This window comes from Barbus barbus, assembly GCF_936440315.1.
Source record: "Barbus barbus genome assembly, chromosome: 3".
NCBI classification, from domain to species: Eukaryota; Metazoa; Chordata; class Actinopteri; order Cypriniformes; family Cyprinidae; genus Barbus; species Barbus barbus.
In genome coordinates, this window is record NC_136731.1 from 4,400,556 (window position 1) to 4,472,644 (window position 72,089).

The 72,089-nt window shown below is 39.8% G+C and overlaps 2 protein-coding genes across 2 annotated transcripts; one reads left to right on the forward strand and one right to left on the reverse strand.

The window, feature by feature from the left end:
* Positions 1–12,572: 12,572 nt before the first annotated feature.
* LOC306854408 (uncharacterized protein) lies at positions 12,573–21,227 on the reverse strand. The gene is made up of 10 exons (XM_079392372.1): positions 21,027–21,227; positions 19,984–20,476; positions 18,928–19,235; positions 18,629–18,824; positions 17,606–17,713; positions 17,387–17,520; positions 17,101–17,283; positions 14,337–14,563; positions 14,004–14,222; positions 12,573–13,469 (listed from the first exon to the last, which is right to left on the reverse strand). Exons 1-10 carry the CDS (start codon positions 21,062–21,064, stop codon positions 13,066–13,068), a joined length of 2,310 nt encoding a protein of 769 aa, XP_079248498.1. The 5' UTR covers positions 21,065–21,227; the 3' UTR covers positions 12,573–13,065.
* Positions 21,228–23,738: 2,511 nt separating this feature from the next.
* LOC306854400 (uncharacterized protein) lies at positions 23,739–33,036 on the forward strand. Its single transcript, XM_079392359.1, has 10 exons — positions 23,739–23,938; positions 24,495–24,987; positions 25,738–26,045; positions 26,161–26,356; positions 27,236–27,343; positions 27,424–27,557; positions 27,667–27,849; positions 28,336–28,562; positions 28,677–28,895; positions 31,321–33,036. The coding sequence occupies exons 1-10, from the start codon at positions 23,901–23,903 to the stop codon at positions 31,722–31,724; spliced, it is 2,310 nt and encodes a 769-aa protein (XP_079248485.1). The 5' UTR covers positions 23,739–23,900; the 3' UTR covers positions 31,725–33,036.
* The last annotated feature ends 39,053 nt before the right edge of the window (positions 33,037–72,089 follow it).

The window sequence follows — 72,089 nt, forward strand, 5'->3', positions numbered from 1 at the left end:
CCCGGCTGGGAAGACACAGACCCGATTGACCCAATCGCCACATATTGCACAGCAATCTGCTATTAAACAAGTCAATAAACAAGTTCCGAAAAAAACTAGTGTTTTTCTCTGACTGCGATTTTTTTTTATTTCACATCACTCATGAAGGAATCCATGATCACTGTCCGCTTGCAGTACTAACATTAACTCCGCCCACGCTCTGCTTCTGGAGGCCTCGTTTTTTTATTTCCCGCTCACACTTTTCTCATCCTAATTTTGCAAGTTACAAAACACACGCAAAGTCCTGACTGACACTGATCACTGTCGGGTGCGGTATTCTCCGATCGACTCGAGTATTACACACAATGTTAAACAGACCCAGGACCCGAAGTAATAGATTGGGACCCGACCCGGATCCTCGGAGTGCTGCAATGTGATCAAGACTGCGCACCACACACTTTTTGTGTGTGAGTGTGTGTGTGTGGGCTCACGTGTGTGAGAGAGGGCGAAACGGTCACACAATTGCAGCTTGTGTGCAAACACATGAGCTTCATCACTGTGTCTGTCACGTGACTCTTTAAAAAAGCATCTTATGACCCCTTTAAAATAACTGTTTTCTATGTGAATATATTGTAAAATGTAATTTATTCTTGTTTTCACTAAGCATGATTTCTGAAGGATCATGTGACACTGAAGACAGGCATAATGATGCTGACGATTAAGCTTTGATAACTTTTTAAAACATACTGAAATAGAAAAGTTATTCAACAATGGTAATTTTACAATATTACTGTTTTACTAAAGACTTCTTTCAAATACATGACAAATCTGATCCTTAAACTTTAGGCAGTGTATGTTTGAGGTATTACTTACTAGTCATATGCTTCATAATGTCTAGAGATGTTCTTCGACAGGAGATACCCTCCAACTCTAGAGCTCGGCCATCAGTGTGGAAGAATCTCATAAACAATCTGTCACAGAGCCAACAATATTTATTATACAATGCCAGGTTTAATATATATAAACTATAGCAGAGGTGACATACAGAAAAGAAAAATAATAATTTACAGAATATACAATTTAATAACAGATATTACTAACAAGCAAACACACACACAATTTTGCAAAAGAAAATCACAGATGCATGGTGATAAAGGCTAAATATGTTGTGAAAGATGCATATAAAGTTATTTTAGCTTTCTCAGATCACCAGTGTTTTCTGTTTCTGTTAGCAGCTCCCTTCAGAATTGTTTAAATCAGGAACTTCTGTGTCGTAGAGGGTTTTTTCTGACGCTTCTGAAATCACAGAACAAGTATTAATATGTGTTTAAGGATCAAAACCTGTTTTAAGTGTCAGCACATTTTCACGCTCTGTGTAAGTGATTTATCCGATTAACTGTACAGTACATACTTTTAGGTTAAATTAATTAGCTTACTTCCATTCATCCTTTGACAAATTGAAAGCAAAACCTTTATATAAAAAACGCTCATCTACACATAAGATGACATTAAAAGCCCAAACTTTCAGAAACAAGCGCTCAAGTCTATAGTTACGTCAGCTCTTATAGTTAGCCTCACGGTTGAGATGCTAACGGACTTTTCCCGAAGACACTAAACCATTTCTATAAAGTAAATATTCAACGGAAGCATGTCATTTACATGAAAGAAAGTGTCAGGAACACTTGTATGTACTATTTGTGTAATTTTAGAGACTAAACGTACCTGAAATTAGTGAAAACAACAGTGAGAGACGGTGTTTATGTCAGTGCGTTCACACCAGACGCGACTTACGTGAATAAATCGTATGTAGTTGGACGCTTGAACATTTTGCAGCTCCAGTCTCTTTGCGAAATGGCTGACATTGATTTTGTTGAGAGGGTAGCTGTGCTTTATGTGCTATGGAAGGCTGAAAAACGGCGTAGACTCGTTCGGCGCCGTGTCTGGGTCCATCAGATCCTTCAGAGGCGCACCCAGCTCGGTGAGTTTCAGCAACTGCTCCAGGAGCTGCGCCTGGATGACGGCCGCTTTCAGCGGTACTTCTGACTGAGCCGGTCCCGTGTCGGTGGAAGGATTTCCCTCCAGGACACTAACTACTATTCCAATTCTACACCAACTCTATTCCACCTGCAGAGCACCTGTCCATCTGTCTCCGGTCAGTAAATCATTTAATATTCTGTGTAATTACAAGTAATTAATGACTGAGAACCTCCACAGACATAGTCTTCTCACTCTTCTGAACACACAGTTATCAATTTAATGAAAAGGCAACTAACTGATGAACACAGATGAATGGAGGTCCATTGCAGAGGGTTTCGAGGAGGGGTGGAACTTCCCGCTCTGCTGTGGAGCACTGGACGGCAAGCCTGTCCTGATAAAGGCACCCCCAACACCGGATCCCAGTTCCACAACTACAAGGGAACTTTTTCCTTAGTTCTCCTTGCTGCTGTTCGTCTGAAGCGGCGACCTCTGCAGGGAAGGGACCAGACTCAAGAGGAAGAGCTCATCCTCTGAGCGTGGAGGCGGCGCTGGAGCTACAGGACGGGTCCGGAGTGCTTCTAGGAGCTGCCGCTCCACCTCCGATGGCTGCTCTCTAGGCCTTCTCTGAGCTCTTCTTCTTGGTGGCGCTGTATCAAATGATAACACATTTTGTTCAATGAGAAGGCAGAAAAGGATGAAACTCATTCAGAAACCGTCAGTGTTGTGTGAGGCTGAGTGCTTACTGTAAATATAATATGCATGTAAACATGGTCATTATTGCCTGTACACACCTGTGGGTACAGCAGCAGATGTTGAAGGGCCAGCAGGGGAAGCAGAAGCAGGGTCTGGCAGAGGGGACCCAGGCTCACTGCCATCAAAAGAACCAGTCGGCTCTGTCATGACAATATTAAAAATTAATACAACATTACACCAGCCTGAGAGAAATTAATTTAGACTTTTCATCATTAAAAAACAACAACATATATGCCCTGTTGTGTTGCTTCACTTGTCAACACACCTCCTGTCTCTGACTGCCCTGCTGCTGCAGCTTCTATCTCGCCTTGGTCCTCGGGGTGGTCGTACCCTGATTCTCCTCATCCCCCCCTCTCCATATTCCCGCTTGTCTCCCTTTGGGAGACGAAGGGTTCGAGGAAAGACAGGACCGCAGAGTACTTCCATTTTTTCCCTGACCCTGCTCCTCTTCTCCGTCTCCTTTCTCCTCTCCTTTAAATATGTGTTCCTCAGACTCTTCCACTTCTTTCTGCACACTTCCTCTGAAAAAAACGCATCAACTCTTCAGTGGGAAAGTAGTTGTAAAATACGGTGAATAAGCTCAATTTGCCGGCTTTAGCTAGCTTGTAGTCTCAATATGTGTATATATAGCTCAAATTAAGTAAAGAGCGTTTTTTACAACTTACCAGATTGTCCGACCTCCTCACTCACTTTCTTCCAAGCAAGATCCTTTTTATTCCTGTTTCTGTAAAAGTACGAAGATGAATCATACAGCTCCGGGTATCCACGTACAGCAAAGATGATTTTGTCCTCCATTGTTGTTTCAGTTCTACATTCCTATGGATGTAATTAATGTGAATGTATTAATAGGGCTGTATAAAGGTAGTTTATTATGGCGTTTGAACTACTGAGATGTTTAATATGTTCTTTATATGCTCTCTGATTACCATAATGCTATTTAAAAAGTGTTAATAAACTTCAGAAACAAGATTGAACGTTCCTTAAAGATAAAATGTGTTTCTTTTCACCAAGTCAGAATATGGACAATTGAAGAAATAGATGTAGAAATAGTTTCAAGTTATGTGTCATTGCAAAACCTGCACATCCCATAGATTATTTGTTATTAATATTCGCAAACCATATATAAATATACTATTTGGCATGGCAGAAATTGCCCCCTTTGGGTTATCTTGTTGAAAACGCTTGTGCTGTGTAGTAGTGCATTCATAAAAACATACAAAAATTATGGTAATGAAATTGCGTGCATACAACGTTGCAGTTACGGTGTCAGTAAGTCACGAAGACGTACTGACGACGTTGTGTGTTCGTAATGGGATGGTAATGGAATTACGTGCATACGACATTGTGGTTACATTGCCTATTGATAAATACAATAATAATAAGAATGGGATATGCTAATATAAATATTAAGAAGAAGAAGAATGGTACATTTATGAAAATTATAATTGTTTATATACATTCCATTCTTTATTACTATTATTAGTATTAGTACTGTTAGTTCCATTGAACTCTATTGGTAATGATGGACCTTGAGACAATGGTGTTTTGTCTCAATTGCGGGGAAGTCGTGGCCTAATGGTTAGAGAGTCGGACTCGTAATCAAAAGGTTGTGTTTGGATCTTAGTTTATATAGTCTCTTCATGAAGCGCACATTCCCAATAGAATCCAGCTGCAGACCCGCAGCATCAGCAGTTTCAGGACCACAACCACAGGACCAGAAGTGCGTACATTCTTAACAGAGCAGCTCCGCCTAACGTAATTTGCTTTTATTTCACAAGAAATGTCATACTTTATGTATACTTGCATCTAATAACTGTACATTAAACATTTTAAAACATTAATCTTGTGTAATATAGTTGTATATAGTTATTCTTATGATTGTATTATTCAAGTTCTTTCCTGTTTGTGATATTAAAAATAACGCTGGAGACTCTTGGGCATTTTAAATGAAATATACTTCAAGGCGAGACACTGAAGGTGAATAGGGTAAAATCGCCATACCTAGTTGATTGATTACATTGATAATTGCAAACATTTTTTGTATTACAAGTTTTCTAAAATGTTAGGTTTAAATATGCAAATGATGCATTATTTATTTAAATATGCACTAATCTGCATACTTTTCCAAGTACAAAAATCTAAACACTGGATGAAGAGTCGGTTTCAAAATTCTTGTTTAATTTTTTTGACAGAGTCAAAAGTTTTTACAGAAGGAATTTTTAAGGGCACCCTTTCCCAGCTACCCACCAGCTCTACCAATGCCTCAGTCTACCCAGTTTATGCCCCCTCCCCAGTTCCAGCTGCCTGTTAACCTGCCACCACAAACTTGTCCCTCTACTCAGCCCAGGCAGCGCACATGGAGAAAGCAGAAAGCTGCCCAAGAGGATGACGAGCGAGTGGCAAGGGGTGAATCACCACGGAAACGACTAGCAAAGGATATGTATCACTATATCAGCACACAGTTCATTCTGTGCTGACAGCATGGCAAAGAGGTACACTCTCCTCGAGACCCTGGACTACGTGCTGGATTCCAGTGAAAATGAAGAAGGCTTGGAAGACCCCAGAGGACTGCAATCCCTCTGAAGACAACACAGGGTTGGAAGAAGAGTACCATGAATCGGAGGAGGACTGTGAGGAGGCAGATGCAGACCAAACCTTCAGTTCTAAAATTGGGCAAATAACCTGGTCTACTACTCCAACTTCACAGGGGCCAGGGAGATATCCAGCTGCACAAGTTACAAAGCTGACACCTGGACCAACAAGGTATGCATGTTCTCGTGTAGAGGACATAAAGTCAACTTTTTTATTATTTTTTCCATCAAGCATCCGAAGCATCTTGGTGGAGATGACAAATGTTGAAGGAAAGCGTGTATATGATGCTGACTGGGGGGATGTGGATTGGACAGATATGGAAGCATATATTGGTCTACTCTTTCTTGCAGGAGTTTATCGCTCCAACAATGAGGCACTGTCAAGTTTGTGGGAGGCTGAAACTGGGCGTGCAATTTTTTGTGCTGAGAAGATTTCAAATTTTTTCAAGAGTCATCCAATTCGATGACAAGGACACAAGATCTGCTCGGCGTGAAAGTGAGAAGCTGGCACCAATTCGGAATCTGTGGAATTTATGGGTTGAGCGTCTCCCACTGGTGTTCAACCCTGGTCCAAACATAATGGTGGATGAGTGCCTGGTGCCATATCGAGGTCGATGCTTGTTCAAGCAGTACATGCCTAGTAAGCCGGCGAAATATGGAATAAAAATCTGGGTAGCATCTGATGCCAGGACGAGCTATGCATGGAACATGCAAATTTACACTGGCAAGCCTCGAGATGGACAGCCAGAGAGAAATCAGGGCATGCGTGTGCTCCTGGATTTGACCGCCGGACTCCAAGGACACACAGTTACGTGTGATAATTTCTTCACTTCTTATGCCCTTGGCCAGGAGCTCCTGAAATGGAAGTTGACCATGGTTGGCACAGTTCCCAAAAACAAACCTGAACTCCCACCTGCTCTTCTGACAATGAGAGACAGAGCTGTGTTTTCTTCTCTTTTTGCATTTACTGAGACACACAGTCTTGTGTCATACTGCCCCAAAAGGGGTAAAAATCACAAGGATGCCAAAATTAGTGACAGGGAGGACAAGAAGCCAGAGGTCATCTTGGATTACAATCACTGCAAAGGCAGAGTTGACAACCTTGACAAGGTATTTACAAATGTTATGATTTGATGTATTATTTTGCTAATTTTCAAAGTTAGTGACAAAGTTGCTACGCAAAGACAGCGATAAAGCTAACAATACTCGGCAGTGTGAAAGAGGACGTCCATGGTTTATGTAGCATGTCTGATTGAATTCAGCTGTGTGTGTGTGTACTCAGTGCATTCAGCTGTGTATGTGTAATCAGTGCAATGGATGATGGGAACTGTAGTCCGGGGTGAAGTGCAACAGTTAGTGTGGTGCAAGAGTGCATAGTATTTAGCGGGTGATCTCTGGTGGTGAGCGAACGGAAGTGCATAGACAGGATTCGTGACAGTTATGTTATTTAATTAGCCCAAATGTTTATAGCACTGTTTAAAAACCCATTCTTTTGTGTTATAGAGACTCCTAGTGGTGAATACATGCTAGAACAACTTTTTTATGAGAAAAAAATATTATAGTAATTTATAGTAAATACTATAGTAACTTAAGCAAATTACTTTATCCAATACTATACTAAGTTTTCCACAACTATACAAAACACTACAGTTTACTGTAGTAAAAACTAAAGTATACTACAGTATTTATTACAGTTTATCAGTTCAGTATAGTTAATACTACAGTATGCTGTAGCATTCATTAACAAAGTGTTGTAAATACTGTAATATATACAGGATACACTTTACTATAGTATTTTTTTCATGTGGGTATCTGTGGATATGTGGACAAGAAGCAATGGAATACTGAATTTTTTATATCATTTATATAAATATTTACCATTTGGAATAAAAATCTGTACATAAGAAAGGTAAAAATCACTTAATTGCTAATTAAACCTAATTGAGGATAAGAGAAAACAATAATAGAGAATGAATAGGTATAATAAAGCACGAATAAGTGTATGGAATATTATCATCATCATGACTTCAACTCAGTAACAAGAACTCAATAACACAAAGTCAAAGTCAGTTATATAACTGATGGTGTACCCCTCCAGGTGGTGTACCTGTGTGTTTCAGACATCCATCTATTCGATACCCTTTAGCACCACCAGCTTTTCAAAAAGATTGGGTTTAAGGCGTCGTCTGTGTGGCCTATTGATTAAACCCACAAATGAAAACAAGAGTTCTACAGGAGCTGAAGAGGGGACGATTGTGTTCAACCTCACAAACAGTTTTGACTTTACCCATCGGTAAAGACAAAAGAGTCTTCCACTTCACCATCAGCAGTTGTTGAACTTGACTCACTTTCTCTGACAAGGTTTGCTGCCGACTGGATCATTAGTTCATGGATTATTTTTTTCCCCCTGACAATTGTTGGGGTAGCCAGTGCATTTTGAAGAATGGGTGGGTTACACTTGCTAGGATTGCTTCATTGACTTGAAGAAGCTCAGCATAATAGCAGGATGACTGGCCCAGTAATCGATCAATGGCGACTGCAAGGGGCTTCAAGATTTTGGTGTACTCCTCCAGGTAATCCAGTTCAGCATTCCTGAAGATGATAGGTTCAATTTTAACAGATTGGTATTTACAATTTTACAATTTTAAGAGATTGGTAATTGAGACTGTTCCCCATCGGTTCGATGGTCTCAAGGCTCTTCTCCAGGGTCTTAACAAGTATCGGTGTATATTTGCCCTTTTCATCCTAGATAAAGGGGTTTTCGGACCAGTCCCAGGTGCTCAGAAAACCTCAAGGTTCTGCAAAACCTATTTGAGCACTGCAAAGAAGAGCGCAACCCGTTCGCAGTGGTATTTCTGGACTTTGCGAGGGCATTTGACTCGGTCTTCCATGAGCACTTCTTGTGTGTTCTGCGGGAGATGGAAGTGAACCCCCACGTGGTGAAGTTAATCCGGGGCTCCTACCAGGACTGTGTGACCCGTGTAGAGATTGGGGATCGGCTGGCTCCTGAGATCAACATGAGAGTAGGTGTTAAGCAAGGCGATTCTATGTCTCCGCTGCTTTTCAACCTAGCCATGGACCCCCTCATCCATGGCCTCGAACGACTTGGAAAGGACCTGAGTGTGCCGGGCACAAGGGTCACAACGCTGGCCTTCGGCAACGATCTGGTTCTGGTCAGCGACTCATGGCAAGGGATAACCCACAACCTGGGTATCCTGGAGGCGTTACACAAAAAGACGGGTCTGAGGGTTAAGCCGAGCAAGAGCAACGGTTTCCTACTCTCCCCCACAAGGGATTCATTCACGGTGAACAGTCCCTTAAACATGGTCCAGGCGCTCAGACTGTGGCGTATCTAGGGGTTAGGGTGAGCACCTGGAAGGAAATAGTGAAGCCTACCATCATTCACTGCATGCTTCTCGGCACTCTTTGGTCTGCCTGATGCATTCCACAAGGCAGAACATTTACCCATTGTGGCATTGTTGAGACGAGGGAGACTAAGATTGTCTCTCATGGCTTTCTTTGCATCTGTGGTGGCTAAACTCAATGTGTGTCATGCACACCTCAAGTGGGTTGGCAAAACAATTCCATTCGCATTCTCCTCTGGAAGTGATGAATCAATGTGTACAAAAGACAGATCCTCATTGCCATCTTCCTCATCTTGCTGTTCTACAGTGATGCTAAACTCTTTAATGGCTTTTACAAAATTAGAGCCGTTATCAGTCACTTTGGCCACAATGCGCTTGTGTGACAGCCCAAATTCAGAGTGGATTTCATCCAACACTTCAGCAATTCGGTTGTATATATTTGTTCACTCTGATAGGCATAGGCCAATCTATGTAAACGAGTTAGAAAAAGTTGAATCGATTCACACTATATATCATCGCTGGATATGATAAATAAAGTTTTGTCATATCGCCAAGCCCTAACATACAGTAATGCTTTAAACACATTTGTCTAAACTAAATCAGCATCCTGATAAAGAGGTTGACTGGCACAAAGTATTTTGAAAATACAAAAATACTCATCTTAAAAGTATTTAAATACAAATTACATTAGATTTTTTACAAAGGCTTTAAAATACAAAATAATATTTTGTATTTCAAATACATGTATCTGAAATTTGCATGTATAAAAAATAAAAACTCATACAGGGATATATTTTTTTTTCTTTAATTACTTGAATTATAGGGATATATAGTCTTCATCACGCAATGAATTAATGCTTTTAAACGTATTTTTGTTTGTTTTTTGCAAAGTCAGTGACATACTCGATAATATCATCTCAGTAGTCTCTCCATATAGTCACACATATAGCACAATAATGTACCGCCACCTCAGAAAAATGTTTGTGCTTCAATCTCCCTGGACCCTAAATAAACATGTGATGAAATGTTTGGGGTACTTTCATGTAAGTAGGTCACACAAAGGAAATAAATAAAAAAAATTGTATGACTGAATTGTATCTAAAGTTAACTATATCTAAAGTATACCTCTTAATACATGTAAAAACATCATCAATTTTCAGCCTGGATTCCTCAAAAATGATTAGGGGCGAGACGTGGGCTGATGACGTCATCGTTTCAGAAAATATACGGATTCGCCGTCCACACGAAAACATGAAAACGGCGTTTTCAAATTTATCCACCCTGGGACCCGGTTTCAAAAATGATCGGTTTCACTCTTCGAAAACGCCGGTTTCGTGTGGACGAAACGCCTATACGGTAAAAAATGTATGCGTATACAGAGAAACCCGTCTTCGTGTGGACGGGGCCTTAGTGTTATGTTAGAATCATTATTATACTCTTATACCTTTTGTTCATTAATATTTTGAATTGTTTTTAGCTTTATTTTTGTTTTTCACTTAAATGTTAAGTTTTGAAATTTTGTTGTATGCATTTGTCGTTTTTATGTAATTTCTTTCTTTTTAAAATCTGTTTATGTAGTATTTATAAAGTTTTAGCTTTATAGTTTCTGTTTTTAGTTGTTTTAATACTACAATTGATTGCTTCTGTTGTCCTCATTTGTAAGTTGCTTTGGATAAAAGCGTCTGCTAAATGACTAAATATGAATATATAAATGCATCAGTCTAGTTATCCACGAGTTTTTCAATGTCGCAGTCAACGCAATTAACAAAATAAAAGCCCATGCCCTCAATGACAGACTGTTCTACTGTTCTGACAGCTGTGTCAGGAAAATTACGAGACTTTTGAATGTCTTTTTCAGACAGACTGGCTCCAAAAAGGTAACTGCCTTGCTTGTTTTTGTGAGCTGTTTGACAGCATAGTTGAGTTCCTGGAGGAGGCTGCCCAGCTGAAAAATCCAGACAGCATAAGGTATGCTTTGCCTTATGTCCAATTATTATAAACCATTTGTTACATATGGTCTGTTTGAAGTCACCATGGTGGTGGTATAAATTTCAATTAAATTTAAAATTGAAACTAATTAAAAAAATACTTGAATCAATTTTTAAACCATTTAATTAATTTGTAAGGCAAAATTCTTCCTGTCAGGTTAACAGTTAACCAGTTTATTACATGGTTTGTCTATTATACATAGGTGTTACAGGTGGGCAGGACTCCGACCACTTGAGGATGGTTAAGGCCGACATGGAGATCTGCTTGAGGGACCTTCTGAAACGTAATGTTTTTTTTCTGGGTAGTGCAGCCCTTTCAAGCAGATGTGACCAAATGCAAGACCGAATGTCAAATGTCAATAATGGTTAGTGGGCGCTAACCCCCAAAAGAGGTTAAAAACCACTGTCCTCACAGTGGAAGGGCAGTTTAAGCATATTTCGCAAATGAATTGTATTCTGAAGGACAGCATAAAAAAACTGAAATGAAATGTTTGAAAAAAAATTGAAAGTTTTCTGAACAAAATTAGAAAACACTTACAGATACCTCCAAAAACTATAGGTGTTAATCTGGTACCTAGTGCTAATTTACTTTTTTTTTTTTAAAAAGTATATAAAGGTCTAAGAGTAGATTTTCCTGCTTGCGACCATTAAATAATACAATAAGAGAAATGAATTAAAAAAAACTCTTGAAGCTTCTATTGAAAGTTGACTCCGTATAAATTAAAAATGTCTAAGTTGAGGTGACACTGCAAACTATTTTTCGAACATGCTTTTCAAATGTTAAATGAGAAGCTAAAATAACTCCAAGATACTTAAAATCTGGTACAATTTGTAATTTTTCACCATTAACTAATATAGCTGGTTGGACCTCCTCCTTTTTAATTCGAAAATACATACATGCACTTTTACGAACATTTAATGTTAAGCAGTACTGAGTAAACCAATCTAAAATGTTTGTCATTGCAATAGATAATTTTTGTGCCACCTTTTCTTTTGTTTTGTCATGTACATAAATCACAGTGTCATCTGCGTACATTTGAATATGCACATCAGGACAAACATCTGGAAGATCATTCAAATACAAACTAAAGAGTAATGGCCCTAGGGTTGACCCCTGAGGAACCCCTGTGGGACAATCTCGTAAAGAGGATATGTATGTATTAATCCGGGTACACTGTTTCCTTGAAGTAAGATAAGACTCGATCCATTTTATTGTATCTTCTGAAAAATGAAAATGTGATAATTTAGATAAAATATTGTGATTTAGTGTATCGAATGCCTTTTGTAAATCAAGGAACACACCCACAACCCCACCCTTATCTAATTTTGACCGAATTTGCTCAATAAAATAACATACAGCAGTTTCTGTCAAATACTGTTCACGAAACCCAAACTGCATAGGACACAATAAATTATGTATCTCTACAGTTACTACTTTTTCTACTATTTTAGACATTACTGATAGAATTTAAATCGGTCTACAATTTACCACATTAGTTGGATGACCTGTCTTAAAGACTGGGGTAACTAACCCTGTTTTCCAACAACTTGCGAATGTAGTTTGTGTAATTGATAAATTCACAAAATGAGTAATTGGTGCTAAAAATATATCACTATTATTTTTTCTAAATTACAGTCTAAACCATCTATATCTTTGGCATTAGAATTTTTGAAATCTTTTATAATATTCTGAATTATACTCTCTGTAACTGTTGTCAAATGAAATGCAGATTTTTCTAAATTCACTGATTTAATTTCTTTTTGTCTTATTCCAAATGTATCACTCAAAGTTTGACAAAGTAATTATTAAATGAAATAACACTATTTTGGGACTGGAGAGTGCATTTCAAAGATCCTCAGATCATCTAATTTGGTGGAGTAATAAAAGTTATAAAGAAATGTGATGTACACATGAAAATATAGCAATAATGTTTTTAATGCGCATGCTTTTGGCCCCAGTCTTTTTTGTGTGATTACAAATAAACAGAAACAAATTAATAAGTATGTGTCCTCTTTCTTTTGAGAAATAACAGTAAATACCACTTAATTTCTGCATGATTAAAGAGCAGTCCTGGCACAAATGAATCATCATTGTATCATTGTTTTTATTGTAAAACATTGTTGCTTGGGTTTTAATGCTATAAGTAAAAAATAGCATAAAAAAAGGCAAACAGTTTTTTCATCATGTTTTGCAATCTTGCTAGTTTCCAATGTGAGAAAACGTCTTGTTGGTGAGATAATGAGGTTGCATGCTGTTGCATGTTGAGGACATTTTGATCAACAGTAGAAACGCAGCCTGATTTTGGGCTTGGTGCTACTGGTCCAAGGCTATTTGCCCCACCAGCCCATTGAAAGCACTGGCTCACTCTGGCCAGCCAATGGAGAAGCAGCTACTGGAGCTGTGGACCCGGCCTACTCATCCAGCCAGTCCAGGTCCAGGCCAAGGAAAGACTTTCTTATTACTCCAGAGTAAAATTTTAATTGTGTGTCGATGCTGATGTCCTGCAGCGCCTTGAAGAGGATGACATCCTTGTCCTCTCCATTTACCTTCATCACACAGTGAAGGGGCTCCAGGTTGGGCCTCTTAGAACAACATTTAATTCTTCTGCCAACGGTGTCTGCATCGGGGTGGCAGTCGCAGCCAGTCTTTGCATCGATGCACAGGTCTCTCTGTCCGGCTTTGAAGAAGAAGAACAGGTACCTGGCATCGTCATGAAGTCCCTCCATCATGGTCATCCCTTCGGCTGCTCTGATTACCTTTCCGTGGTAATCGCACACAATGTCGCCTTTACAAAACGGTCGGGTTGCAACCACTCCTATAATCAAGAGAACATTAAATTAGAAGATCAGAAGGAAAACTGAATACACAATACATGCACAGGCAAACTATTCAGTATGTGTGACCCTGGACCACAAAACCAGTCATAAATAGCACTGGTATATTTGTAGCAATAGCCAAAAATACATTGTATAGGTCAAAATGATCAATTTTTCTTTCATGCCAAAGATCATGTTCCATGAAGATATTTTGTAAATTTCCTACCGTAAATATATAAAAACTTCATTTTTGATTAGCAATATGCATTGTTCAGGACTTCGTTTGGACAAATTTAAAGGCGATTTTCTCAATATTTAGATTTTTTTGCATCTACATACATACATCAATGGAAAGCTAATTTATTCAGCTTTCAGATGATGTATACAACTCAATTTTTAAAAAATGGACCCTTATGACAGGTTTTGTGGTCCAGGGTCACATTTTAGTTCTTGGTGCAGCTAACGGTGGCTGAAATGTATATTTAAGTAGTGGTTTTTTCTCGATTTACAAGGAAAATGAAAAGGTTTCTTACCTAGACCCTCCTCAGCACCAAAGTCCTTGATGGCCAGGCCTGTCCAGGCTTGCTCAGACACACATTTTATTATAACCTCATCTGCCTCAATGGTGCCTGTGGGCGCTGGTTTCCACAGCCGTTCGATTTCTTCTGGCTTTGGACAGTTGGCCTTCCAACCTTCCTGTGCAATCAGCATTGCCACCTTTGAGGCAGATGGCTTGCGGTGTGTGAAGTGTGCTGAAAGAAAGAATGAAATAACTTTGCTCATGCAATTCACTTGTCACAATGAATTAATGGCCTATTTTGTGTCGATCACTGATTCAGTGCTGTATTAATGTATTGAAGACTCACACAGCAGATATTCCTCTCTCTGGGTAAACTGGACAGTTCTCCACTTCTCATAAAAGACACGGTCTTCAGGAAACCCTGATTCGACCCGCCGCTTTTTGGTTGGTGGCTGGCCCTCCAGTGAAACCGGAAATTTGTCCAGAAAGGCAGAGAAGTCTTTCTGTGAAGTGTGTGTGCTGGTTCCAGCAGTACTCAGTTCAGCCAAGGAGGTGTCATCATCCGAAGAAGTGCTGTGTAAGTGAAGAGAACAATGCTTAAAATAGGGCTGCTCGATTATGTTGTAATCACAATGTTGTAATAATATTGTAATCACAATTATTAGTGGGTCATATGACCAAAACTTTATACGAGTGATTAATTTAAAGATAGCGATACATACATCTTCTCTAAATAAGGTTGCTATGAGATCTACATTTTAGATACCAGTGAAATTTCACAATTTCAATAGCACAGCAGAATACTAGGCTAATAAGTAACAAAGTCCTCAAATTATTGAAAAAAAGTTTTTAATGCAAGTTAAGTATTCAGCTAACAGCCTACAGAAATTGAATGATCAAATGTAAAATAAAACAGCACAGTCTTCACTGTAAGAATTAAATTAAAGCTACAAAACACCTTCGGCCTTTTGTTGTTTAATTAATATTAATACAAACCGATTCCAAAAAAGTTGGGACACTGTACAAATTACGAATAAAAAAAGGAATGCAATAATTTACAAATCTCATAAACTTATATTTTATTCACAATAGAATATAGATAACATATCAAATGTTGAAAGTGAGACATTTTGAAATGTCATGCCAAATATTGGCTCATTTTGGATTTCATGAGAGCTACATATTCCAAAAAAGTTGGGACAGGTAGCGATAAGAGGCCGGAAAAGTTAAATGTACATATAAGGAACAGCTGGAGGACCAATTTGCAACTTATTAGGTCAATTGGCAACATGATTGGGTATAAAAAGAGCCTCTCAGAGTGGCAGTGTCTCTCAGAAGTCAAGATGGCAAGAGGATCACCAATTCCCCCAATGCTGCGGCGAAAAATTGTGGAGCAATATCAGAAAGGAGTTTCTCAGAGAAAAATTGCAAAGAGTTTGAAGTTATCATCATCTACAGTGCATAATATCATCCAAAGATTCAGAGAATCTGGAACAATCTCTGTGCGTAAGGGTCAAGGCCGGAAAACCATACTGGATGCCCGTGATCTTCGGGCCCTTAGACGCCACTGCATCACATACAGGAATGCTACTGTAATGGAAATCACAACATGGGCTCAGGAATACATCCAGAAAACATTGTCGGTGAACACAATCCACCGTGCCATTTGCCGTTGCCGGCTAAAACTCTATAGGTCAAAAAAGAAGCCATATCTAAACATGATCCAGAAGCGCAGGCGTTTTCTCTGGCCCAAGGCTTATTTAAAATGGACTGTGGCAAAGTGGAAAACTGTTCTGTGGTCAGACGAATCAAAATTTGAAGTTCTTTTTGGAAAATTGGGACGCCATGTCATCCGGAATAAAGAGGACAAGGACAACCCAAGTTGTTATCAGCGCTCAGTTCAGAAGCCTGCATCTCTGATGGTATGGGGTTGCATGAGTGCGTGTGGCATGGGCAGCTTACACATCTGGAAAGGCACCATCAATGCTGAAAGGTATATCCAAGTTCTAGAACAACATATGCTCCCATCCAGACGTTGTCTCTTTCAGGGAAGACCTTGCATTTTCCAACATGACAATGCCAGACCACTTACTGCATCAATTACAACATCATGGCTGCGTAGGAGGAGGATCCGGTACTGAAATGGCCAGCCTGCAGTCCAGATCTTTCACCCATAGAAAACATTTGGCGCATCATAAAGAGGAAGATGCGACAAAGAAGACCTAAGGTAGTTGAGCAACTAGAAGCCTGTATTAGACAAGAATGGGACAACATTCCTATTCCTAAACTTGAGCAACTTGTCTCCTCAGTCCCCAGACGTTTGCAGACTGTTATAAAAAGAAGAGGGGATGCCACACAGTGGAAAACATGGCCTTATCCCAACTTTTTTAAGATGTGTTGATGCCATGAAATTTAAAATAAACTTATTTTTCCCTTAAAATTATACATTTTCTCAGTTTAAACATTTGATATGTCATCTATGTTGTATTCTGAATAAAATATTGAAATTTGAAACTTCCACATCATTGCATTCTGTTTTTATTCACAATTTGTACAGTGTCCCAACTTTTTTGGGAATCGGGTTTGTATTAATTAACAGCAGAAGGAATATTATCCACTGTCGCTTTAAGAGTTGCACATATTTTCATTCCCAAATGTTTACGTACACTTAAGGCATAACTGATGAGGGTTTACAATCGCAAAGCGCCGCATTTTGACACGTTTTTAAGTGTATTAGCTAAAAGTTTACTTTACATGTCCGTGTTCTCTTTCGCACTTTTAAAAACCAAGAACAAATCTAATAAACGTTAATAAATCAATCACGCCTCGTTTTGTGAAAATCACGTTACATGATTATACTGATTTGGACGTTAAGTTTGGGCTTCTATGGAGGAGCGAAAATGCACCGCTGGAAAGGGGCGGACTGGGGCACAATAATCATTTTATCTCGATTACTGGATTTTCATAATCGTTGGAAGCCGAAATCAAAACTGTATTTCGATAAATTACACAACCCTAGTTTAAAATATAATAAAAGTGAGTACAACTTGCTAATCAGCTGTTCAAATAGTTGGCGATGTGTTATATGCTTGTTGGATGAAGACACCTACCCCTTTAAGGAGTCCAGCAGCATAGCTGCATCCACAATATCCTGAGGCTGGGGCTTTCTGTTCGTATCAGTGCTATTGGCCAGGTAAAGATTCACGGCCTCACGTTTATCCGCTGGGAGCTTATTTGCAGCAGTCTCAACAGCCCTCCGTACATCCTGACTCCTGAGAGGGAGCAGCTTATACCTGCAATAAGACATGAAATGTTCACTGTGATCTGACTGTGACTGACAAGGGATAATAAAGTGTATCCATTTACACACACACACAGATCTGTAAAGGTACGTACATTGCATGCAGGCGCGTCATGTCTTTTGAGACGCTGCAAACAGCCTCGCCGGCCGTCGTAGTAAAAAAACTCTGGCAGAATTTTTTAAGCCCGATGTTCTTAGCCCTGATCTGCTTGTAGTACAGCTGAAAGCACTATGGAAAAAGACCAAACAGTTACTGATTGTAAAACACTGGGGGGGGGTATGCAATATACTCTTTAAATCGTACTAAAACTTACAGTTTCCTCATCTTGTGTCAAGGCGATTTTCATACTTGAAGTTTTCTCCTTCCGTGCGCCAATCACCACCCTGCCACCTTGAGCAATCCTCGCCACCCAGTCGGCATCCTGCAACATTGACTACGTTTTAGAGCGGTCAACCGATTAATCGCATCCAAAATAATTTTTTTTTACACACACACACACACACACACACACACACACACACATATATATATATATATATATATTTACATACACACATGCATGTATATATTTCCAAAAAATAGGTTATGTTTATATATTAAATATTTATTTATAATTTAATTATATTAATATAAATATAGACATGTAAAAAATGTCAATATATACTGTATGTGTGTGTATTTATATATACAAATACAGACAGAACACACTCACATATACTAAACAAAAACTTATTTTGGATGCGATTAGGCTAATCGTTTGACAGAACTACTATGTTTAAATGCACACACATCAGAGTAAGGACTTAATCCCATTATGACGTGTACATGTCAAGAGCAAAATTCTTCATTCCTGTTTACAAGCAATTTCCATTATTTGCTAAGAATGTTTTTTGTGACACGCCTCAAAATCCCCGTTACTTTGTTTTCGTCCGTCGATGTACTGCATTATGTTCGTGTCGCGCAACACAGACATGACCTTATTTCCTCGGCTCCCCAGAAATATGATGATCCCCGCCATTGTTTCTAATGTGCGTATTACTGCAGGTGCGTGTCTCGTCACTCATGTACGTCACGAGCACACGTGTAATTTGGTCAAAGCGGCAATAAAGTTTACATGCCTGTATATTTCGATTCGAACACCACCTGTGTTAATATGAATATGCTTGCTGCAATTATGAGCTTAATCGCATTATTTAGAGCGAAGTATTAAAGTTTTATCACAATCGCATTAAAAGGGTGCATGTAAACACACTGATTGAAAATGTTCAATTTACTATTGCATGTGTTCAAATATTACAGCATGTCATGAATCCAAACTAGAAATAGATGAACTTACTGTAAAGCTTTCCACAACTCCTGGACGCTGCATGTGACGGAAAATCAAGAGCGCCTCACAATAATAGCGGTACAGCGTCTTTTCTATATTTGAGACCTCTTTCCTCGTAAGCAGATTCTCATGGATCCTCAGGAAGTCTGGCTTTGCCACTCTCAAAATCTTCTGGCAATCTTGAATGCAGAGAGTGCCATCGATTCTGTGTTTGGATTAAACGTAGGTTATTAAAGAAGATGCGAGGAAACAACAATAACTTTAGTAAAAAAATAAGGGCAATGCAACAAACATAAAAAGCCATTAACCTCAAATCACATGTCTTGTCACAATGGGTCTTGAATAGACTATTCCGCTGGGTCTTCAGCATGTTCATGTAACTCTGGCAGCTGGGCCGCAGCTGAGGGTCTCTTTTATGAAAATCCAGCCTTAGCGTCAAGTACTCCAAGAACCTTTTCATGCTCTTGATGTAATTGAGGATGGAGGCTGGACTCATGTTAGTGCTCTTTAGGGCGACAAGAAAGTCCCGGGTCTCTCTACTTTTTGACAGGAAGTGCAGAGATGGCTCACTCCCAGTGGGCTGCAAGTACCGAAGGAAACGGGACACGTTCTCAACCTTTGAAGAAAGAAATGTCAGCATTAAGATCATGAAAGCGAGAAGACCCATGGATAGTCTGCTTGTTTGCATTTAACACCATGCCAGCTTCTGTGGCTATTTTCATGGCGAGAAAAATTCATAAATTATGTGACCCTGGAGCACAAAAGCAGTCTTAAGTCGCTGGGGTATATTTATAGCAACAGCCAAAAACACACTGCATGGATCAAAATGATTGCTTTTTCTTTCATGCCAAAGATCATTAAGATCATGTTCCATGAAGATATTTAGTAAATATTTCAGATCCTAATTTTTGATCAGTAATATGCTAAGAACTTCATTTGGACAACTTTAAAGGCGATTTTCTCAATATTTTGTTTTTGTCGCACCCTCAGATTCCAGGTTTTCAAATAGTTGTATCTCGACCAAATATTGTCCGATCCTAACAAACCATGCATCAATGGAAAGATCATTTATTCAGCTTTAAATTACTGGTTTTGTGGTGTAGAATCACATATTAGTTGTTTTTTTTGCTACAAACTGTATTTGGCTTAAAAATCTCTTCAAAAGACTTAACTGAATAAAAAAAAAGTTCTCACGGGCTTAAAACCAGCACAGCCTAATAAAACATGCTTCAGAGATAAAGGGGTTTGACAGAGGATCTTCTCCAAGTATATCCTGGAATGACCTATTCTACAGCGGGTATAAACAATCTGGTCCCATCGTTTTGGGAAATTGTGCCGAGGATAGAAGTGAAAAAAGATCTTACCTCCTGTTGCCAGTTGGGGACCTTCCTTGACACAATCAGGTACCTTTTAAAGCCCACCAGGAGCTTGGACCGGGCAGGGAACTTGTCATAAAGACCCGCCTCTTTCATCTTTATCCTCACAGAAACAGACATGGCTTGAGGATCTCCGGAGGATTCGGCGGTTGTGGCAGCATCAACAGTGGCCAAGTCATCTTCAGGCTCCAAGACCATTTCAGACTCCTCAGGCTGGTTGATGACGAAGAAACCACGGCGAAGCAGCTCCTTGACCATGGTGGTCCGAGAGCGTCCATCAGGCAGGAACAGACAGAGCTCATCGTAATTCCAGGTCCTGCTCTTCCGGATCCACTCTCTGCTGGAAGCCTTGGCCTTCAGCACCTGCTCCATTCTTTCTTCTGGTGTGCTCTTCTTCATGCACACCCTGGCCAGGTGAACAGAGATGCTCTCCTGTGGCTTGTAGCACTGCAAACAGTGCACAATGTGGCGACCAGCAGGCCTTTGAGAAAACAGAATTACAATGTCATGAAATGTTACTAAAAGGAACAGAACAGCGCCTACTCTATTAGTATTTCTACCTGGAATGGGAAGTGCACAAAATACATAAATTAACATGCATTTACTAGATAAGCAAAATTACATATTTATTTAGTTGTTTTTATCCAAGGAACAGAAAAAATACTAAGATCAGGTTTTTTTAGTCAGAGTAACGGTGCACGTCGGTGTTAAACATGTTATTCCTGCTGCCGGCAGCGGGCGCTGTGACTGAATATTGGCGTGTAGGTGTGTTCAGGACAGCACCCTCATCAAACCTGTGTGTGTGTGTGTGTTTGTGCAGATTGAACATTGTTTGTCTGAATTACAGAAACGTCTCGTTTCGTGGCAAAACACCAGACTTCTGTTGACCGCCAAGATAATTATTTGTACACATTTGGATGTTAGATGTAACTTGTGTACCAAGTTTTGCACATGCACTAATTCAGATGCAACAACCACTTATTTTTCGCTAACTGTGACAAAGCAGGACACAGCAGTAACACAAGCCTCACCTCTTCTGATCTTGTTCAATCATTGTCGCAGCAATCATAGCATCTGATGCACGAGAAGAGTTTGTTTCTCGAAGGTAGAGCGCACAGCGGTCTTATTCTTCTTCTTCTTTGTCTTTGTTTGTTTTCCAGCAGTTGTAGGTGCATGAACGCCCTCTTCTGCTCCGGAGAGTGTGTATCAGTTCACAGGTTAACACTTGTGTGAGAGAACAGACTCGGAGCAGAGATCTCACCCCCTGTGTTCAGGTGCCCGTGTGGGCGGGGCTCTCCTGCTGAAGCTCAGCCAATAAGAAGCACCGAAGGCGTGGCCAGAGAAGTCTAATATTAAGCTGTGCAGGAGTTTTTCTTTTTTTAATGGAAATAATACATTCAAACATCTGCTGTAAGATTACGAGAGAGAGAGAAATGAATGCTTTTATTCATCAAGGCTGCCTTAAATTAAGTGAAAGTGACTGTGAAGACATTTCTGATGTTACATAAGATTTCTGTTTAATAAAGTTTTGAGCAATAATAATCAGAAATGATTCCTGAGCAGCAAATCAGCAACTAGAATGATTTCTGAAGGATCATGTGACACTGAAAACACAGAGAAAACAGTTTGCTGAAATTGTAATGTTTTGCAATATGACTGTGTTTTTGATCAAATAAATGCAGCCTTGGTGAGAAATTAAATTAAATCTGAATGACAAATTACAACAGCTTAGTAATGAAATGCACACGTTATTTTATTATACTCAGTTTATTTTATATAGTTTAACACTTTATTTTAAGGTGAAATCGTTACTACATGTATTTACTACAGTAATAGCAATAATTACCAGTTATAATATGTTATACTAATAATTACACTTTAACTATATGATCTTAAGTTAAAGTTTGACCAACTGTTGTACTAAATACTTCATCTCAAGGCTTTTCATGCATTGTATATGTGCATACTTTAGTTTGACTGAAGTCATTTTAGGGTATTTTGCCCCAGGACTGATTTTAAATGACAAACATGTCTTTTGTGAGTTTTCTTGTTGAAATGTATGGCTCTCATGAACACAATACAATGAGCCGTTACCGCAGATCACTGTCGTTCACAGATTACTTTGATTGCTGTAAATCATCTTTTCATGAGAGCTGCTACAGAACAAAGACACAGTATGTAGTTAAACAAACAAACCATCATTTTAAGTAATTGTTAATTGTTTTAAGTTTTTTTCTTCACTAGGTCAGAAGAGTATAATAAGTCTGCTCAGTGCTGTTGTTGGGCAGACTTCAATCACAAAGACACCGATAAAGCAAGCTGTGTATTACAACTGCAGGAGGCCTACACAAGCTCCTATACGTTAAACCCATTAAATCTGACCCATTTTGCTGTTCTTACACAAAGTAAACAGAAAATATACTTTCCTCCGGTTTCACAGACAAGGTTTAAGCCTAGTCCTAGACTAAAATGTAAATCTGAGCTGTTTGAACTGAAAGAAACTTGCTCTGACTGATCTTAAAATATATCAGTGCCTTTGTTTTGTCTCAAGATGCACCCCAGGAATGTTTTTTATAAGGCACGTTTGTAAAAATGACATAATTGAACTATGGCCTAATCCTGGTTTAGACTAAGCCCTGTCTATGAAACCTGGCCGTTAAGTAAAAGTAAAATAAGTATGTTTTCAGTAAATACACTAATGTTTAATTTAAAGTATGTTAGTGTTTTAGAATATTTCTTTAAAGCTTAACTAAGCATATGTTTAAATTCATGAAAATGGAATTCAAGCTGATCTTTGCAGCCCTCATGAAAAGATGATTTACAGCAATCAAAGTAATCTGTGAACGACAGTGATCTGCGGTAACGGCTCATTGTATTGTGTTCATGAGAGCCATACATTTCAACAAGAAAACTCACAAAAGACATGTTTGTCATTTAAAATCAGTCCTGGGGCAAAATACCCTAAAATGACTTCAGTCAAACTAAAGTATGCACATATACAATGCATGAAAAGCCTTGAGATGAAGTATTTAGTACAACAGTTGGTCAAACTTTAACTTAAGATGATATAGTTAAAGTGTAATTATTAGTATAACATATTATAACTGGTAATTATTGCTATTACTGTAGTAAATACATGTAGTAATGATTTCACCTTAAAATAAAGTGTTAAACTATATAAAATAAACTGAGTTTAATAAAATAACGTGTGCATTTCATTACTAAGCTGTTGTAATTTGTCATTCAGATTTAATTTAATTTCTCACCAAGGCTGCATTTATTTGATCAAAAACACAGTATTATTGCAAAACATTACAATTTCAACAAACCGTTTTCTCTGTGAATATATGTGAATTTATTCAGCTTCAGTGTCACATGATCCTTCAGAAATCATTCTAGTTGCTGATTTGCTGCTCAGGAATCATTTCTGATTATTATTGCTCAAAACTTTATTAAACAGAAATCTTATGTAACATCAGAAATGTCTTCACAGTCACTTTCACTTAATTTAAGACAGCCTTGATGAATAAAAGCATTCATTTCTCTCTCTCTCGTAATCTTACAGCAGATGTTTGAATGTATTATTTCCATTTAAAAAAAGAAAAACTCATGCACAGCTTAATATTAGACTTCTCTGGCCACGCCTTCGGTGCTTCTTATTGGCTGAGCTTCAGCAGGAGAGCCCCGCCCACACGGGCACCTGAACACAGGGGGTGAGATCTCTGCTCCGAGTCTGTTCTCTCACACAAGTGTTAACCTGTGAACTGATACACACTCTCCGGAGCAGAAGAGGGCGTTCATGCACCTACAACTGCTGGAAAACAAACAAAGACAAAGAAGAAGAAGAATAAGACCGCTGTGCGCTCTACCTTCGAGAAACAAACTCTTCTCGTGCATCAGATGCTATGATTGCTGCGACAATGATTGAACAAGATCAGAAGAGGTGAGGCTTGTGTTACTGCTGTGTCCTGCTTTGGCACAGTTATCGAAAAATAAGTGGTTGTTGCATCTGAATTAGTGCATGTGCAAAACTTGGTACACAAGTTACATCTAACATCCAAATGTGTACAAATAATTATCTTGGCGGTCAACAGAAGTCTGGTGTTTTGCCACGAAACGAGACGTTTCTGTAATTCAGACAAACAATGTTCAATCTGCACAAACACACACACACACAGGTTTGATGAGGGTGCTGTCCTGAACACACCTACACGCCAATATTCAGTCACAGCGCCCGCTGCCGGCAGCAGGAATAACATGTTTAACACCGACGTGCACCGTTACTCTGACTAAAAAAACCTGATCTTAGTATTTTTTCTGTTCCTTTGATAAAAACAACTAAATAAATGTGTAATTTTGCTTATCTAGTAAATGCATGTTCATTTATGAATTTTGGTATTTTGTGCACTTCCCATTCCAGGTAGAAATACTAATAGAGTAGGCGCTGTTCTGTTTCTTTTAGTAACATTTCATGACATTGTAATTCTGTTTTCTCAAAGGCCTGCTGGTCGCCACATTGTGCACTGTTTGCAGTGCTACAAGCCACAGGAGAGCATCTCTGTTCACCTGGCCAGGGTGTGCATGAAGAAGAGCACACCAGAAGAAAGAATGGAGCAGGTGCTGAAGGCCAAGGCTTCCAGCAGAGAGTGGATCCGGAAGAGCAGGACCTGGAATTACGATGAGCTCTGTCTGTTCCTGCCTGATGGACGCTCTCGGACCACCATGGTCAAGGAGCTGCTTCGCCGTGGTTTCTTCGTCATCAACCAGCCTGAGGAGTCTGAAATGGTCTTGGAGCCTGAAGATGACTTGGCCACTGTTGATGCTGCCACAACCGCCGAATCCTCGGGAGATCCTCAAGCCATGTCTGCTTCTGTGAGGATAAAGATGAAAGAGGCGGGTCTTTATGACAAGTTCCCTGCCCGGTCCAAGCTCCTGGTGGGCTTTAAAAGGTACCTGATTGTGTCAAGGAAGGTCCCCAACTGGCAACAGGAGGTAAGATCTTTTTTCACTTCTATCCTCGGCACAATTTCCCAAAACGATGGGACCAGATTGTTTATACCCGCTGTAGAATAGGTCCTTCCAGGATATACTTGGAGAAGATCCTCTGTCAAACCCCTTTATCTCTGAAGCATGTTTTATTAGGTTGTGCTGATTTTAAGCCCGTGAGAACTTTTTTTTTTTATTCAGTTAAGTCTTTTGAAGAGATTTTAAAGCCAAATACAGTTTGTAGCAAAAAAAACAACTAATATGTGATTCTACACCACAAAACCAGTGATTTAAAGCTGAATAAATGATCTTTCCATTGATGCATGGTTTGTTAGGATCGGACAATATTTGGTCGAGATACAACTATTTGAAAACCTGGAATCTGAGGGTGCGACAAAAACAAAATATTGAGAAAATCGCCTTTAAAGTTGTCCAAATGAAGTTCTTAGCATATTACTGATCAAAAATTAGGATCTGAAATATTTACTAAATATCTTCATGGAACATGATCTTAATGATCTTTGGCATGAAAGAAAAATCAATAATTTTGATCCATGCAGTGTGTTTTTGGCTGTTGCTATAAATATACCCCAGCGACTTAAGACTGCTTTTGTGCTCCAGGGTCACATAATTTATGAATTTTTCTCGCCATGAAAATAGCCACAGAAGCTGGCATGGTGTTAAATGCAAACAAGCAGACTATCCGTGGGTCTTCTCGCTTTCATGATCTTAATGCTGACATTTCTTTCTTCAAAGGTTGAGAACGTGTCCCGTTTCCTTCGGTACTTGCAGCCCACTGGGAGTGAGCCATCTCTGCACTTCCTGTCAAAAAGCAGAGAGACCCGGGACTTTCTGATCGCCCTAAAGAGCACTAACATGAGTCCAGCCTCCATCCTCAATTACATCAAGAGCATGAAAAGGTTCTTGGAGTACTTGACGCTAAGGCTGGATTTTCATAAAAGAGACCCTCAGCTGCGGCCCAGCTGCCAGAGTTACATGAACATGCTGAAGACCTTGCGGAATAGTCTATTCAAGACCCATTGTGACAAGACATGTGATTTGAGGTTAATGGGTTTTTATGTTTGTTGCATTGCCCTTATTTTTTTACTAAAGTTATTGTTGTTTCCTCGCATCTTCTTTAATAACCTGCCTTGTTTGCTACGTTTAATCCAAACACAGAATCGATGGCACTCTCTGCATTAAAGATTGCCAGAAGATTTTGAGAGTGGCAAAGCCAGACTTCCTGAGGATCCATGAGAATCTGCTTACGAGGAAAGAGGTCTCAAATATAGAAAAGACGCTGTACCGCTATTATTGTGAGGCGCTCTTGATTTTCCGTCACATGCAGCGTCCAGGAGTTGTGGAAAGCTTTACAGTAAGTTCATCTATTTCTAGTTTGGATTCATGACATGCTGTAATATTTGAACACATGCAATAGTAAATTGAACATTTTCAATCAGTGTGTTTACATGCACCCTTTTAATGCGATTGTGATAAAACTTTAATACTTCGCTCTAAATAATGCGATTAAGCTCATAATTGCAGCAAGCATATTCATATTAACACAGGTGGTGTTCGAATCGAAATATACAGGCATGTACACTTTATTGCCGCTTTGACCAAATTACACGTGTGCTCGTGACGTACATGAGTGACGAGACACGCACCTGCAGTAATACGCACATTAGAAACAATGGCGGGGATCATCATATTTCTGGGGAGCCGAGGAAATAAGGTCATGTCTGTGTTGCGCGACACGAACATAATGCAGTAAACAAAGTAACGGGGATTTTGAGGCGTGTCACAAAAAACATTCTTAGCAAATAATGGAAATTGCTTGTAAACAGGAATGAAGTATTTTGCTCTTGACATGTACACGTCATAATGGGATTAAGTCCTTACTCTGATGTGTGTGCATTTAAACATAGTAGTTCTGTCAAACGATTAGCCTAATCGCATCCAAAATAAGTTTTTGTTTAGTATATGTGAGTGTGTTCTGTCTGTATTTGTATATATAAATACACACACATACAGTATATATTGACATTTTTTACATGTCTAGATTTATATTAATATAATTTATATTATAAATAAATATTTAATATATAAATTTAACCTAGTTTTTGGAAATATATACATACATGCATGCGTGTGTATTTTTATATATATATGTATGTATGTTTGTGTGTGTAAAAAAAATTATTTTGGATGCGATTAATCGGTTGACCGCTCTAAAACGTAGTCAATGTTGCAGGATGCCGACTGGGTGGCGAGGATTGCTGAAGGTGGCAGGGTGGTGATTGGTGCACGGAAGGAGAAAACTTCAAGTATGAAAATCGCCTTGACACAAGATGAGGAAACTGTAAGTTTTAGTACGATTTAAAGAGTATATTGCATACCCCCCAGTGTTTTACAATCAGTAACTCTGGTCTTTTTCCATAGTGCTTTCAGCTGTACTACAAGCAGATCAGGGCTAAGAACATCGGGCTTAAAAAATTCTGCCAGAGTTTTTTTACTACGACGGCCGGCGAGGCTGTTTGCAGCGTCTCAAAAGACATGACTCGCCTGCATGCAATGTACGTACCTTTACAGATCCGTGTGTGTGTGTGTGTGTGAATGGATACACTTTATTATCCCTTGTCAGTCACAGTCATATCACAGTGAACATTTCATGTCTTATTGCAGGTATAAGCTGCTCCCTTTCAGGAGTCAGGATGTACGGAGGGCTGTTGAGACTGCTGCAAATAAGCTCCCAGCGGACAAACGTGAGGCCGTGAATCTTTACCTGGCCAATAGCACTGATACGAACAGAAAGCCCCAGCCTCAGGATATTGTGGATGCAGCTATGCTGCTGGACTCCTTAAAGGGGTAGGTGTCTTCATCCAACAAGCATATAACACATCGCCAACTATTTAAACAGCTGATTAGCAAGTTGTACTCATTTTTATTATATTTTAAACTAGGGTTGTGTAATCAATCGAAATACAGTTTTGATTTCGGCTTCCAACGATTATGAAAATCCAATAATCGAGATAAAATGATTATTGTGCCCCAGTCCGCCCCTTTCCAGCGGTGCGTTTCGCTCCTCCATAGAAGCCCAAACTTAATGTCCAAATCAGTATAATCATGTAACGTGATTTTTGCAAAACGAGGCGTGCTTGATTTATTAACGTTTATTAGATTTGTTTCGTTTTTAAAAGTGCGAAAGAGAACACGGACATGTAAAGTAAACTTTTAGCTAATACACTTAAATAATTGTGTTAAATAATTTATTACAATATTGACCAAAATAATAATAATTTTTGCCATAATCGAGCAGCCCTATTTTAAGCATTGTTCTCTTCACTTACACAGCACTTCTTCGGATGATGACACCTCCTTGGCTGAACTGAGTACTGCTGGAACCAGCACACACACTTCACAGAAAGACTTCTCTGCCTTTCTGGACAAATTTCCGGTTTCACTGGAGGGCCAGCCACCAACCAAAAAGCGGCGGGTCGAATCAGGGTTTCCTGAAGACCGTGTCTTTTATGAGAAGTGGAGAACTGTCCAGTTTACCCAGAGAGAGGAATATCTGCTGTGTGAGTCTTCAATACATTAATACAGCTCTGAATCAGTGATCGACACAAAATAGGCCATTAATTCATTGTGACAAGTGAATTGCATGAGTAAAGTTATTTCATTCTTTCTTTCAGCACACTTCACACACCGCAAGCCATCTGCCTCAAAGGTGGCAATGCTGATTGCACAGGAAGGTTGGAAGGCCAACTGTCCAAAGCCAGAAGAAATCGAACGGCTGTGGAAACCAGCGCCCGCAGGCACCATTGAGACAAATGAGGTTATAATAAAATGTGTGTCTGAGCAAGCCTGGACAGGCCTGGCCATCAAGGACTTTGGTACTGAGGAGGGTCTAGGTAAGAAACCTTTTCATTTTCCTTGTAAATCGAGAAAAAACCACTACTTAAATATACATTTTAGCCACCGTTAGCTGCACCAAGAACTAAAATGTGACCCTGGACCACAAAACCTGTCATAAGGGTCAAATTTTTTTAAATTGAGTTGTATACATCATCTGAAAGCTGAATAAGTTAGCTTTCCGTTGATGTATGGTTTGTTAGGATCGGATAATATTTGGCTGGGATACAACTATTTGAAAATCTGGAATCTGAGGATGCAAAAAAATCTAAATATTGAGAAAATCGCCTTTAAATTTGTCCAAACGAAGTCCTGAACAATGCATATTACTAATCATAAATTAAGTTTTGATATATTTATGGTAGGAAATTTACAAAATATGATTTACATTTACATTTAGTCATTTGGCAGACGCTTTTATCCAAAGCGACTTACAATTGGGGAATACAAAAAGCGATTAATCTTGAAGAGGCAGTCAGACAGAGGAAGTGCTCGTAACACCAAGTCTCAGTCATTGTTCAAATAAGTACAAGCTAGTAAGGGGAGAGAAAGATAGAGGGAAAGAGTTTTTTTTTTTTTTGAGTTTAGGATGAAGTCAAGTACTGCCGAAAGAGATGAGTTTTCAGTTATTGCTTGAAGATTGCCAGGGATCCGGCGTTCCGGGTAGAGGTGGGAAGATTATTCCACCAGCCAGGAATGGTGAACGAGAATGTTCTGGAGAGCGATTTTGAGCCTCTCTGTGATAGTACCACAAGGCGTCGCTCACTAGCAGATCTCAGACTTCTGGAGTGGATGTAGGTTCGTAATAGTGAGTGGAAGTAGGAGGGTGCTGAGCCTGTGGTCGTTCTGTACGCAAGCATCAGTGACTTGAACTGGATGCGAGCTGCCACTGGTAGCCAGTGCAAGGAGATGAAGAGAGGTGTAACATGCGCTCTTTTGGGCTCGTTGAAGATCAGTCGTGCCGCTGCATTCTGAATCTTTTATAGAGGTTTGATTGCGTTTGATGGCAGACCAGCCAGAAGAGCATTGCAGTAGTCCAGTCTAGAAACAACAAGGGCCTGGACAAGAAGTTGCGCAGCATGCTCAGTCAGAAAGGGCCTGATCTTTCTGATGTTGTGTAGTGCAAACCTGCAGGATCGAGCGGTCTTTGCAATGTGCTCTTCAGAAGGTCAGCTGGTCATCAAAGATTACACCAAGATTTCTGACCAAAGTTGATGGGGTAATTATTGATGAGGCTAACTGAATCGTGAAGTCATGCTGTAGAGTTGGAGTGGCAGGGAAGACCAGAAGTTCCGTCTTTGCCAGGTTGAGCTGTAGGTGATGTTCTTTCATCCATGCCGAGATGTCCGCCAGGCAGCCTGAGATCCGTGCAGCTACCGTTGGGTCATCTGGTTAAAAAGATAGATAGAGCTGTGTGTCTTTGGCATAGCAGTTATAGGAGAAGCCATGTGCATGTATGATGGGACCCAGCGATGTAGTGTATGTGGAGAAGAGGAGGGGTCCAAGAACCGATCTGAGGAACTCCAGTGACCAGTTGATGTGGTTTGGATACCTCCCCTCCCCAGGCCACCCTGAAAGTCCTACTGGTGAGATAGGATTCAAACCAGCGAAGCGGAATCCCAGTGATGCCCAGTGATGAGAGAGTAGACAGGATAATCTGATGATTGACAGTGTCAAAAGCAGCAGAAAGATCCAGCAGAATGAGGACTGACGATTTGGAATCAGCCTTTGCAGTTCGCAGGGCTTCAGTGACTGAGAGTAGCGCAGTCTCTGTTGAATGGCCACTCCTGAAACCTGACTGTTTAGCATCCAGTTTGTTGTACTGTGAAAGAAACCATTAGAGCTGATTGAAGACAACTCATTCGAGTGCTTTCCCTATGAATGGAAGGAGAGAGACAGGTCTGTAGTTATCTAAAAGAGAAGTGTTTAATGTAGGCTTTTTGATCAGTGGGGTTACCCGAGCCTGCTTGAATGCTGTGGGGAAGATGCCTGTGAGGAGAGATGTGTTGATAATGTGTGTGAGTGCCGGTAAGAGTGTGGGAGAGATTGTTTGGAGAAGGTGTGAGGGGATCGGGTCGAGAGGACGTGTTGTAGGATGGCTGGAGAGGAGAAGTTTGGATACTTCTGTCTCGGTGAGGGGACAGAAGGAGAAGATGGGAGTTAGAGCAGTGGATGTGGTTGATTGGAGGTCCTGTGGAGTTGAGATCATGGAACATGATCTTGATTTAATGATCTTTGGCATGAAAGAAAAATTTATCATTTTGACCCATACAATGTATTTTTGGCTATTGCTACAAATATACCAGTGCTACTTATGACTGGTTTTGTGGTCCAGGGTCACACATACTGAATAGTTTGCCTGTGCATGTATTGTGTATTCAGTTTTCATTCTGATCTTACAATTTAATGTTCTCTTGATTATAGGAGTGGTTGCAACCCGACCGTTTTGTAAAGGCGACATTGTGTGCGATTACCACGGAAAGGTAATCAGAGCAGCCGAAGGGATGACCATGATGGAGGGACTTCATGACGATGCCAGGTACCTGTTCTTCTTCTTCAAAGCCGGACAGAGAGACCTGTGCATCGATGCAAAGACTGGCTGCGACTGCCACCCCGATGCAGACACAGTTGGCAGAAGAATTAAATGTTGTTCTAAGAGGCCCAACCTGGAGCCCCTTCAATGTGTGATGAAGGTAAATGGAGAGGACAAGGATGTCATCCTCTTCAAGGCGCTGCAGGACATCAGCATCGACACACAATTAAAATTTTACTCTGGAGTAATAAGAAAGTCTTTCCTTGGCCTGGACCTGGACTGGCTGGATGAGTAGGCCGGGTCCACAGCTCCAGTAGCTGCTTCTCCATTGGCTGGCCAGAGTGAGCCAGTGCTTTCAATGGGCTGGTGGGGCAGATAGCCTTGGACCAGTAGCACCAAGCCCAAAATCAGGCTGCGTTTCTACTGTTGATCAAAATGTCCTCAACATGCAACAGCATGCAACCTCATTATCTCACCAACAAGACGTTTTCTCACATTGGAAACTAGCAAGATTGCAAAACATGATGAAAAAACTGTTTGCCTTTTTTTATGCTATTTTTTACTTATAGCATTAAAACCCAAGCAACAATTTTTTACAGTAAAAACAATGATACAATGATGATTCATTTGTGCCAGGACTGCTCTTTAATCATGCAGAAATTAAGTGGTATTTACTGTTATTTCTCAAAAGAAAGAGGACACCTACTTATTCATTTGTTTCTGTTTATTTGTAATCACACAAAACACTGGGGCCAAAAGCATGCACATTAAAAACATTATTGCTATATTTTCATGTGTACATCACAATTCTTTATAACTTTTATTACTCCACCAAATTAGATGATCTGAGGAGCTTTGAAATGCACTCTCCAGTCCCAAAATAGTGTTATTTCAGCCAGCGCAACAGAGAGAGATCCCAAACGAAAAACTGGAGTTGTGATGTATTTTATGTCATGAGAGGTAAAATATGTAACCAAATAAATACACGATTGTGAAATACGATCTGCCTGATCCCCGGGTCCCTAGCACCCCCTTGCTGATTGTAAGAGGCGACCTCTTTTCTGTAATGCAACCCGTGTCTAGGAGCACAAGAGCCTGGTATTTGAGGAACGTGTATGCTGTAGCTACTTCAGGTCCAATGCATTAAATTGGCTTTGAATTCACCAAGACCGGAGGTTGGAGAGACCCGGTCCAACCCTGAAATGACGGATGATAGAACAATCATTGGATGATGACTCAGATAGTGGATGTATTTACACTCCAAAAAAAAGCCAGAGATTCATATTGCTAGAATCACAAATAACAAATTCTTACAAAATCCTCAACATTTGCAGTAATTACAGGCATAGCATAACAGTTAAAGATGTTAAAAAAAACTAAAAGCCATTCCAAAAACATCTTGTATGCTGGCAAATGATTCAATAAAGGCATTGTATCCCTCATTCTTGAGAGTACCATGACGTATGTGCATGTGTCATGATACTCTCATGAATGGCAACGGATTGTGACACGGAGGAAAATAATTGTTGAATACATTATTTTAGTTTTCTTTGTATATTAAAGAGACCGGTTTTATATTGTTTTTTTAAATAAATTGTATGAAACATATTCCATTGTTGTCTGATACCTTGATGAATCTGTGTGCAGTGTACTTGATGTACAGTGGCTTACAAAAGTATTCATACCCCTTCATTTTTTGTTGCTGCCTTATGTTAAACTGCTTTAAATTACTTTTTTCCCCACATCAATCTACACTCCATACACCATAATGGTAAAGCAAAAAACATGTTTTTAACATCTTTGCAAATTTATTAAAAATAAATGATTCCATTGCATAAGTATTCATACCCTTGGGACAATTGAAATTTAGCTCAGGAGCAGTCATATTGCTTGTAGATGTTACTACACTTAGAGTGAAGGTAACCTGTGGCAAATTCAATTGAATGGGTATGATATGGAAAGGCACACATCTTAATAAAAGGTCCAACAGCTGATAATGCATATCGGAGAAAAAAAACAAGCCCTGGGGTCAAAAGAACAGCCTGTAGAGCTCAGAAACAGGTTTGTGTCGAGCCACACATCTGGGGAAGAGTTCAGAAAAAATTCTGCTTCATTGAAGGGTCACAGAAGAACTGGGGCCAAAAAGTGGCCCTGGACTTTTTGGCACTTTTTTACTTCTCAAATTTTATTAGATCTCATCTTTACTAATAAACCAAATAGAATTACAAAAACTTTAACATTTTTAACTGGAATATCAGATCACAATTGAATACTTGTCTCTAGGAAGCTGAATAAGAATAGATTTGTATATCATAATACTAATCAGAGTAACCAGAATTATTCATATAGAATACCAAAAAATTGTGCTTTTGAAGAAGAGCTTGGACAAATTGGTTGGCAATCACTTTTATTTTCTGAAAACCTGGATACAGCACATAGAATATTTATTGAGGAGCTAAAAAAATGTAAGGAATAAATATACAAAACTAGTTAGAAATAAGTCTAGAAAGAATAATTTACCATGGATTAATGAACAGGTATGGATGCTTATGAAAAAGCTATAAAATCTGGTTTGCAACAAGATCGACTTCTTTTTAATAGTTTAAGAAATAAGGTAGTTAAGACATTAAGGCAGGCTAAGGCACAATTTTTTGTTAATATTCTAAATGAGGCTAAAGGCAAAAGTAAAGGGGTGTGGCAAACTATTAATAAATTGATAAAGAAAGACACTGAATTATGTAATAAATGTTTAGAATTGGATTTTAAAGGAAGTATAATTGATAAACCTGATGAAATTGCTGAAGTATTTAATAATTACTTTGTCAAACTTTGAGTGATAAATTTGGAATAAGACAAAAAGAAATTAAATCAGTGAATTTAGAAAAATCTGCATTTCATTTGACAACAGTTACAGAGAGTATAATTCAGAATATTATAAAAGATTTTAAAAATTCTAATGCCGAAGATATAGATGGTTTAGACTGTAATTTAGAAAAAATAATAGTGATATATTTTTAGCACCAATTACTCATTTTGTGAATTTATCAATTGGAAAACAGGGTTAGTTACCCCAGTCTTTAAGACAGGCGATCCAACTAATGTGGTAAATTGTAGACCGATTTCAATTCTATCAGTAGTGTCTAAAATAGTAGAAAAAGTAGTAACTGATCAAATTGTGAATTTCGTAGATATACATAATTTATTGTGTCCTATGCAATTTGGGTATAGGACAAGGATCACGAGAACGAAGTTCCAAATTTTTGGTTAAATTGGACTGAATTAATTCCGATTGATTAATCTGAATGTAGTGATCTACATACATACACACACTGAAATAAAGTGATTGAGTTAATGTGCACGTTTATATGTCACAAGCTTCAAAATCGGAATTTATTTATTTTTTGACATGCGCACACTGCACAAAGTGTTTCGCACTGTTTGCACATAATAACCACTCTCCTACTGTTTCTTTGTTTTTAACAGCAGAATTAATATTTTTCCATTTCTGCATAAATATACATATAAACCGCAGTGCCTTGCTGCTCATATTAATCATGCAGAAAAATGCCGTTTTGTGTTTCGGATTCTCGCACAAAACGAGAATCCGAAACAAGGACTGGTGGGAGACCAGAACAGAGATCGGCCAAATTAAAATTAAAAACTTCAGATTCACTTGCATCAGGAAAACAGAAACTGAAATGCTGTAATTAAAATGATTCTTGACAACATTGCATTGTTAGAACTCATACAAATGTTACCGGCCAACTGGCATTTAAAACTCTTTAATATACTCGCCAACATCTATTTTTTACTTTCATTAGGAGTTTGTAAAGTCATGAATATTCATATAGAACACTCATAAAAAAAGAAATAAAAAATATGACAACGCGGAGGACAAAATTAACTTTCTGTCTCTCATTGCTTTCTTGGCCCCTGTTCGATTCATTTTACTTCTGATGTCCAGCTTCTTGAAGTGCCCCTATTATGGATTTTTGAAAAATGACTTTTCCTGCATGATTAATATGAGCAGCAAGGCACTGCGGTTTATATGTAAAATAAAGAAAATATACAGGGTGCACTTTCAGCCATCTTGGTTTCCGCGGATTTCTTTTTGAAAGGCGTCACTAAAAAGAACCAAAACTCATCAAATACTTGACCCACAGACATGAGAAATATATCTATAGGCTACAATCATTTTGTCAAAATAGACCTGTACATTAAGTTTTGTAGTTTAAATGCAGACTAATAGACTTGCAACAGCAATAGAGATAAGAATTTTCAGCATTTAATTACATGAAGTAATAATAATATGAAACATACTAAACACATAGAAACAAACAATTCAGGTAATTCTTTAATTTGCTCACCCTCAAGTTGTTCCAAACAGACCTAGAAGAAAATGTTTTGAAGAATTCTGGTAACAAAACAGTTGTCGATAGCCATTGACATATTATGGAAAAAATAATACTGTGGAAGTCAACGTTACTGTCATCTATCCCTTTAAAAATATATAATTTATTTGATTCAATATAGAACTTATTATTTGTTAACTTTTAGGCTACAGCTACAATCTCATTTGGTATTTAGATATATTTATAGTCTTCATTGATCCTTCAGAAATCATTCTAATATGCTGATTTGCTGCTCAAGAAACTGATTATTATCAGTGTTGAAAACAGTTGTGCTGCACAATATTTTGTGTACACTTCAAAAGATTTAAGAGTTTTAGGCCCCGTCCACACAGAGAAACGTTTCGCTGTATACGTAAAAATTTTGTATCGTATTGGCGTTTCGTCCAGACGGATCCGGCGTTTTGAGAGAGTGAAACTGACTGGGTCCCAGAGTGGATAAATCTGAAAGAGACACCCTTGTGTTTTCCTGTGTACAGCCAATCTGTATATTTTCTGTCATCAGCCAACATTTCGCCCCTAGTCAGACACCGCTACGTCACATAACAGCAACAAAAACATGAACAAAACACTGAACGATTGTCTTTTTATTACCTAACATTAACACAGATTAATAAATGTATTGTTCCATGTTCGTTTGTTTCCCGCGTGCAAGGTTTATGTGCATAGTCCAAGTCTTCTTCTCTGTTTTTAGTGTATCTCTGTTGGAGAATTACAGCGCCACATGCTGGTCTGGCATGTATACATCGTTTTGTGTCAGTTTTGTGGTTTCGTGTGAACGCAGATACAAAAGAAAAAACAAATCAGACAGGCAAAGCTCTGGCTTCGTGTGGATGTGGCCTTATTTTATTTCTTTATTTTTTTGAGGACATTAATATGTTTAGTCAGCAAGGATGTACTAAAGTGCCCCTATTATGCCTTTTCGAATATTACCTTGTCATGTAGCAGTATGTGAACTTAAACTTTCTGCAAAGTTGTGAAGCCAAAAGTGCACAATATATAAAGTTGTTGTCTATCAAAAAAAAAAAAAGAGTCTGCTCGCAATCACCTAAACGAGTCGTCAGGAATTCGAATCTTATTCTGTTACGGCTGTGCGTCACATAGTAACACATTTGCATATGTCCGCCCATGGGCTGTCATTCGTGCTGTACGCGGTAGACCAATCACAAAGGACTGCGCCATCTGACCAATCACAGCAGCGAGAGATCAAAGGAGGGGTTTAGAGAGACTGATTCTTTGAACTGCTTCGCACGAGTCGTTTAGGAATCATTTAGAAATTATGTAAAATTAAAGCAATTTTTTTTATTAAACCGAAGTGTTTTTTGACCTTGGATGCATGTACACCTGTTTTAGGAGACTCATAAAACAATATTAGCAACCTTAAAAATGGCATAATATGGGCACTTTAAATCAGGGATATGGAACGTTGATCCTGGAGGACTGGTGTCTCTGCAGAGTTTAGCTCCAACCTTAATCAAATACACCTGAATAAGCTAATCAAGGTCTTCAGGATGCAGGTGCGCATGTTGCCATACCCTAGCTCAGTCAGGTGTGCTGTTATTATTATTTTAAATCACTGCTATTGGTCTTCCTTATGCCTGTTTAAGGGTTTACAGATATTTAACCAATGAAAAGCATTCAAAAGAGCTTGTCACTAAACTTGCGCTTTTGGATCGTCAAACCGTCTCCACTCAGAATGAAGCGCTTTTTTTAAAAGACTTTTGAAAGTCTTTTTTTAAACTATTCATCACAGAATCTTGGAAATAAAACAGCATGAAGTGAGTAGAAAAGACAGTGAGAGAACATTCCCCAAGTCAGTTCTTCTTCTTTTGTGTTTATTCTGTTTAGATAAATCCAATGTAGTCACAATTATTAAAGATAATTTCATTTTCAACAACCAGTATCTCAGATCACATTTCAGAGCTCCGGACCCTATATCGGTTATGCAGGCAAAAATACAAAACATTCCATCTCTACTATTTATGAAAAGATGATGAAAAGAGGACAGAAGCATGCTGAACTTGATTAGTGTTTGCTCTTAATGTCAGTAAAAGAGCTGTTCAATAACAGTACTGTAAAAAAGAAAGATAACTGCCCTTTTCATCTGTTTATGAGAGCATATACAGCAGAACTGTCCTCATCATTAAAGAACTCGAAGTAGTACTATTCAAACGACCTTTAGGAAGAGAGAAAGAGGGAGAACGTGAAAGGAATGAAGGAGAATGTGAGAGAAAGGGGGAATAAGAAGAGGTTGGGTACACTTCTGCAGTTGGAGTTGAGTGCCGCATTGTGCATGTTACACTGGATCCAGTCCTCATACTGAGAGACTCTGGTGTACACACCAGGATATTGTGCTTTAGCACAGTCTTTACCAAAACTCACAATTCCAGTCTGAATCCACCGGGAACCGTTCAAACTGACCATTGGACCTCCAGAGTCTCCCTGTATTGACAAACATTCAACATTTATAACTCTGACAATACACCACAAACAGCTGTTGTAGACATAAGTAATAATAGTGTTAGGGTGATCATACGTGCCGTTTTTATGGGACACGTCCTGGCCAGGATTTCTGTATTGCCTAAAATATCCAGGTTTTGGCCTTTTTTTTCTTCTTGATTTTAGGTAATATAGAAATCCTGGGCAGGATATGTCCCATAAAATGGCACAAATGTGGGCAGAGGGAGCACTGAGTATTTTTTCTCGCCACTGAGAATTGAAAAATGTTCAACTTTGAGTAAAAACAAGTGTTACACACACGTCCTGAAAAGGGAAGCCAAGTGATTTTGATCACCCTCTGGTGGTTGGCTGCAGTAAAGCTTCCTGTCCTCTCCATAAATAAATGGGATGTGAGCCAAACAAACAAAATCTGATTACACTTCAAATAGTTTTCCCCCTAAAACGGTTTCTGTTATTTTAGGTAGTTCTTATCATGCTGATGTATGTGTAAGCACCAAATAAACACTACAAAAATTAACATCACAAAAAAACATTTTATTTAATTCAACAAATAATTCGTCGCACATAAACTTTTAGGTTTCAGCTCCCATGAAATGATTACAGTAGATGATGACAGAATTTTCATTTTTGGGTGAACTATACCTTCAATGGGGTTCTATTTGGCAGTGGGAATTTACACCATTATTAAAGTGAAAATAGCATATTTTCTTAGTGACACATGCTGTTTACACTAAGTGCAAATAACGATAGAATCTAAAACTGAGCAAAAGCAGACAATAATGTGTCTAAAATATTGCACAATATTAATCATAACTACACAGCTTTGTAGCACAAACGTTTTAACAGTTTACAGCACTTTGTTATTCTTCTGGCTTATTTGTAAATTATACCACCAAAAGATTCTCTGACTTTTATTATTTTTTGTATATGTCAGTCAATTTTGATTGTGAAGAAGCCAAGTATGACTTATTTTATTTAACATATCTGAATCATGTTCATGAATGTTTTGTGTGATCACATAGCTAATGCAATAAATACTATAAAATACTATAATACTATAAAACTGGGGTGTGGTGTCATGATTGTGTGATTGGGTCTACGGGGATTTGGGTGGGACTTTGATACCGCAGCTCCAACTCACTATAGCCCCTTTCACACTGCACGTTGGTCCCGGAACATTGCCGGAAAATTGCCAGAGTGCCTTCTGTGTGAACGCAACCACGACCCGGGATTGATTCCGGGACCAATCCCGGGTTGGGGACCTAGTAACATTGCCGGGTTCAGTCCCGGAATGAGCTGTGTGAACAAAAGCCGGATAAATGCCGTAAAGGCTGATGACGCGCGTTATCATGCGACTCTTTCACCAGGTGTTTTGAAGGCAGATCAACATTCACACAACGAAAAATGTGTAAACTGGAATGAAGCAGCGATCGAAGCCCCTCACTATCCGCACTGAAGCTGAAATCGTTCGCCAATTTAGTTTTTTTTTCTTGTTTTTCGTTCGCCAATTTAGTGAAATGGTGCGCGGCGCATTATATACGTCACGTGTCATTCCGGAACATTTACGGGTTGTGTGTGAACGCGCGCACAGATTCCGGAAAATCACTGGCAGTTTGAATGCAGCAAATCTAACGACCCGGGAACAATTGCCGGAACACATTACCCGTGTATTTTCCGGAATCTCTGTGTGAAAGGGGCGTATCACTACTGTGCAGACTCTGGCTTTAGAGTTCACCCTGTGTGTGTGTGTGTGTGTGTGTGTGTGCAGGCCAAATCTCTGCACTGCAACTCTGTGCTCGTCTCCACAGAATATGTGCAGACTCTGTCTTAAGAACTAATTTGTCTAGCAGTTAACCGAGTGTTAGTCAAGTCACCTTTATTTTTTTATAGTGCTTTATACAATACAGTTAGTTTATACCACAGTGTGTAGTGAATGTGACATACATAATTCACCTTTGTTATTAAGCGTAGTTCTACATACTGTTGATTATAAACGCAGCACTTTGTTCTTAGTGTGTTATTCATTACTACAGGGATCGCGGTTGAGCGTCATGTTTTTCTTCTGTGTTTTACCTAAAAAATAAATGACACACGCATTCGTGTGCTCAAAGTGAGAAGTTGCCACTTGCGATTTATTGCAATTTCCACACTGGTGACCACGACATTAGTCTGCTGGACGTACCCAGAGACACGACACGACCATGACCGCGAACGCTGTCACCCTTAAACTCCCCGAATTCTGGGAATCGTCGGCATCGGCATGGTTCGCCCAGACTGAAGCGCAGTTTGCGTTGCGTGAGATCACCGCGGATACAACAAAATTCTACTATGTTGTGTCAGCTCTCGGAAATTCAACGGCATCCAGAGTGGTGAGCCTTTTAACAAATCCTCCGGCAACTGACAAGTATACAGTGCTCAAGGCCCACCTGTTAAAAACGTTTGAACTGTCGGACGCTGAGAGAGCCAGCAGGCTTTTTTCACTTCACGGACTGGGTGACCGCAAACCGTCCAAGCTCATGGACCGTATGCTGGATCTTCTGGGCGAGCACAGACCAGATTTTCTTTTCATCCAGCTTTTCCTGCGTCAACTGCCTTCTCAAGTGCGAGCTGCATTGGCCAACACCACAATCACTGACTGTCGGAGCCTGGCTGAAGAGGCTGATAAATTTTTCCTGGCGAGTCAGGAACATTGTGCGGCCGCGTTTTTTCCCGCGCACGTCGCTATGGCGACGCGGGACGACTCCACACTCGTTGCGGCAACCACTTCTCGTCGGCAGCAGCCTTCTGGCCCCCAACAGCCTTCGGGTTTGTGTTTCTACCATGCAAAGTTTGGAACCAAGGCTACCAAATGCCGTTCACCATGCAGTTTCGGCGGTTCGGGAAATGTCAGGGCCGGCGCTCAGCAGTGGCCATGAGCGTCGGCCGCATAGGCAGGCTGCTTTTCATCCGCGACAGCATCTCCGGACGCCATTTTCTGTGCGACACGGGGGCACAAAGGAGCGTCCTGCCTGCATCCCGTTTGGACATGGCGACCGACAGCCACGGCCCCCCTATGGAAGCTGCCAATGGTAGCCCCATCCGCACATATGGAACGAGGTATGTCGAATTGTGTTTCGGAGGACAGCAGTTCGGCTGGGATTTTGTTACAGCAAAGGTCGCCGTCCCCCTCCTCGGCGCTGATTTTTTATGCGCACATGGACTGTTGGTGGATGTAAAGAACCGCCGTCTGGTTGACGCCGTCACGTTTTGTTCTTATATGTGCACGCTCAGCGAGTCCGACCCCATACGACTGTCTAGCATGCTCTCAACATACGATGATTTCCACCGTCTGCTTGCCATGTTCCCAGCCCTCACTCAGCCCACTTTTTCGACATCTACCGTGAAGCATGGTGTGGAGCACCATCTCGCCACTACTGGTCCTCCTGTTTTCGTTCGAGCTCGGCGCCTCGACCCAACCAAGCTTACCGTGGCAAAGGCTGAGTTTGCCAACATGGAACGCCTGGGCATAGTACGCCGATCCGACAGCCCGTGGGCATCACCCCTCCACATCGTCCCCAAACCTGGCGGCGGCTGACGCACGTGTGGTGACTACCGGCGGCTTAATGAGGCAACGGCACCTGACAGATACCCTGTCCCAAACATACAGGACTTTTCAGCACACCTGGCTGGCAAGGTGATTTTTTCCAAGGTGGATCTCATCCGGGGATATCATCAGGTGCCGGTACACCCACTGGACATTCCTAAAACGGCAGTAATTACGCCGTTTGGTCTATTTGAGTTTCTGCGTATGCCGTTCGGCCTGAAAAACGCTGCCCAATCTTTTCAGCGCCTTATGGACTCTGTCTTGCGGGAGCTGCCTTTCCTTTTTGTGTACTTGGATGACATCCTGATAGCGAGCATGTCCAAGTCTCAGCACCTGGTGCACCTTCGGACACTTTTTGAGCGGCTTAGCCAACACGGATTAATTGTCAACCCCGCCAAGTGCCAGTTCAGTCTCTCCACTATTGACTTCTTAGGACACAGAGTCACTAAGGATGGGGCAGTCCCTCTCCCATCAAAGGTGGAGGCAGTCACACAGTTCCCACGCCCGCTCACTGTCAAATCCCTGCAGGAATTCCTCGGCATGGTGAATTTTTACCACCGCTTCATCCCTCGTGCCGCTCAGCTCATGCTGCCCTTGCACGAGGCTTTGAAAGGTAAACCCAAGCACGCTGTGGACTGGACTGAGAGCAGAGTCGAGGCTTTTGCTGCCACTAACAGCACTTTCGACCGGGAGCTGCTGGCTCTCTACCTCGCCATCAGACACTTTCGTGCCCTGCTGGAAGGCCGACACTTCACTGCTTTTGTGGACCACAAGCCGCTGACTTTTCCCATGGCCAAAGTGGCTGAGCCGTGGTCCGCCCGCCAACAGCGGCATCTGTCCTACATTTCCGAGTTCACCATGGACTTGCAGCACGTTGCCGGTAAGAGCCGTTGCCCTCGGCCGGTTGTTCCCTCGGGATGGAGACGACAAGTTTTTGATGCCATCCATGGTCTCTCCCACCCAGGTTCGAAAGCGTCACAGAGACTGGTTGTGGCGAAGTTTGTTTGGCACGGCCTCAAGAAGGACGTTAGGGACTGGGCTAACACCTGTGTTGAGTGCCAACGGGCCAAAGTCCACCGCCACACTAAAGCTCCCTTAGAGTTGTTCCCTGTGCCTGAGAGGCGTTTTGACCATGTAAACGTGGACCTGGTTGGTCCTCTGCCTTCCTCTCACGGTTTCACGTATCTGTTAACCATGGTTGACAGGACTACCCGCTGGCCTGAGGTTGTGCCGCTGACGTCAGTGGCATCCGTCGAAATGACACGGGCATTTATTGGCACCTGGGTTGCCCGTTTCGGCACCCCTTCGGACATATCCTCTGACTCCATCGCACAACCGCATATCACCCGCAGGCTAACGGACTCTGTGAACGTTTTCATAGGTCGATGAAGGCTGCCCTGCGTGCCAGCCTCAAAGACGGTAACTGGGTCGACAAGCTCCCATGGGTGATGCTGGGCATCAGGACTGCACCAAAGGAGGATCTTCAGTCCTCATCCGCGGAGCTGGTTTATGGGCAGCCGCTGCGGGTCCCAGGGGATTTTGTCCCTGGCATTACGGTTCCCTGGTCTGCTTCTCTCCAGCGCTCTGCTCTACTGGACAATGCGAGGCTTTTCGCACCTGTCCCTACTTCCCGTCATGGCCTCCCTCAGTCACACATCCCCGCTGGGCTTCAGGCGGCTCGTTATGTTTTCATTCGCCACGACGCCCACAGGGGGCCGCTACACCCGCCCTACGAGGGCCCATTTCGGGTTTTGGAGACAGGGGACAAACATTTTGTGGTGGACAGGGGCGGCAAACCGGAGCGATTCTCCATTGACCGCCTTAAACCGGCTCACTTGGACCTCCATTGACCTGGCTCAGCCCCCACCACGAGGACGACCTCCTGCTCTGCGCCCACCCCTTGCCCCCCTTACTCCCAAGCCATCTCCACTCCATGCCCCACACACGTGTAATGACGGGACTCCGCCTGCAGTGGGGTCTCCTCGACCTCCGGAACAGCGCAGCCGTTGTGGCCGACTGATTGACTGTTTTTTTTTTTTTTTTTTTTTTTTCTGATATGGTGAATTCTGGGGGGACGTGTGTAGTGAATGTGACATACATAATTCACCTTTGTTATTAAGCGTAGTTCTACATACTGTTGATTATAAACGCAGCACTTTGTTCTTAGTGTGTTATTCATTACTACAGGGATCGCGGTCCTTTTAAATGGCGTGGTGACGTAGAAGCGGTTGAGCGTCATGTTTTTCTTCTGTGTTTTACCTAAAAAATAAATGACACACGCATTCGTGTGCTCAAAGTGAGAAGTTGCCACTTGCGATTTATTGCAATTTCCACAGTTTTACTTTTTGTATACAAATTAAACCTATCTACATTTTTATGTAATTAACTTTAAAACGTTATGACCAGTCCTGCAGAAAATATTACATGACCAACTTTTTAGACTAGTCTAAGCAGTTTTTGCTACTGACCACATGTGTAGCATCAAAAAGCAGTCGTTAAATATCAGTGCAGTAAAGACTGGCACTTCTCAAACTTTAAAGTTTGAAAAGTAACGAGTAGTGTTTTATAAACTGATTTAGATTAAAAAGGGTTAAAATTAATTACTCATGTCTTACCTGACATGCATCTTTTCCTCCCTGATTTAACAATCCAGCACAAATCATATTTCTTGTGATGATTTTGATCCCTTTATAAGCATTATTACAGTCACTGTTGCTCACAATTGGTATCTTCACCTCCTGCAGTACATCGGAAAAATCGCTGTCTGTGACACAGATCAGAGGACAGATTTTATGGCTTTAATTCTAGGTAAATGATTGAGGTTTACAGTATTGTTTACAGTATTCAGTTAACTGACAAGCAAATGTTCAGTCACCTTCATCATGTAGTTTGCCCCATCCAGTGACCCAGCTCTCTGATCCTGCATCAGTTATACTATTAGCATCGGCCAGACAGACAGGCCTAATGCTATAAGAGAAATCCACAGAGGAGGAGAGCTGGATGAGGGCTATGTCGTTGTCATAAGTATAACTGTCATATTTCTTATGAATGAGGATTTGTCTCGCTTTCCTGTGCGTCTCATGTGGGTGTAAGACAGATTGTTTCAAACGACCAAAGTACATCACAATGTCAGATAGAATGATGCTGTAAATAGAGAAAGTCTGCTGTAATCCCACTATTATCAATATACAACTGTATCTTTAGGCCTGAAACTTCATACTTCTCGAAGCAGTGAGCTGCAGATAAAACCCAGTCTTTAGCGATGAGACTCCCGCCACAGCGATGGCGAAAGCCATTGACATGAATGCTGACCTGCCACGGCCAATCCCCTACCATCGTATCGTGCCCTCCAACAATCCTGTCCTTGTCTTTAAGAGGGGCTTGACCACATTCTGATGAGAGAAAGCAAGATGTGACATTTCCTTCTTAAAATGCCTCAGATAGACACAGAGGACACAGTCTGTGTCACATTATGATAACTTACCATCTAACTGGCAGAGGGAATCTGTATAGGTAGACAAAGACAAAGTAAGTAGACAATCCTCCAGACAGAGCTAGTTTGTGTGGCTCACAACCACTCTTATGTGTATTAGCAGCAGGCTTACATTGTGTTTTCACACTGACTGTGTGTCTGCTACACAATAAATCATTACTAGGTTCAGCGATTTGGAGAAAAGATGGAGCAGCCAAACCCCAAATAGTAGCTATATTAAAGAAACTTCATCTGTATTTGAGAGTTACTGAATATTAAAGAAATGAGCCTGTCTTTGTGAACTTTTTCAAGCAATATGTGAGTAGTTTATATTTTTACATTGCTCCATACAAATTTGGGTACAGTACATTCTTTATTATCATCACTTTTTAAAAGTAATATTAAAGTCATCAAATCTATAAATAACATAAATAAAAGTATAGTATTTATGAAGTGACCAAAAACCTCATACATAAAATTAATTAATCTACAAAACCAATTCCAAGCAATTTGAACTGTAAGTCTTCAGATCAGTCAAGAAAAACATAAATTAAGTGTGTTTACAAAGGTTCTTAGGAATTAGATGGCTTGTAAGTTATTTAACAATTGAAGCAAACATCATTAAATGTACATCTAACTTTGTCATGTTGTAGGCTTCTTGTAAGATCTTACCTGCTACGTAGAGAAGTATGACTCCAGCAACACTCAAAGAGATGTTGAACTTCATCCTTCTGTTCTGCTCTGATCCGACTGAGGTCTCTTCACTTTCAGGTTTCTGATGAGATGGAAAGCAAAAACCACTGCATTTATCAAGAGTTCTCTGTCTCCACCCCAACACTACGTTCATCTCGGACTCAAACCAAACAAAAAAACGTATTCAAATGCTTATTCTGAGATTTTCATGTGTTTTATGTGGATGTGGGTGGGACTGTCACACTCGGTTACAGAGAGCACACAATGAAGAAGGTCAGGTTCAACATTCTTTAACTCATTCCCCGCCAGCATTTTTGGTCATTTTTTACTAAATTGTCATGGCTCTCAGCATATTTTGTTGTATGAATATCTTAATATGCAATACATCAAAATAAAGAACAGACCCTCTACCTTTAAACAGGGTTCCCACTCTTTCACCATTTACTTTCACTCATAAATATTAAATTATTGTATATCAAGCACCATTCAAATTCACACCCCAGCATATGTAGTGTCATGACAGACCTTACACTTAACATTTACATTAAAAATTTCAGAGTAATAATGTTTTGAATGTGCAAGTTTCATAAATTTAGACTGTTTTGAGCCGTCGTGTTCAAAGGAATTTAACGAAAGCCAATACTGGTAATATTCAAATATAATTTCTAAAATATTAATAAAACATGCATCAAACTGGTTTTTGCTGTAGTTCTTGTGCAAGATTTAAATTTGAAAGAATTTAGCAATTTTTTTATTAATGTTGTAATAACACGGTAAACCCTGTTAACATTAAAAATTTGCACATTCTTAGAAACGTTACTCTAAATAAACAAGTCAAAATTATTTTGTAAATCACTTATTGTAAATCCCATTTTTTCATCTTTGACATAGAGGAATGCAGGTGCTCAAAACTTCAATATTATTTGAAAATATTTAATAAACATTTTAAACCTTGTACATGTGCAAATCTGCCCCCCCCAAAAAATAGTACTTTCTATTTGCTTTTAAACTGTATACCCTTTTGACTGAGCTGTTTTTCTTATTTGTCAAGTTCTACATTTTCTCCTTAGCTCCATGTCGCAGTAAGTATTGGGAGTTCATTTTTAGTCCATCTCCTATCCTGAAAAGTCTTGTCTAAAAATGAGCTCCTAAAACTTTCTGCCAGATTCTGGAAGATAAATTCTTCAAAGAGGAACTAGGCAAGGCAAGGCAAGGCAAGGCAAGGCAAGGCAAGTTTATTTATATAGCACATTTCATACACAGTGGTAATTCAAAGTGCTTTACATAAAAGAAAGTGAAATAGACATTAAAATCAATAAAAACATGGAAATAAGAATAATAAAAACAAGGAATTTTAAAATGATATAGAAAATGATTTAAAATAAATTTAAAGAAAATGATTATACATAAAATGTATTGCAGTCAGTTCGGACATACAGCACAGTGCTCATTCAAATGCACAGTTAAACAGGTGAGTTTTGAGTCTTGATTTAAATGTTGCTAATGTTTTAGCACATCTGATCTCTTCTGGAAGCTGGTTCCAGCTGCGGGCCGCATAATAGCTAAAAGCAGACTCCCCTTGTTTTGTGTGAACCCTTGGTATTTCTAACTGACTCGATCCTAATGATCTGAGTGGTCTGTTTGGTTTATATTCAGTGAGCATATCAGCAATATATTTAGGTCCTAGGCCATTGAGTGACTTATAAACGAGTAAAAGTACTTTAAAATCAATCCTAAATGTAACTGGAAGCCAGTGTAAGGACCTGAGGACTGGTGTGATATGCTCAGATTTTCTGGTTCTAGTCAGAATCCTGGCAGCAGCGTTCTGGATGAGCTGCAGTTGTCAGTTGTCTAATGCAGTTGTCTAATGGTCTTCTTGGGAAGGCCGGTGAGGAGACCATTACAGTAATCCACCCTGCTGGTGATAAAGGCATGAACAAGTTTCTCCAAGTCTTGATTGGAGACAAAACATCTAATTCTTGCAATATTTTTGAGATGATAGTATGCTGATTTAGTTATTGCTTTGACAGATCCTAGATCCTAGTGAACTAGATCCTAGTGAACTAGCAAATTACAGACCCATTTCAAATCTTCCGTTTATTTTGGTCACTATAATCGTGATAAGAAATTTTCATACCGTTACAACCCTACAGGTATTCAAGGGCAGGCTTTAAGATGGTTTAGAGCCTACCTTTCCGATTGCTATCACTTTGGCTATTTAAATGGGGAATTATCTCAGTTAAATCCAGTGAAGTATGGCGTGCCACAAGGATCTGTCCTAAGGCCTCTGCTATTTTCAATATACATGTTGCGTCTTGGTAATATTATTAGAAAATATGGTATTAGTTTCCATTGTTATGCTGATGATACTCAGCTATATATTTCAACAAGACCAGATGAAACTTCTAAATTACCTAAGCTAACAGAGTGTGTTAAAAATGTAAAAGACAGGATGACCAATAATTTTCTCCTATTCAGTTCGGATAAGACTTACTTGTTGGACCAGAAAACAGTACACAGAATCTAGTAGATTACAATTTGCATCTAGACGTATGTACTGTTACTTCCTCTACAGTCAAAAATTTGGGTGTTACATTAAACAGCAACTTGTCTTTTGAAAATCATATTTCTCATGTTAAAAAAACAGCATTCTTCCAACTTAGAAACACTGCCAAGTTACGAAACATGCTACCCGTCTCTGATGCGGAAAAGCACCATTATGTAATGCACCATTAGGTGGTTGTCCTGCATCTTCAATAAACAAGCTACAGATAGTCCAAAATGCAGCGGCTAGAGTTCTTACCAGGTCAAGAAAATATGATCATATTACCCCAATTTTACAGTCTCTGCACTGGCTACCTATTCAGTTCCATATCAGTTAAAAAATATTACTACTTACTTTTAAGGCCCTAAATTGTTTAGCTCCTACGTATCTAACTAGTCTTCTATCACGCTACAACCCATCCCGCTCCCTAACATCACAAAACTCTTGACTCTTGGTAGTTCCTACTTCCTAGGATAGCAAAGTCCACTAAAGGAGGTAGAGCTTTTTCACATTTGGCTCCCAAACTCTGGAATAGCCTTCCTGATAACATTCGGGGTTCAGACACACTCTCTCTGTTTAAATCTAGATTAAAGACACATCTCTTTAGCCAAGCATTCACATAATGTATCTCATAATCTTGTACTGCAGTTACATCTGATCAAATGCACATTTTCATTCTTTTGCTTGGGTTGAACATAATTTTTTGCTTAGTTTGAACAGCAGCTACGCTAATTTCTCTCTATTACCTTCTCTGTTTCTGCTAGGAATTACACAAGCTTCAGTCTGGATCCAGCCCTTACAAATAGCTGAGAAGAGATGATGCCAACCCCTCAGAAGACCTCAGAGGATGTCAACCCTCAGACAATATACAAAACTACCAAATTTTGCTATAAGTTTGATCGCAACATATAATCATTCCTGTTAATAGTGTTCACCATGTGTTTGATTACATGACATTAACTGCTTGATTTTTACCATATATTTCTGCCATATGGACATCAAGTTGAGATAGTCACCACTGATAAGCTATTACTAAATATAATGTAGAAACATATATTTTCTGTAAAGCTGCTTTGCAACGATTCGTGTCGTGAAAAGCGCTATACAAATAAATTTGAATTGAATTTTTGCCGCTCTCAACGCTTTCTCTGCGCTGCTTTCAATCCCATAATGCATCGGGTGAGCATTTAAGCTCAACTTCCATAGGAATGTATTGAAAACGCTCGCTCCGCTGCACTCTCTACGTGCCCGTGGAAACACACTGTTACTCCTTCAGCAAGCAGTGTAGCAGATCTTGTCCACCAAGACCAAGCCTACTGTATGTGTAACAGACGTAGGCAAGTAAGTGCTGGTGCGTGTAAACCTCACTCCCCTGATCTCAAAAAGAGGTGCTCTGGCGACTGACGCTAGAGGCCGTGGCTTTTAGCCTCCTTGTTAGAGCGCCCGCCTCCCGCGCCGGAGACCGCGGTTCAAATCCCGCTCGGAGCGGGTGGAGTAGAACCGGTTACATATGTACATTCCATGCTACTAATAAATGCTGGCTAAATTCATTCCAAGAGTTGTCATGACTGAAATGTGCTTTTAACATATCTCTGTATTTAAAAAATTGTCAAGTTTTATCTTTTATTTTATTCTTTTAATTTTTCTAGTTTTCTTTTTCTTAATATTTGTCTATACAATTGCACTGTCCTTGGAGCGGACCTGACTTACATTTCACTGCTGGTTATACTCTGTATAATTGTGTATGTGACGAATAAAAATCTTGAATCTTAAAATCGTTGTTTTATTTTCTTTGCGCAGAAAAAGTGTTCTCGTCGCTTCATTCAATTCAGATTGAACCACTGATGGCAGATGGACTATTCTGACGATGCTTCCTGCAGTGTAATTTACTTGGCAGTCAATGGGACGGTCACAAACCTCCTGGTTTTTATCCAAAATATCTTAAATTGTGTTCCGAAAACGAACAAAGCTTTTACGGGTTTGGAACGACGTGGGGGTAAGTGATTAATGAGAAAATATTCATTTTGGGGTGGAGTAACCCTTTAATGTATTTGGTCTTTTTTGGTGGAATAGATCCCTTGGCCCGGCCACACAGGCTGTGACCCTCTTACCCCCCCCCCCCCAAATTTTCTTGGGGAAGCTCCCCCCTGGGAGCCACAGAGGAGCGGACTCTGTCGGGTGCTCTTGCAGCGCGGACTCTGTTGGGCACGTGCGTGGAGCCGGCACGGGAGGGCACGTGCGTGGAGCCGGCACGGGAGGGCACGTGCGTGGAGCCGGCAATGGAGGGCACGTGCGTGGAGCCGGCACTGGAGGGCACGTGCGTGGAGCCGGCACTGGGGGGCGCTCGGGAAGCACGGACACTTGGGGGCGCTCGGGAAGCGCGGACACTTGGGGGCGCTCGGGAGGCGCGGGGCTGGATGGAACCAGCGGAGACGAAGGAGAGCCGGACGGAACCAGCGGGAACTCAGGAGGGCTGGACGGAACCAGCGGGAACTCAGGAGGGCTGGACGGAACCTGCGGGAACCCAGGAGGGCTGGACGGAACCAGCGGGAACCCAGGAGGGCTGGACGGAACCAGCGGGAACCCAGGAGGGCTGGACGGAACCAGCGGGGAACTCAGGAGGGCACGTGCGTGGAGCCGGCACGGGAGGGCACGTGCGTGGAGCCGGCAATGGAGGGCACGTGCGTGGAGCCGGCACTGGGGGGCGCTCAGGAAGCGCGGACACTTGGGGGCGCTCGGGAAGCGCGGACACTTGGGGGCGCTCGGGAAGCGCGGACACTTGGGGGCGCTCGGGAGGCGCGGGGCTGGATGGAACCAGCGGAGACGAAGGAGAGCCGGACGGAACCAGCGGGAACTCAGGAGGGCTGGACGGAACCAGCGGGAACTCAGGAGGGCTGGACGGAACCAGCAGGAACCCAGGAGGGCTGGACGGAACCAGCGGGAACCCAGGAGGGCACTTGCGAGGAGCAGGTACAGGAGGGCGCTCTTGAAGCGCGGGGTTGCGGGGGTGCTCTGGGCTGAGGACAGCAGCAGTGCTGGGAAGAGTTGGGTGGCCGGAACATTTGGCAGGGCATGTGGAGGGTCCTGGCAAGTGGTGAGCTGGTGAGGCCGGGTTGTTCTCGGGTTGGGTTGGACGAAGATCTGTTTGACATTCTTCGACTTCGAAATCAATGCCATGTACATTGAGGACATAATTTATCAGCCCGATAAGGGAAAAACTGGACGTGGGGATATATCGCAGCTGATGACATCTTTGTCCAACCCAAACCGAAAACACACACCGAGCGAGGCGTCAATCCAGCTCACCTCGTTGGAAAGCTCAAGAAACTCCTCAACATACCTTACCAAATCCCGACCATCCTGCCGCAGACACCAAAGCCTGTCTTCAGCCATAGTTGAGTTGTATCGGTCCAGTCTTCTGTCACGCTCCCTCTGGGAGCAGGGAAAGGCAGAGGCGAGCAACTTCTCTTCAACACAGACTTTAATTAAGCAAACTTTAGGAATCACAGGAACCGTGGAGACATCAACTGAAGAGAGGGGTTTGACGGTCAGACTGGACACAGAGGCAGGGAAACACAGGGTTTAAGAACACTGGGAAATTAACGAGGAACAGGTGTGGACTAATCAAACACAGGGCTAGGGACTAATTAAACAATGATGACAAACGAGGACAGGAACAGGAAGGCCAAATATGGGCACGAGAGGAGGGGAACCACAAGACAAGGACTGACACTGCTATGCTGCTGCTGCTAAATTGCTGCTGCTGTTGGTTATTGCTGTAGTTGTAGATTATTGCTGATGCTACAAGCAAGTACGGGAACTTACTACTGCCAATGCATACGGTGATACGGTGCTGTGAGTACTTAAAACATACTGCTGCTGCATCATATAAAATAACCCGTAGCAGATCTATACAGTTAGAGCTGGGCAAGGTGGTGGGTTTCAGAGGAATTCTATAAATTCTGTAAATGCACAAGTGAAAGCTAACCAGCCAGTTAAATGTAAAGTAGCAAGCTCATTGTCTGCGTATGCAAGATGAACCAATCAGCTTGTGCCAAGTCGTTTAATGCTGTGAATATCATCAATTACGTTAACACCCGTCAGCCTGCGCCATCACCATCTACAGTAGAGTTTTATGGCTCCACTATACATATACTTTTCACCGCCATGCTGAAAAAACTCCTCTATCTGGTTTAGAAAGGGAGAATATACAGGCAGAAATATGTTCAAAAACCTTGGGTTATTGTTAAACCAGTCACGAACCAGACCCGAGAGATGGAAGCTGACGTTATCCCAAACAACAATGTAGCAAGGCTGCACTGGTTGTGCCGGCTCCCTCTGGTCAAGCTGGAACATACGCTCTCTTAGACCATCGAGGAAACCAAGGAGGAACATACTGTTATAAGGTCCAAGAATGGAATGGCGGTGGACTACCCCTCGTTGGCTTATGGCCATTACTACAGCAGTATAGTGCAACAGTTACAGTACATGTATATGTTGTAGCAGAACACAGTACAGTACTCATAACCGTATAGTACAAAGTGGTCTGAATTACATCTACCTATTTTCCTCCCTGAAAGTTCTTATGATGGACGCAATGGTAAAGTGACTCAAGTTTGGCTGTATTCGTTGGGCGAGGACATGGTCAACAAGAGTGGCTTGAATTTCATTGGAGACTGCTTGTCTTCTTGCCCTTCCCATTCCTCTTCCTCCACCATGATGTTGTACTCATCCTCTTACTTCTCCTCCTCTTCTTCATCTTTCTCCTTCTCTTCTTCTTCTCTGTATGCCTGTACTTCACCAAATCTGACTCAGATGTCAAAGCAGGGGAATAATGTTTATAGTTTAGGCAAATGGGTGTGCTTTTTTAAAAATAGCGTCAAGGAAATTTTAGTTCAAAAGCCTGGTTGTTGTGTTTTAGCAATTGAGAAAAACCGTTCAAAATTAGTGTGTGAAAATAGAGCATTTTAAGTATATTATGGAAGTTCACTTTTTTTCACCTGGGCTTCCATGTAAGGTCCGTCCGTCTTTCAGATCCAAGTGTTGCTTCCAAAGCAGTTGAACAGTAATCATAATTGTCCTATTAAATGTTCATCCTTGTCTCCATTTATATTGTGATATTCAACTCAATAATTAGACTTTGTTGACGCTTTATCAACTTTAATCAACAACTCTCAAATACATGTTCACTCATGTCTCTCTGATATCATTCTCATTCTATTCTCACTATATCACAACACTACAAACCTCAACACCTGAGTGTGTGCCCTACATGGGAATCGGCTGTAAACTATATATTTGCTTAACTTCAATCACCTGTTTCTCATTAGCAATGGAATAAAACACAGGGGATGTATTTGTGTTTCAATTCACCATATAAACATCTGTTCACTTTGACTTTACCCTATGAGTTAGGTTTAGAACATGACGTTATCTGTTCTATGTTCTCTGTTAGATGTTAGATCTATCTGTTAGATGGCGCCGCTGATGGCAGCTATTGTGCGTTGCTCTTCAGTGTTCGTGTTGTTTTTGTTTGTTTTTCCTGTTTTTTGTTTTTCAAATAAGATCAGTTTTACCAGGGATGATCTGCTGTACATTCGGCAGAACACACCACAAAATCTTCTACCAGTTTTTGATTTTTCGGACGTTTTGCTGGACATTGTAGTTGGCGGAGCCGTAGCTCTGGTCAAACGCTTCAGGAGGAGGCGCAGATGGGGTAAGAGAGCCGGAGCGCTCGTGGAACTTCGTCAGCGCGGATTTCGAACGGCGTTGCCTAGCATCCATCTGGCGAATCTCCGCTCTCTACCCAACAAAACGGATGAACTCCTTCTGCTCTCCTGGACAAACAAGGACTTTTCTAACTTTGCTGCTCTGTGTTTCACGGAAACCTGGCTGAATGGCGACATACCGGACAGCGCGATTCATCTGCCTAATTACCAGCTGATCAGAGCAGATCGGGACACAGAATCAACGGGGAAATCGCGCGGCGGCGGGACATGCTTTTACATCAATGAGAGGTGGTGTACAGATAGAAACGCTCTAGAAACGCTCTTCATTAACTGCAAGCCGCGGGAGTTCTGCTCGTTCATTCTCGTGAGTGTTTACATTCCACCGCAAGCACACGTGAGCTCAGCTTTAAAGAAACACGCTGATCTGATCACAGAGAGTGAGCAACAGCACCCAGACTCTGTTTTAATCATTCTAGGGGACTTTAATAAGGCAAATCTCTCCCGCGAACTGCCAAAATACAGACAGCACATCACATGTCCCACCAGAGACAGTAATATATTGGATCACTGTTACACAACAATAAAGGACGCATATCACTCTGTTCCACGAGCAGCTTTAGGACTCTCTGATCACTGTTTGGTTCATCTTATTCCATCCTACAGGCAGAAACTTAAGTCTGCAAAGCCTGTATTAAGATCTGTTAAAAGATGGACTAACGAAACAGAGCAGGATTTACAAGCCTGTTTCGACCTGACTGATTGGACTGTTTTTGAAGCTGCTGCAAATGATCTGGACGAGCTCACAGAGACTGTAACATCTTATATCAGATTCTGTGAGGATATGTGCATTCCTACCAGGACTCATTTAACCTACAACAATGACAAACCATGGTTCACTGCCAAACTCAGACAGCTCCGTCAGGCCAAAGAAGATGCTCACAGAAAAGGGGATAAAGTCTTGTACAAACAGGCCAAATACACACTGGAAAAGGAGATCAGAGTGGCAAAGAGGAATTATTCTGACAAGCTCAGGAAAAAATGATCTTCCAGTGATCCTGCTTCAGTGTGGAGAGGATTGAAGGGGTATCACCAGTTACAAGACACCATCCCCCAGCACTCAAGGGGACCCTTGAGCACGAATTGAGTTGTTGCCCAAAAGCTCTGGGGGAAGGCCGATACCGCTGGCGTCATGATCGGGTGCTCAAGACTATCACAGAGAGCATCTCTAGTGCTGTTTCCATCTGCCAAAAGTCCAGACCTAGGAAGCAAACCATCAGCTTCATTAGAGCCGGAGAAAAGCCAGGAACAAAGAAAGGAACATCAGGGCTTCTCCAAACTGCACAGGACTGGCAGCTGTCAGTAGACCTGGGCAAGCAGCTCAAGTTCCCCCAGCATGTAGTTAAGACCTCACTCAGACCTGATATCATCCTGGTATCTGAGGCAACAAAAAATGTTGTCATGCTGGAGCTCACCGTGCCATGGGAGGAGCGAATGGAGGAGGCCTTTGAGCGGAAAAAGGGGAAATATCAGGACTTAGTCAGCGACTGCCACGAACAAGGCTGGAAGGCAAGGTGCTTGCATGTAGAGGTAGGGTGCAGAGGCTTTGCTGGACAGTCCCTCTGCAAGGCATATACTGCACTCAGCATCACAGGCGAAAGGAGGAGAAGAGCCATCTGTAACAGCACAGAGGCAGCGGAGAAAGCCTCTAGGTGGCTCTGGATTAAGCGAGCGGAACCGTGGTTGAGCTGCCAGGGCACAAGCTGAGGCTTGATCAACCTCAGCTGGGTCGCTTGAGTGAGGGTGTCTGATGTTCGAGAGACCCGAAACACCCGATGACCTCAGGATACATCACTGATGATGTGCCCTGGTGCATCAGAAGATGTATCATCACAACAAAAGAGAATCAACACCTGGCAGACGACTTAAACGAGTTCTTTTGTCGTTTTGAACGATCACCCTACACCCGCCCAGAACACCTCTTCACACAACCATTCACATCTCCAGCAACCCCTCTCTCCCCCACACACCTACAATTCAAATCAGTGAAGAAGATGTGCGCCATGACTCCAGGAAGAACAAAAGAAGGAAACACCAGGCCCAGAGGGTGTGTCACCAGCCTGCCTAAAAACCTGTGCTGATCAGCTGGCCCCCATCTTCACACAGATCTTCAATAGATCACTGGAGCTGTGTGAAGTCCTCTCATGCTTCAAACGCTCCACCATCATCCCCGTCCAAAAGAAACCCCAAATTACTGGACTTAATGACTACAGACCTGTGGCCCTAACTTCTGTAGCCATGAAATCATTTGAAAGACTGGTTTTGGCTTATCTGAAGGACATCACTGGACCCTTACTGGACCCCCTGCAGTTTGCCTACAGAGCAAACAGGCCTGTGGATGATGCAGTCAACATGGGACTGCACTTCATCCTGCAGCATCTGGACAGACCAGGGACTTATGTGAGGATCCTGTTTGTGGACTTCAGCTCCGCTTTTAACACCATTATCACGGAAACCCTTCAAAATAAACTAACTCAGCTCTCCGTCCCCACCTCTGTCGGTCAGTGGATCAACAGCTTCCTGACAGACAGACAGCAGTTAGTAAAGCTTGGTAAATTCACATCCAGCACTCGAACCATCAGCACCGGAGCTCCTCAGGGCTGCGTTCTCTCCCCACTGCTCGTCTCCCTCTACACCAACGACTGCACATCTAAAGATCCTTCTGTCAAGCTCCTGAAATTTGCAGACGACACCACACTGATTGGCCTCATCCAGGACGGTGACGAGTCTGCTTACAGACAGGAGGTTAAGGAGCTGGCTGTCTGGTGCAGTCTTAACAACCTGGAGCTTAACACGCTCAAAACTGTGGAGATGATTGTGGACTTCAGGAGAAACCCCCCTGCTCTCCCCCCACTCACCATCATGAACAGCACTGTGACTGCAGTGGAGTCATTCAGATTCCTGGGCACCACCATCTCTCAGGACCTGAAGTGGGATATTCACATTGACTCCATTGTCAGGAAGGCCCAGCAGAGGTTGTACTTTCTTCGCCAGCTGAGGAAGTTCAACCTGCCACAGAACTTACTGAAACAGTTCTACTCTGCCATCATTGAATCCATCCTCTGCACATCAATAACTGTCTGGTTCAGCTCAGCTACCAAATCTGACCTCAGAAGACTACGGAGGGTAGTCCGGACTGCTGAGCAAATCATTGGTACAACCCTCCACACTCTTCAAGAACTGTACTTATCCAGAGTGAGGAAAAGGGCTGGCAAAATCACTCTGGACCCCTCACACCCAGCACACTCCCTCTTTGAACTGTTACCATCTGGTCGACGCTACAGAGCTCTGTGCACCAGAACGACCAGACACAGGAACAGTTTCTTCCCTCAGTCAATACATCTCATGAACACTCAATAATAAACGTGGAACACACAGCTAATACATTATCCATTCACCACACTCACTCATTTTATTTTTATTTTTCTCATTTACATTTCTAATTTGCACATACTTGACCTGTACATACATAGTTGTCTATATTATATATTGTTTATTTTTATTTATTTTATTTTATTTTTTCTGCTTTGTACATTGGTTATTGGCTATTTCTTGTTATTTTGTTTCATTACCTGTGTCCTGTCCTGTTACTGTCTTTCTGTTGCACTGTGGAGCTTCTGTCACTACAACAAATTCCTTGTATGTGTAAACATACTTGGCCAATAAAGCTCATTCTGATTCTGATTCTGATTCTAACATACAGTGTGTAAGCATTTGTAAATTTGGCAGGAAAAATACATTGTTTTGGTCTTGGTTGAGCTTGTGTGTAAAATATGTTTTACAAAGCATTAATGCATATATTGCTGTATACTGAAAAATATAGGCACTAGTTTCCAGTATATGGAAATGTATTATGCAAGATATTGCATTATATTTTGCAGTGTATTCCTATATAGTTTTGTTCCATAAGGGAGGTTGTTGTTATCTTAGCACAGATAAAGTGAAAGCATTACTCTAAACATGGTTTTTATTTCTTTTTCACGTTTGAATATGTAAACATCATTTAAATACATATGTACATATTCAAATAAGAAAAACTGGGTTCACCTGTGCAGGTGTTTTACAAACAACCGACTTTGTCAAAAGTGAAACTGTTTCAACAGGCAACGTTTTGTGAAAAGAAAAATATCAGGAGAGAAAAGCTGTTAGTGTATATTGTGAATGGCACACATGCACATTTATTTGATCAGAAATACAGAAAAAAAAAATGAAATTTTGTGAAAGATTATTGCAATTTAAAATAAAGTTTTTCTATTTTAATATACCTTAAAATGTAATTTATTCCTGTGAATCTAAGCTGAATTTTCAGCATCATTACTCCAGTCTTCAGTGTCACATGATCCTTCAGAAATCATTCTAATATGATGATTTAATTTAGAAATTAGAAATGAATACGTTTACTCAGCAAGGATGTGTTAGTAAGTGATAGTAAAGACTTATATTGTTAGAAAAGATTTCTATTTTGAATAAATGCTGTTCAAATACATCAAAGAAAAAAGTATCACAGGTCCCAAAAACTGATAATAAATGAGCATAAAAGAATGACTTCTGAAGCATCATGTGACACTGAAGACTGGAGCACTGGCTGATGAAAATGTAGCGTTGTGTCACAGAAATAAATTATATTTTAAAGAAAGCAATATTAGAAATTGCAATAATATTTCACAATATTGCATTTTTGTACTTCAGATCAAATAAATGCAGTCTTGATGAGCATACGTGACACCAGTAAACACAAATTAAAATCTTACTGACCCCAAGGCTTTTGCAGCCTGGGTGGATTATGGGATAGTTTCTTTTAAGGATTAAGGATCTTTACATTGATGGCACATTTGCATTATTCAAACAACTGACTCAAGTTTTTAATTCGCCACGGTCACATTTTTCCAGGATTTTGTCCGCAAGAATTTCTCTGGGTTCCCTTTGATTTCACCCTCTGCTCTGATTGATACCATTTCCCATACCAATCCTTATCATAGTGGAGCCATCTCTAAGATTTATAACATCTTGTTCACGTATCATCCCTTGGCCTCTGACAGTCTTCTTCTTACATGGGCTAGGGATCTTAACATTGAGACATTGAAACAGAGACCTGGCAGTTGGCTTTGAAACGTGTCTATACATCATTTGTCTGTGCTCGTCACGGTGTTGTACAGTGCATAGTCCACTGGTCAAAATGTAAACTAGTATGTTCCGTGGCATTGATCCAAGTTGTGACAAATGTCATGTAGAACCAGCTAATTGAACGCACATGTTCTGGGGTCTCATGTATAAATCTCTCCGTAGATTTCATCCTAAAAGTGTACGTACGCACAAAAGCTCGATTTTGCATATGCACAAAAGTGTTCAGATTTTATAAAAGCATGCATATGCCAGAACACCATTTCCATGCATATTCCCATCCATGTGACACTGTGTTAAAATAGTTCTCAGAAAAATAATTTAGAATAGACTTGATCTCATTAATTTCCACTGGCCAAATAATATTTAAATTGTTTTAAAAAAATTAAATTCTAATTAAATTAATGCAGTTGTGCTGGTAAGATGAACATCTTTTAGCTACTTTTAGTGGAAAAATATAGGCCTATATTTATTGCAGTGTAAATACAATTATCTGACTCTGTGCATCAAATACAGTGGTATTTTTCATAATGTTGTGGAGATGCTTTCACACGACATTAACATCTTCGTGCAGCTGTGGTTGTACAGTAAGCTATTGTCATTAGACATATTCAAACTGGAGAATGGACCGTTCGACCACCAGCAGTGTCTGCTGATTGATAGGGGATCAAATACTTATTCACTCATTAAAATGCAAATCAATTTACAACTATTTTGAAATGCATTTTTCTGGCTTTTTTGTTGTTATTCTGTCTCTCGCCGTTCAAATAAACCTACCATTAAAATTACAGACTGATCATTTCTTTGTCAGTGGGCAAACGTACAAAATCAGCAGGGGATCAAATAATTTTTTCCCCCACTGTATGTGTGATTTTTAATTTCCAACCTATTTTGGGTTAATTTCAAGCCATATACTTATTTTTAAACATTTACATTTATGCATTTAGCAGACGCTTTTATCCAAAGTGACTTACATCGCATTCAAGTTACAGTTTTTACATTTTTATCAGCTCTTGCTTTCCCTGGGAATTGAACCCATGATATTGACGTTGCTAGCGCCATGCTGTACTATTTGAGCTACAGGAAAGCACAGTAGTAAACAGTAGTTGAGTTAAATAAAACTGCCCAGCAGGTTGGTCAAACATTTTATGTTTTTGTAATGAGCGGAATAATAAATCAGTTTACTCGATAAACATTATTTAGTGCACACAGACACACCAGAAAACAGGTAATAAGCACAAGAAAACTGAGAGAATCCCATACGATGATAAACGCAACAAAGATGCCAGGGTCCGTTATTTGGATAAATTGGCTTCCATTTAGTTCATTGATCCATATGAGCTGGCTGCGATAAGTTGAAGTGCTGACCTCTCATTGCTACCTTATTAGTGCTACTGGATCTTAGCGCTGCGTTCGACACTATCGACCACAACATTCTTTTAAATAGACTAGAACACTTTGTTGGCATTAGTGGAAGTGCATTAGCATGGTTCAAATCGTACTTATCTGAACGCCATCAGTTCGTAGCAGTGAATGAAGAGGTACCATATCGTGCATCACAAGTGCAGTATGGAGTACCTCAAGGCTCAGTACTAGGGCCGTTACTTTTCACGCTTTACATGTTACCCTTGGGAGATATTATCAGGAGACACAGTGTTAGGTTTCACTGTTATGCTGATGATACTCAGCTCTATATTTCTTCACGGCCCGGTGAAACACACCAAATTGAGAAACTAACGGAATGCATAGTCAATATAAAAAACTGGATGACGAGTAACTTCTTACTGCAAAATTCAGAAAAAACAAGAGGTGTTAATTATGCCTAAAAACCCCACATGTAATAACCTAGAACACTATCTAACACTTGACGGCTGCTCTGTCAATTCTTCTTCATCAGTTAGGAACCTAGGTGTGCTGTTTGATAGCAATCTTTCATTTGAAAGCCATGTTTCTAGCATCTGTAAAACTGAGTTTTTCCATCTCAAAAAACATATCTAAATTGTGACCTATGCTCTCAACGTCAAATGCAGAAATACTAATTCATGTGTTTATGACCTCACGGTTAGACTATTGTAATGCTTTATTGGGTGGTTGTTTAATTTGATTTGAATAGAGTGAATGGATGTTTTGTTAACAAGTAATAAGAAAACCGAGCAGCAGTCAGTGAGATGTGAGACTCACTGCTTTACTTAAATTAAAACCGTACAAGCTACTTTAGATCTGTACTTCAGTTTTTTTTTCTTTTTTGCTGATATAGTGTTTTCAGAGGCCTAACACAAAGAAAATATATTTCATAATATATGAATGATCATTATATTAAATGATGTAACAATATATTAGAAATTATACAGAATAATATGTAACTATTACAATATATTGAATGATACATAAGGAAATATAGTTTTATATTTAACAATAATTTACAATATACATGTTTCATATTTTACAATATAGCTAGTTTACAATAGCATAAGCACACCTGCTCATACGAAACACTTTAGTTAACAGTGTGTGAGCAGACTATCACTGTGCTGAAAAGTGCCCAGCCATTACTTTTTAAATAAAGTAACATATCATCTTAATGTTGTTTGGCCAATCTTATTCCTAATCACAGACTCTACTCTTCAGCATGATCGGATCCCCAACAACTCAGACATACCAGAAACCCTTTATCATTTCAAAATAATATAACATTAAACACTAACAGATGTCCCCCGTATTAATATTGAGCAAAAATACATGGATAACTCTTAAATGTACTATTTTTACTCTCCTTTAACAGTCAGAAGCCAAGCATGCTGGGAACTAGAAATCTGCTGTAACTCATTCAGTGAATGTGTGTATATGTGTGTGTATATACATTCACATTTATGTGCAATATATACTCAAAGGATCAAACGTTATGAATATTAGATGTATCTGTGTCCTCATTTCTAAATATATATGTATGTATCGATATATAGCCATATATTGTCAATGCATATATTGCTGTATACTTAAAAATATATGCACTAGTTTCCAGTATATGGAAATGTATTATGCAAGATATTGCATTATATTTTGCAGTGTATTCCTATATATTTTTGTTCCATAAGGGAGGTTGTTGTTATCTTAGCACAGATAAAGTGAAAGCATTACTCTAAACATGGTTTTTATTTCTTTTTCACGTTTGAATATGTAAACATCATTTAAATATGTACATATTCAAATAAGAAAAACTGGGTTCACCTGTGCAGGTGTTTTACAAACAACCGACCTTGTCAAAAGTGAAACTGTTTCAACAGGCAACGTTTTGTGAAAAGAAAAATATCAGGAGAGAAAAGCTGTTAGTGTATATTGTGAATGGCACACATGCACATTTATTTGATCAGAAATACAGAAAAAAACCCTGAAATTTTGTGAAAGATTATTGCAATTTAAAATAAAGTTTTTCTATTTTAATATACCTTAAAATGTAATTTATTCCTGTGAATCTAAGCTGAATTTTCAGCATCATTACTCCAGTCTTCAGTGTCACATGATCCTTCAGAAATCATTCTAATATGATGATTTAATTTAGAAATGAATACGTTTACTCAGCAAGGATGTGTTAAATGGATAAAAAGTGATAGTAAAGACTTATATTGTTAGAAAAGATTTCTATTTTGAGTAAATGCTGTTCAAATACATCAAAGAAAAAAGTATCACAGGTCCCAAAAACTGATAATAAATGAGCATAAAAGAATGACTTCTGAAGCATCATGTGACACTGAAGACTGGAGCACTGGCTGATGAAAATGTAGCGTTGTGTCACAGAAATAAATTATATTTTAAAGAAAGCAATATTAGAAATTGCAATAATATTTCACAATATTGCATTTTTGTACTTTAGATCAAATAAATGCAGTCTTGATGAGCATACGTGACACCAGTAAACACAAATTAAAATCTTACTGACCCCAAGGCTTTTGCAGCCTGGGTGGATAATGGGATAGTTTCTTTTAAGGATTAAGGATCTTTACATTGATGGCACATTTGCATTATTCAAACAACTGACTCAAGTTTTTAATTCGCCACGGTCACATTTTTCCAGGATTTTGTCCGCAAGAATTTCTCTGGGTTCCCTTGGATTTCACCCTCTGCTCTGATTGATACCATTTCCCATACCAATCCTTATCATAGTGGAGCCATCTCTAAGATTTATAACATCTTGTTCACGTATCATCCCTTGGCCTCTGACAGTCTTCTTCTTACATGGGCTAGGGATCTTAACATTGAGACATTGAAACAGAGACCTGGCAGTTGGCTTTGAAACGTGTCTATACATCATTTGTCTGTGCTCGTCACGGGGTTGTACAGTGCATAGTCCACTGGTCAAAATGTAAACTAGTATGTTCCGTGGCATTGATCCAAGTTGTGACAAATGTCATGTAGAACCAGCTAATTGAACGCACATGTTCTGGGGTCTCATGTATAAATCTCTCCGTAGATTTCATCCTAAAAGTGTACGTACGCACAAAAGCTCGATTTTGCATATGCACAAAAGTGTTCAGATTTTATAAAAGCATGCATATGCCAGAACACCATTTCCATGCATATTCCCATCCATGTGACACTGTGTTAAAATAGTTCTCAGAAAAATAATTTAGAATAGACTTGATCTCATTAATTTCCACTGGCCAAATAATATTTAAATTGTTTTAAAAAAATTAAATTCTAATTAAATTAATGCAGTTGTGCTGGTAAGATGAACATCTTTTAGCTACTTTTAGTGGAAAAATATAGGCCTATATTTATTGCAGTGTAAATACAATTATCTGACTCTGTGCATCAAATACAGTGGTATTTTTCATAATGTTGTGGAGATGCTTTCACACGACATTAACATCTTCGTGCAGCTGTGGTTGTACAGTAAGCTATTGTCATTAGACATATTCAAACTGGAGAATGGACCGTTCGACCACCAGCAGTGTCTGCTGATTGATAGGGGATCAAATACTTATTCACTCATTAAAATGCAAATCAATTTACAACTATTTTGAAATGCGTTTTTCTGGCTTTTTTGTTGTTATTCTGTCTCTCGCCATTCAAATAAACCTACCATTAAAATTACAGACTGATCATTTCTTTGTCAGTGGGCAAACGTACAAAATCAGCAGGGGATCAAATAACTTTTTTCCCCCACTGTATGTGTGATTTTTAATTTCCAACCTATTTTGGGTTAATTTCAAGCCATATACTTATTTTTAAACATTTACATTTATGCATTTAGCAGACGCTTTTATCCAAAGTGACTTACATCGCATTCAAGTTACAGTTTTTACATTTTTATCAGCTCTTGCTTTCCCTGGGAATTGAATCCATGATATTGACGTTGCTAGCGCCATGCTGTACTATTTGAGCTACAGGAAAGCACAGTAGTAAACAGTAGTTGAGTTAAATAAAACTGCCCAGCAGGTTGGTCAAACATTTTATGTTTTTGTAATGAGCGGAATAATAAATCAGTTTACTCGATAAACATTATTTAGTGCACACAGACACACCAGAAAACAGGTAATAAGCACAAGAAAACTGAGAGAATCCCATACGATGATAAACGCAACAAAAATGCCAGGGTCCGTTATTTGGATAAACTGGCTTCCATTCAGTTCATTGATCCATATGAGCTGGCTGCGATAAGTTGAAGTGCTGACCTCTCATTGCTACCTTATTAGTGCTACTGGATCTTAGCGCTGCGTTCGACACTATCGACCACAACATTCTTTTAAATAGACTAGAACACTTTGTTGGCATTAGTGGAAGTGCATTAGCATGGTTCAAATCGTACTTATCTGAACGCCATCAGTTCGTAGCAGTGAATGAAGAGGTACCATATCGTGCATCACAAGTGCAGTATGGAGTACCTCAAGGCTCAGTACTAGGGCCGTTACTTTTCACGCTTTACATGTTACCCTTGGGAGATATTATCAGGAGACACAGTGTTAGGTTTCACTGTTATGCTGATGATACTCAGCTCTATATTTCTTCACGGCCCGGTGAAACACACCAAATTGAGAAACTAACGGAATGCATAGTCAATATAAAAAACTGGATGACGAGTAACGTATTACTGCTAAATTCTGAAAAAACAAGAGGTGTTAATTATGCCTAAAAACCCCACATGTAATAACCTAGAACACTATCTAACACTTGACGGCTGCTCTGTCAAGTCTTCTTCATCAGTTAGGAACCTAGGTGTGCTGTTTGATAGCAATCTTTCATTTGAAAGCCATGTTTCTAGCATCTGTAAAACTGAGTTTTTCCATCTCAAAAAACATATCTAAATTGCGACCTATGCTCTCAACGTCAAATGCAGAAATACTAATTCATGCGTTTATGACCTCACGGTTAGACTATTGTAATGCTTTATTGGGTGGTTGTTTAACTTGATTTGAATAGAGTGAATGGATGTTTTGTTAACAAGTAATAAGAAAACCGAGCAGCAGTCAGTGAGATGTGAGACTCACTGCTTTACTTAAATTAAAACCGTACAAGCTACTTTAGATCTGTACTTCAGTTTTTTTTTTTTTTTTTCTGATATAGTGTTTTCAGAGGCCTAACACAAAGAAAATATATTTCATAATATATGAATGATCATTATATTAAATGATATAACAATATATTAGAAATTATACAGAATAATATGTAACTATTACAATATATTGAATGATACATAAGGAAATATAGTTTTATATTTAACAATAATTTACTCTACAATATACATGTTTCATATTTTACAATATAGCTAGTTAACAATGGCATAAGCACACCTGCTCATACGAAACACTTTAGTTAACAGTGTGTGAGCAGACTATCACTGTGCTGAAAAGTGCCCAGCCATTACTTTTTAAATAAAGTAACATATCATCTTAATGTTGTTTGGCCAATCTTATTCCAAAATCACAGACTCTACTCTTCAGCATGAGCGGATCCCCAAAAAATAATTTTCAATTTCAAAATAATATAATATTAAACACTAACAGATGTCCCCCTATATTAATATTGAGCAAAAACACATGGATAACTCTTACATTTACTCTCCTTTAACAGTCAGAAGCCAAGCATGCTGGGAACTAGAAATCTGCTGTAACTCATTCAGTGAATGTGTGTATATACATTCACATTTATGTGCAATATATACTCAAAGGATCAAACGTTATGAATAATAGATTTATCTTTGTCCTCATTTCTAAATATATATGTATCAATATATAGCCATATATTGTCAATGCATATATTGCTGTATACTGAAAAATATATGCACTAGTTTCCAGTATATGGAAATGTATTATGCAAGATATTGCATTATATTTTGCAGTGTATTCCTATATATTTTTGTTCCATAAGGGAGGTTGTTGTTATCTTAGCACAGATAAAGTGAAAGCATTACTCTAAACATGGTTTTTATTTCTTTTTCACGTTTGAATATGTAAACATCATTTAAATATGTACATATTCAAATAAGAAAAACTGGGTTCACCTGTGCAGGTGTTTTACAAACAACCGACCTTGTCAAAAGTGAAACTGTTTCAACAGGCAACGTTTTGTGAAAAGAAAAATATCAGGAGAGAAAAGCTGTTAGTGTATATTGTGAATGACACACATGCACATTTATTGGATCAGAAATACAGAAAAAAAACCCTGAAATTTTGTGAAAGATTATTGCAATTTAAAATAAAGTTTTTCTATTTTAATATACCTTAAAATGTAATTTATTCCTGTGAATCTAAGCTGAATTTTCAGCATCATTACTCCAGTCTTCAGTGTCACATGATCCTTCAGAAATCATTCTAATATGATGATTTAATTTAGAAATTAGAAATGAATACGTTTACTCAGCAAGGATGTGTTAAATGGATAAAAAGTGATAGTAAAGACTTATATTGTTAGAAAAGATTTCTATTTTGAATAAATGCTGTTCAAATACATCAAAGAAAAAAGTATCACAGGTCCCAAAAACTGATAATAAATCAGCATAAAAGAATGACTTCTGAAGCATCATGTGACACTGAAGACTGGAGCACTGGCTGATGAAAATGTAGCGTTGTGTCACAGAAATAAATTATATTTTAAAGAAAGCAATATTAGAAATTGCAATAATATTTCACAATATTGCATTTTTGTACTTTAGATCAAATAAATGCAGTCTTGATGAGCATACGTGACACCAGTAAACACAAATTAAAATCTTACTGACCCCAAGGCTTTTGCAGCCTGGGTGGATAATGGGATAGTTTCTTTTAAGGATTAAGGATCTTTACATTGATGGCACATTTGCATTATTCAAACAACTGACTCAAGTTTTTAATTCGCCTCGGTCACATTTTTCCAGGATTTTGTCTGCAAGCATTTCTCTGGGTTCCCTTTGATTTCACCCTCTGCTCTGATTGATACCATTTCCCATACCAATCCTTATCATAGTGGAGCCATCTCTAAGATTTATACAATTTAGGGATCTTAACATTGAGACATTGAAACAGAGACCTGGCAGTTGGCTTTGAAACGTGTCTATACATCATTTGTCTGTGCTCGTCACGGGGTTGTACAGTGCATAGTCCACTGGTCAAAATGTAAACTAGTATGTTCCGTGGCATTGATCCAAGTTGTGACAAATGTCATGTAGAACCAGCTAATTGAACGCACATGTTCTGGGGTCTCATGTATAAATCTCTCCGTAGATTTCATCCTAAAAGTGTACGTACGCACAAAAGCTCGATTTTGCATATGCACAAAAGTGTTCAGATTTTATAAAAGCATGCATATGCCAGAACACCATTTCCATGCATATTCCCATCCATGTGACACTGTGTTAAAATAGTTCTCAGAAAAATAATTTAGAATAGACTTGATCTCATTAATTTCCACTGGCCAAATAATATTTAAATTGTTTTAAAAAAATTAAATTCTAATTAAATTAATGCAGTTGTGCTGGTAAGATGAACATCTTTTAGCTACTTTTAGTGGAAAAATATAGGCCTATATTTATTGCAGTGTAAATACAATTATCTGACTCTGTGCATCAAATACAGTGGTATTTTTCATAATGTTGTGGAGATGCTTTCACACGACATTAACATCTTCGTGCAGCTGTGGTTGTACAGTAAGCTATTGTCATTAGACATATTCAAACTGGAGAATGGACCGTTCGACCACCAGCAGTGTCTGCTGATTGATAGGGGATCAAATACTTATTCACTCATTAAAATGCAAATCAATTTACAACTATTTTGAAATGCGTTTTTCTGGCTTTTTTGTTGTTATTCTGTCTCTCGCCGTTCAAATAAACCTACCATTAAAATTACAGACTGATCATTTCTTTGTCAGTGGGCAAACGTACAAAATCAGCAGGGGATCAAATAATTTTTTCCCCCACTGTATGTGTGATTTTTAATTTCCAACCTATTTTGGGTTAATTTCAAGCCATATACTTATTTTTAAACATTTACATTTATGCATTTAGCAGACGCTTTTATCCAAAGTGACTTACATTGCATTCAAGTTACAGTTTTTACATTTTTATCAGCTCTTGCTTTCCCTGGGAATTGAACCCATGATATTGGCGTTGCTAGCGCCATGCTCTACTATTTGAGCTACAGGAAAGCACAGTAGTAAACAGTAGTTGAGTTAAATAAAACTGCCCAGCAGGTTGGTCAAACATTTTGTGTTTTTGTAATGAGCGGAATAATAAATCAGTTTACTCGATAAACATTATTTAGTGCACACAGACACACCAGAAAACAGGTAATAAGCACAAGAAAACTGAGAGAATCCCATACGATGATAAATGCAACAAAGATGCCAGGGTCCGTTATTTGGATAAACTGGCTTCCATTCAGTTCATTGATCCATATGAGCTGGCTGCGATAAGTTGAAGTGCTGACCTCTCATTGCTACCTTATTAGTTCTACTGGATCTTAGCGCTGCGTTCGACACTATCGACCACAACATTCTTTTAAATAGACTAGAACACTTTGTTGGCATTAGTGGAATTGCATTAGCATGGTTCAAATCGTACTTATCTGAACGCCATCAGTTCGTAGCAGTGAATGAAGAGGTACCATATCGTGCATCACAAGTGCAGTACGGAGTACCTCAAGGCTCAGTACTAGGGCCGTTACTTTTCACGCTTTACATGTTACCCTTGGGAGATATTATCAGGAGACACGGTGTTAGGTTTCACTGTTATGCTGATGATACTCAGCTCTATATTTCTTCACGGCCCGGTGAAACACACCAAATTGAGAAACTAACGGAATGCATAGTCGATATAAAAAACTGGATGACGAGTAACTTATTACTGCTAAATCCTGAAAAAACACAGGTGTTAATTATCGGACCTAAAAACCCCACATGTAATAACCTAGAACACTATCTAACACTTGACGGCTGCTCTGTCAAGTCTTCTTCATCAGTTAGGAACCTAGGTGTGCTGTTTGATAGCAATCTTTCATTTGAAAGTCATGTTTCTAGCATCTGTAAAACTGCGTTTTTTCATCTCAAAAAACATCTAAATTGTGACCTATGCTCTCAACGTCAAATGCAGAAATACTAATTCATGTGTTTATGACCTCACGGTTAGACTATTGTAATGCTTTATTGGGTGGTTGTTTAATTTGATTTGAATAGAGTGAATGGATGTTTTGTTAACAAGTAATAAGAAAACCGAGCAGCAGTCAGTGAGATGTGAGACTCACTGCTTTACTTAAATTAAAACCGTACAAGCTACTTTAGATCTGTACTTCAGTTTTTTTTGTCTTTTTTGCTGATATAGTGTTTTCAGAGGCCTAACACAAAGAAAATATATTTCATAATATATGAATGATCATTATATTAAATGATATAACAATATATTAGAAATTATACAGAATAATATGTAACTATTACAATATATTGAATGATACATAAGGAAATATAGTTTTATATTTAACAATAATTTACAATATACATGTTTCATATTTTACAATATAGCTAGTTTACAATAGCATAAGCACACCTGCTCATACGAAACACTTTAGTTAACAGTGTGTGAGCAGACTATCACTGTGCTGAAAAGTGCCCAGCCATTACTTTTTAAATAAAGTAACATATCATCTTAATGTTGTTTGGCCAATCTTATTCCTAATCACAGACTCTACTCTTCAGCATGATCGGATCCCCAAAAACTCAGACATACCAGAAACCCTTTATCATTTCAAAATAATATAACATTAAACACTAACAGATGTCCCCCATATTAATATTGAGCAAAAACACATGGATAACGCTTAAATTTACTATTTTTACTCTCCTTTAACAGTCAGAAGCCAAGCATGCTGGGAACTAGAAATCTGCTGTAACTCATTCAGTGAATGTGTGTATATACATTCACATTTATGTGCAATATATACTCAAAGGATCAAACGTTATGAATATTAGATTTATTTTTGTCCTAATTTCTAAATATATATGTATGTATCAATATATAGCCATATATTGTCAATGCATATATTGCTGTATACTGAAAAATATATGCACTAGTTTCCAGTATATGGAAATGTATTATGCAAGATATTGCATTATATTTTGCAGTGTATTCCTATATATTTTTGTTCCATAAGGGAGGTTGTTGTTATCTTAGCACAGATAAAGTGAAAGCATTACTCTAAACATGGTTTTTATTTCTTTTTCACGTTTGAATATGTAAACATCATTTAAATACATATGTACATATTCAAATAAGAAAAACTGGGTTCACCTGTGCAGGTGTTTTACAAACAGCCAACCTTGTCAAAAGTGAAACTGTTTCAACAGGCAACGTTTTGTGAAAAGAAAAATATCAGGAGAGAAAAGCTGTTAGTGTATTGTCACGAATCCTGACCATGCTCTCCTGTTTTACCACCACCAGAGGTCACCCGTTCACCACATTGACTCTCACACTACACAGCACACTGGACTCCATTTCCCACCATGCATTGCACAGATCACAGCTGTCACCATTCACTCATCACACGCACCTGATGCTCATTTCACAATCACACACACTATTTAAACCATGGACTTCCTCAGCATCAGGGCCGGGGTTAGGGCCGGCTAGGGAAAAATGGCGGAAACTTCAGTGAGAAATCGGAAAGGATCGGCGGTGAGGCACGACTGCTCCGTGAATGGAACAGAGAGGATTGAGTGGGGGGATAGTGAAGGGAGTATGGAAGTAGAAAGCGAAGAGGAAAGTGATAAATCTTTAGGAAATGGATGGAAAGAAGTAAGGAGAAATCGGGGAGAAAAACGAAAGAAGAGGAGCGATGTAGAAGAGTCTGATGACAAGAGTAGAGAGAGCATAATATGCATTGTTAGGTTTGGAGATCAGATTGGGGTAAGCAAAATTAATCCATTAAAATTGACCAAGATAATAAATAGAGATATAGGAAATATTGAGTTCGCTAAAGTTCTTTCTGATGGAAATTTGCTAGTTGGATGTAATAAAGAAGAACAAGCAAATAAGGCTCTCAAATTAAAAGAGGTAGGAGGGATTAAAGTTGTCAGCACAAACAGAGTTGGAGATAAAAGTAAAAGTAAGGGGAGAAAAGGGATCATTTT

Bases quoted from the DNA above. Each gene is read 5' to 3' on its own strand.
- LOC306854400 (XM_079392359.1), top strand. From the start codon at position 23,901: ATGATTGCTGCGACAATGATTGAACAAGATCAGAAGAG. The intron at 26,357-27,235 runs GTAAGTTCATCT...TCAATGTTGCAG, and splicing joins GAGTTGTGGAAAGCTTTACA to GATGCCGACTGGGTGGCGAG. The intron at 27,558-27,666 runs GTACGTACCTTT...GTCTTATTGCAG, and splicing joins ATGACTCGCCTGCATGCAAT to GTATAAGCTGCTCCCTTTCA.
- LOC306854408 (XM_079392372.1), bottom strand. From the start codon at position 21,064: ATGATTGCTGCGACAATGATTGAACAAGATCAGAAGAG. The intron at 19,236-19,983 runs GTAAGATCTTTT...CTTTCTTCAAAG, and splicing joins TCCCCAACTGGCAACAGGAG to GTTGAGAACGTGTCCCGTTT. The intron at 17,284-17,386 runs GTACGTACCTTT...GTCTTATTGCAG, and splicing joins ATGACGCGCCTGCATGCAAT to GTATAAGCTGCTCCCTCTCA.